Source organism: Triturus cristatus, chromosome 11 (assembly GCF_964204655.1).
Source record: "Triturus cristatus chromosome 11, aTriCri1.1, whole genome shotgun sequence".
In the NCBI taxonomy this organism is placed as follows: Eukaryota; Metazoa; Chordata; class Amphibia; order Caudata; family Salamandridae; genus Triturus; species Triturus cristatus.
Genome location: NC_140594.1, coordinates 882275428 through 882347516, shown reverse-complemented (window position 1 = coordinate 882347516; position 72089 = coordinate 882275428).

The window sequence follows — 72089 nt, the reverse complement described above, 5'->3', positions numbered from 1 at the left end:
GTCTTAACCCTGTGCCTCATGGAAACAGTCCAGCCCGAACTGCCAAGCCATGTCTTCCCTGAACCTGGGACCGTCAGCCAGGCAAGCTTGAATCCAGTGGCAAAGTGAGCAAGGGACCCACGTCTAGGCATACCTTGACAACTTAGGCGAACAAAGCGAACACAAGGGGATGATGGACGGAGTGCTGAAACTTTTCAAACACTCACCCCCATACCCAGATCTGAGTTGAATCCATCATCATTCTTTAGCTAACTTTGCCACCCCAGTTCATAAACAGCTTAATGCAAATCAGTCGTGACCCTGTGCCTCATGGGAACAGTTCAGCCAGAACTGCCAAGCCATGTCTTCCCTCACTGCGTCCATCATCTCCTTGTGTTTGCTTTGTTCACCCTAAGTTGGCAGGGTATGCCCAGATGTGGGTCCCTTGCTCAATTTTCCACTGGATTCAAGCTAGCCTGGCTGAAGAGGGCTGTTAGCCCGAAACCGGTCTGAGGATGCTTGCTTCCAGTCCAGGGAAGACATGGCTTGGCAGTTCGGGCTGGACTGTCCCCATGAGGCACAGGGTCCAGACTGATTTGCATCTAGCTGTGTCTGAACTGGGGTGGCAAAGTGAGCTAAAGAATGATGATGGATTCAACCCAGATCTGTGACTGGGGGTGAGTGTTTGAAAAGTTTCAGAACTCCGTCCATTATCGCCTTGTGTTTGCTTAGGTCAGAACTCCCAGCAAGAAAGTTCAGGGGAGCTGGGGGTGAAATCCTTTTGTTCCAGGCTAGCTCTTCTTCAGGCCCATGGGGACCTTCTTTAAGCAGGAGACACAGCACACAGCAGAGTCCTTCTTCAAGCAGGGGACACAGCACACAGCAAAGTCCTTCTCCTTTCTTTGGCAGAAACAGCAACTGCAGGCCAACCCCAAGCACACAGCAATGGCAGTACTTCTCAGTTTCTTCAGCTCTTCTCAGCAAAGGTTCCTCTTGATTCCAGCAATAGTCTAAAGTTCAGGGGTTTTAGGTCTAGTACTTATACCCCAAAATGTCTTTGATCCCTTTGTGCAAGGGGCTCTGAGCCCAGTCCAAACCAGTTCTGGGGGCACTGTGCCAGTGCACAACAAAATCCTTTGTCAGTGTGAGCCTTGGTTTCAGACGCACCACAGGGGGGCGGAGCCAGCATTGTGGAAGGCAGGTACAGCCCTATTCAGGTACAGGTGCCACTCCTCCCACCACTCCAAATGCAGATCGGAACCATTCAGCCTAGCGCTGACTCACCCAGACTCCTGGAGCCACCCTAGCCTCTGTCACTCCAAAGCCAGACAGTCAATCCACAAACAGGCAGAGGCACACAAAAAGGTTGACCAAGAAAATAGCCACTTTCTAAAAGGGTTATTTTCAAACGCAGAAATTTAAAACCATCCTTACTGAAAGATGTGCTATTAAATTCTGAGTTCAGGGATACCAGATTCCAATGTTCTCTTACTCCTATGGGAAGATATGCTTGTAAAATGTTACATAGCATTCCCCATTCTGTCCTATGGGCAAGAAAGCCTTCAATAGTGAAAAACAAAATCGGCAGTATTTCACTATCAGGACATGTTACACACACCAGTACATGTCCTACCTTTCACATACACTGCACCCTGCCCAAGGGGGTACCTTGGGCCTACGATAGGGGTGACCTATGTGCAAGGAACGGGAAGGGTAGGGCCTGGCAAGTGGATGCACTTGCCAGGTCAACATTGCAGTTAACAAACTGCATGCAGGCACTGTGGTGGCAGGCCTGAGACATCTTCTCTGGGCTACTCATGTGGGTGGCACAATCAGCACTGCAAGCCCACTAGTAGCATTTGATTAACCTGCCCTGGCACACTCAGTGCACTTTACTAGGGACCTACTGGTAAAACAAATATGCCAATCAGAGAGAACCAATCACAATATCAATTTACGCAGGGAGCACTTGCATTTTGACACTGATCATCAAAAACACAGGAGGTAAAGGCAAAAAGTCAGGGAAAACCACACCAAGGATGCCAGGTCTAACAGTATCTATTGCTAGGAATCCTGCAGCAGTATCAGTAGATAGCTTGTCTACTACAGGAGACAGTTTTTTTTATTTTGTGAGAGTTCAGTATCACCCCCACAGATGGAATGAGAGCTCCAACAATATCTCCTACCACTAGCCCCGTGCTTGCTCATCTCTTTAATCTTCTATGAGATTCTCCATTGGTGCCATCAGATTGACCCACATGGTAGAGTTTTGGAAGAACTATCCCCATGTAACAGGATCTATACAATTTTTTAGGCAACCTATAATAAGCATTCTTCCCAAAAATATATGAAACCCCAGGGAATACTGGATCAACACCTCCCAAAAAAAGTCCCAAATTTTTTAAAACTTGGAATGTGTGGTCACATTAGCTGGAACCAACCAAAAATGTGTATCAGCTTCAGTTCTATGCCTTAATACAAGTCAAGTCAAGAATACTTTATTCGGTTTAAAAGACAAAAACCATGAAAGTTACAGCAGTAAATTTCAGTAATACATAATACACATAGAATATAAAAAGGAGAAGGGTCAAAATTTAAAACATATTAAAGACCCAATGTTTTCCTGAGTTTAAAAACAATTTTTAAAAAACTTAGGACTGCGGTAATGGTAAGAAGAGTATCCATTCTCTGTAGTTTTAAAAAGGCAAGGCGATAGTTATTGATTTTCCATTCTTTAAGAAGTGGAGTAATACATGACCTACGAGGTGTAGTATACAATTTGCAAAAGAATAAAATGTGAATATCTGACTGGGATGAAGAATCATCACACAAGCATGGAGGTAGATTTGGCGACCACAAATTCATAACTGGGAGAGACAAAAGTCTAAAAACAATAGACAATCTAAAACGGGTCAAGATAAAACGGTCATAATTTGATATCGACAATGATAAATATGGCTGTACTTTAATACCAGAGAGCAAAGGAAAATGTAGAGATACAGTCTTTTTCTTCATTTCCTCCACCCTTCTAATTTCCATGAGGTATTCCAGGGATAACCTAAACAAAGATTTCCTAGAAACCTGGTCCATTAAGAGTGGCTCTTCGAAATATTGTGGGCAACCAATTTTACCAAGAAATGTTCTAACATAGGTTAGCCATTCTACACAACCCACATTTTCCAATTTAAGGACGTCCTGCAGGATGGCCCGATTCATGGTGCACTCATTAGTTGTCCAGATCCTATGCCACAAGAGAACTGGCTGGATTCTAATCAAATCGGATATATATGTTAGACCAAGTTCAATGTGGCAGATATAGGTCGCGACACACTGAGGTACTGCCAGGACATATCTCAAAAATCTGTTTTCCACTTTCTGGATCGAATCAATGTTAAAATAGCCCCAAAAACCTGAGCCATACATAGCAACCGATATACATGTGGCATTATAAATTGTTAAAATTTCTTTAATTGGTTTCTTTCCCAGTTTTTTAATAAAATTCTTTAAGGCCATAATAGTTTTTTGGAACAAAAAAGTTCTGGCCTTAACTGGATGGGACCACACCCCATTTTCGTGGAACAGAACGCCAAGATAGGGGAAGGTAGAAGTAGATTCCAAACAAACTCCATTCAAGAACATTCTTTTAGTATGTTTGCCAGTTTTTTTGCCACAGTTCATTGTGAAGGTTTTACTACAATTAACCCTTAAATCTAGATTGGACATAAAAGATTCAAAGGATTGTATCAAAGATTGTAGCGCCATGGGGGTGCGAGCCATTAAAACTGCGTCATCCGCATATAGGAGCGCGGGGACGAACCTTCCCCCAATCCTAGGCATGTCCACACACTCCCGCAAGAGGTGGCGCTCAAGACCATTAATATACACCAGGAATAAGAAGGGGGCCAGGACGCATCCCTGACGCACGCCCCGGCCCACCCGAAAGCTCCTGGTACATTGGCCCCCACTGCCAAAGCGAACCGTAGCATTAGCACCTGAATAAAGATCCTTCAAGAAGCATACGATTGAATCCTCCACACCTATCTCTTTTAAAATTGCCCATAATTTAGCATGTGAAACACAATCAAACGCTGACGAAAGGTCAACGAACGTAAAGTACAGGCACTCACCCTTTATGCTAAGATATTTTGATTGTATTAACATCAGATTTAGGCACTGTTCAATGGTGCCAATACCCTTTTGGAAACCGTATTGTAGGTCACTCATTATGTCATTTTCTACTGCCCAGCTATGTAGTCTAGCCAAGATAATTCTCCCCAGGATTTTAACAGATGAGTCCAATAAGGAGATTGGTCTGTAACAGGCACAACATTGTCTGTCTCCCTTTTTGTAAATGGGTACAATCACCGAAGTGAACCAGGACGGGTTTAGGCCCCTAGCCAGTGCTGCATTAAATAATTGCACCAGCATGGGACCCCAAAGCTCAGCATTTCCTTTATACAAATCAGCAGGGATCCCATCGGGCCCTGCAGCTTTGCCGCCCTTCATTGCATTCAAACCCTTATTGACTTCCTCCAGGGTTACTACCAATTTTTCACTCCCTTCACCTATAAGATCCCCAGTGATAGGGCTAGTAATATTGGGAAATTCTTGTGAACTATAAAGGCTAGAAAAATGCGCCACCCAATCCTCCTCTGTGATGGCAATCTCTATACGCGCCTTAGAATTATCATATAGGAAAGGTGTATTAACAGCCCTCCAGAATGCAGATGTATCCTTCTGTTGCGATGCTTCACATAGCATTTCCAGGGCATTCTTTTTTATATCCATTTTCCTATTCTTTAAGGCTTCATTATATTTTTTCCTGCAGTGTCTTATTTCGATGGGATCACGTGGTGTTCTATGAACGGCTCTTTTTAAAGCTGTTAAAGATCTGGTGCAGGCATTATCAAACCAGCTTCTCTTACCCTTTGCACCGTTGTTTGCCTCCACCCACAATATATTCTTAATTGTGGTGGCTATTATATTAAAGTGTTCGATAATCAAGTCACTACTAGATTTATCATCTAAGCAGATGGCAAAACTACCAGGGCAAACCTTCAATAGGTTGTCTAAGAACCTTTCCGGGACAACCTTGTCCCATTTTAAATAGTACCCATTTTGACTACCAAGGGCCATACCCGATGCTATATGTGTAAGAGGCACATCCTCTTGTTGATCAGGAAAAAGATTTTCAACCACCATAATCTGGGGCAAATGATCGCTTACCGGCAGGTCCATGGTACTAGATTTAATATATTTGTGACTGCAATTATTTGAGGCAATAATAAAGTCGATGGTGGATGATGCACCTTTACCAATAAATGTAGGCACGAAGGTGGTAGGATTTTGGGCGGATTCATTTACATAGCCTAAATCATACATAAACATAATGTCATTCAATAAATCCCCAATCAGAGAATGTTCGAAATGAGTTAAGTTAGATTCCTGCTCTATCATTAACCCGCATAATCCCTGTTTACTCTTAGTACAAAGTTTAGAATTAAAATCCCCCCCCCAAACAAACATAACTTCTCTATCGGTTTTGTCTATTTCATGATATAAATCCTCCCTCAGTGTTGCTAGGACACTGGGGATTTCTTTCCTTGATATATTATTGTAAAAATTAATAATAACGACATTAAGTCCCTTTATATTCCTTAAAATAATCAGTTGATAAAAGCTAGATTTTGGGGAAAACCAGATCCCATCATATCTAAGCAAATTAGAGACAAAAGTCAATAGACCTCCCTTAGCTCTACCATGGGTACCCCCCACCGCCGGGGTAAAAAAACTTCTATACCCATGCATGTTCACTGGGTCTAAGGACCATGTTTCCTGGAAGGCCAGGATATCATGACCATCCATGAGTGTACCCCAGGATGGGTTAATGATTTTCTCCCTAAGACCTGCCACATTCCAAAATAGAAATGTGCAGGTTTTCCTATTAACTTTAACTTTGATTTCCCCATTGCTTAAATCACTAGGGGTCCCAGACTCCTGGATTTGATTATGACAGGGGCTCCCAATGAGTCCCTCATCATTTAAATTAAATGTGTGTAAGGCCTTATGGCTGGGATCATAACTATCCTTCCTCTTATTATCATAGATTGTACTATGAATAGTTTGTGCATACATAATATCCTCGGTGCAAAATAATGACGCCTGTTCATTGGTGTTCTCCTGAGTATCGACATTATGTACACCTGAACTAATAGGTAGGCTATTGGGAGTAACGGTCTTGCGTCAATCCACATATTCTAACCCGGAAAAGACATCAAAGCGGTTTTGGGTTGGTAGATTATAAGCAGGCAGGACAATGTCTCTATTTTCCCACAAATAATTGTTTAAACCTCTATTAGGAGGATGGGGTTGTCTAGACTGGCAATTGAATGATTCACGTGTTTGTGCAAGTGAAAATCGACTACGGCCGTAATGGTTAGGTTCTGATCTATTGACAATCTGCCAACCGTCCTCCTGGTTTGAGCGATATTGAACTGGTGAATATGGGTAAAAATAGTTAAGATAATGTGTCGAAACAGTATCACTGCTAATGTAATCATACCAATCCCCAATGTGTCTGACTGCTCTGTGGTCTTTAAAATTTACTATAATTACGTCCCCTTTTATGTCTTTGGGACGCGACCCCACCCATTCACAACGCCTAACATGCAGTATTTCCCCATTAATATAGGCGGGCAATGGTCTATTCTTGCGCAGCCAATAGATCACTTTATTCCGAAGGCTTTGATGATCTTCCCTGATATCATTAGTGAGCTCAGGGACGCCAGCTAGAACAATTGCATAGGGAGCAGCTTCAGGAGGAAGATCCACTATATTGTGGGATTGCCGAGGTTTATTAAGGGTATTCTTTAGACCACCTTCCTTAATAGGCACGTTGTTCATTTGTGTTGAAGCTAAATTTGATTCCGAGGTCAAATTATCGGCTATATTATCAATTGCTTTGCTTTGCATGTTTTTATTCGTTTGGAGGGGCTTAGTTGGAATTTTAGTAGATGGAAGGCAGGATGGCACATGTCTAATCTGGGTAGATTTTAGAGTAGTAGAATGGCTTAGTGGGTCAGAAGTAATATTACTCGGTGCTTTGGCAGAAGAATTGCCAGAGCTACTGTTCTCTAGGCCTGTCACCAAGGCAGAAAGTGCAAAGGTGTTATCAGTGAGTTTTTTCTCAATAGAGTCAAAGCGCATGTTAGTGGTTACGACATTCTCCACAAGAGGCTGAATTAGGGATTTTACCATATATTCAATTTTCGCCAAAGTATCTCTCTCATTAGGAAAGCAATGGTTGGTTACTAAGGATGGCATCTGCGAGGTCAATTGGCCAATTACTTCCCTAAGAATAGGAGTTATGATCTCTTGCAAATTTTCAGTTAGCCATTTTAAAGTTAAACCTCCCTTATTTTTCTGGAGTTTAGTCCCTTTAGGTTCTTCATTGAGTGAAATTAGAGGAGAAGCCGGTGAAAAATTGAGCAAATTAGGAGACCCTTCGTCGACACTGCTAGCATAAAAACTCAATAAAGAGTCGCCAGCGTTGTCGGGCGTATTTAAAGGGGAATCTGCTACATAAAAATTATCCGAAACTTCGCCTACAGATCCCTCAATATCAAAATTATGTAATGTAATGGGAGCTAATGGCAAATTTTGTGAATTAGGCAAAAATGATGGCTCTGTCCCTAAATGCCCCAAATCGGGATTTTTACCCAAAAATTTCTGCGTTAGAGAACCGCTTTTATAAGTTGAAGTTACTAATCTTTTTTGAGCATGCTTACCCCTATATCTACGTTTAGCTTTTTTAACTTTTCTAATCAATTTAGTAGATACCGAGGCATGCTCTGAATGAACCTTAGGGTTAGCTAAAGGGTCAACATGCCTTTCGTTATGCACCTGAACAGTAGTAGTAACAGCTTTCATTACTCCACAGATAGGATTACTGGCCGTGTGTATATCAACCAATGGGAGGGACACTTCTCCAGGCATCAAGATAAGGCTTTCTTTGCCCAAGGAAGCCCTCCTATCACTATTAATCTTGCTGATCTTTTTAATGAGATAATTATCCATTGGGCCCTTCATTGGCGGCATTTCATTAAGTTTGCCGTTACTCATTGGTCCTACCACTCCTCCAAATACTATAACAGATTTAAATCAGGAGAAGTGAGGTTCTTCAAAGACAGCAAGCTCACTGTACCCACCATATGTTAACTCTAATAACCACTTAATGACACAACCATAAAGCGCGGGCTCACAATCAACCTCAAGGACGTAAATCAAACAGCAACAACGTCTCTGGCCCAGACCAGATCTCCTCAGGCCTCTGAGGGCCACAGAGGGCCCGCCCTTTGCCTGGGCGCGGTCCCGCGACGCGGGGGTCACGGTGGCATTTTGTGCGCCTCCTGGCGCGAAAACGGCGTGGGCGGCTCCCCTGCCGCTAAGGGTTATGGGGGATGTAGTCTCGTCCCCGCTCCGCGGCCGCAGATGGTGAAAGCGGCGGCGGGGGACGGAGCTTCCAATGACAGGAGATGTCAGGCGTCAGTTAGCAGCGGCGGAAAGCAGCGACAATCCAGGCAAGTCCACATGGAAAAGCTGAGCCTTATGTCTTATTCATTTTCTTCTGAGCATCAAACTCATTCTTTCTTTTCAACAAATTAAACTGATTCTCCCCCTCCTTCTTCTCCCAACTTTAGTTGATCAGTCAAACCTCTCATTTCATTACCCTACCTTGGACACATCAAACAGTCAGGTTTCCTGCCTTTGAATAATTGAAATGGACACCTCTCAGTTGTAGAGTGGCCTTAATACACATAGCTTTACTCTGTATTGCCAATCTAAGGCAAATGCAGCATGATTTGTGGTGGCTTTCACATCTGGTTCTCTCAGTGCCCACGAAGGTATCCTAGAATTATTTGCAGCTTTACCCATAATCTCTCTTCATCTACCCTTTATTGACTCTACAAATTCCTTTTCTACATTATGCAAAAGACAGGTTAGATTGTGTCAGTGTGATAGGCGTGTCAAGGCTTTGTGTAGGCTTAAACACGTATCCCATCATTTCAGCTGTTTTAGTGTCACACACAGGATGTAAATGTTTCCTCACAGGTTCTTCAGAAAAGATTAGATCAGAATTAGAGTAATAATACTGAAATGTCCCTTGCCACAAAAATAGCTTGTGAAAACACTACAAGAAATACCACATGTTACAGGTAGTTGATGGTAGGACACCGCTTCAAAAACTGATGTAGGCCATTGCCACCACATAGCAATCTCTAACATCCATGATACTGATATAGTAAATTTGTGAATACCTTTGCTGAAAAATCCCAAGTGGACTGTCCTCCATGCAATAATCTATCATTTGTATCACCTTATTCATTTTGATTCATAAAACCATTTTTAGGCACAGTAGTAAGTTCAAGCTTGATCATGTAAATGTGATGAGCCATGTTTAAAACTATGAGCAATAATACAAACAAAACAGAAAACATAGCAAGTATACAAGCACATATACAATTTCGCTTTTTGATGATACCACATTAGGATCCATCATTTCTTTAGAATCAGACATCACAACCCCCTCATACATTTGGATTTAGATGTTATTAGCATTAGCAGAAAAGACCCAGGAAGATTGTTCCTCTCAAATATTTCAGCTACGTTATTGCTCAGCACAGTTTACAGTTTGCTTAATTTGGTAAGGCAAATTCATTAGTGCTGTATAGTTCTTGAGACATGCAATTTTCTTCAGCACCGATTGACTCATTTGTTTTTATTTGCAAATTTATTTAGAGCCTTTCAGCTGGAACATGGAGATTTCTCACGGTGGCTCATGAAAACTTGGATTATTGTCACAAAAGCTGTAATGTGCTTTTTCCCAGCCTTTCAATGCCAAATAAGTCCATTCCTGTGCAGCGTATTTTTGACTTGGTACTATGGCTCTTTTAGGCCTTCTCACTGATGGTCCTTCCTCCTCGCAGTCGCTTTGTTCTAACTGACTATAGGCTTCCGCAATGGTTTGTAGTACTCCTCTTTCTGTTAGCATGCGTCTCAGCCTGTCCGTTCTTCTGGACCAACAGTCTCCAGGTACTACTTCAGTTTCAGGTGCACTGTTTCCTTCATTGAGATCAATATTACACCTAGTCAGCTCCTCTTCTTGTGACCCTTCGATACCTACAGGAGCTAGCTCTCTCGGATCCCCCTCAGATCCAGTGCACGTAGTCCCTCCCAGTAGCTGGAGCCCTCTCTACAGTTTGGCTGGCCTGAGATGGCTGTCTCTCTGTAATCATCGGCACATCTGAAACAGTCACTGCATCTTCAAGAGGACATGAGATTCTGCAAGTATGGGCAGCATGCACCCAATGTGGAAGACCACTACACTTAGCAGCAGTTATGAGTACCAGGATCACCTGGAACGGCCCACACCAATGAGGTTCCAAACACAACTTGCGTTTCTTCACCAGGACACAATCACCTGGACTAAGGTCATGCCACTTCTACCGTTAAGGTGAAGTAGATGCCTCCCCCACCTTCTGCAACACAGAACACACCATGTCAGCCAGTCTGTTACAGTAATCGAGCACCAAATCATCTGTTATGTTAACTAAAACATTGGCAGGAACTGCAGGCTGTGTCATTGCCCTGTCCATAATCATCTCATGAGGAGGTAGTCCTGTACCTCTGCCTGGGGTACATTGCAAACTTATCAGTACAAGGGGCAATGCATCAGGCCGTTTTAGGGAAGCTGGAGCACACACTTTTGTAAATCTGGATTTCAATGTCCTGTTTATTTGTTCCACAATTCCAAAGGCTTCTGGGCAGTAAGCATAACGAAGCTTATGATCTATTTGTAATGCTGCCCATAACCTCTTTAGAACCTCTTTGTTAAAGCGTGTCGCTCGGTCTGACTCCAAAGTAGTCTGAAATCCAAAATGCGGTATCATCTCCCTTACTAGTAGCTTAGCTTAGCTACAGTAAGACTGTAATTTCATCTTGTTGGGTAAGTTTCTACCCACCTTGAGAATACACACATGCAGGAAAGTAGGATCTGTTTCTTATGGTTACCCCCACTTTTTGCTAAATGCAATACTGTTTTTGACTAGTCTGACTGGGATCCTGCTAATCAGGACCCCAGTCTATCTACTTTCTCCCTAAACTGTTATGATATGTACTTAGATACACTCCAGATTGGATACTGGGATACCCTTGTCAGTTCCTAGTAAATGGTACCCACATACCCAGGGGGTAGGTACACCAGAGACCAGCCATGGGCTGAAGCATGTACTATGCCACCCATGAGAGGTCATGCAAAATGTAACTACAGGCCTGCCATTGTAGTCTGAGTAAGTTGGTGCATGCACCACTTACTTAAGACATGGTTTACTATATCTAAGGGTCACTGCACTTAACAGCTATAAGTCACCCCTCTAGCAGGCTTCTACAATCCTGGGGGCAGGGTGCTTGGTTCTAAGTGAGAGGGTGCCCCTGCATGAGCAGAACACCCTTGCTGCCTACGGAGTCCATTCTTCCGGGTTGTCAGTGAGGCAGCCATTTTCGACATATAGAGTGGCATTATGCGACCGGATGATGACCAACTCTAAAACGGCTGAAACTAACCCTATCGTGTTTGATGTCAGACATTTTGGAATCATACCCTCACACCGGTAACCAGTGTGGGAGGTATGATTCCACCTCACAGAAGCAAGCTTTGTGGGGTCCCAGGTGCTCCCGGTACCAGCCTTCTATTCCCGGGCAGCACAAAATAGTTGCTGCCGACCAGTGACACATTTCTGCCCTCCTGCTGCTGTGTTACAGCAAACAAATGATGGACGGAATGCTGAAAATGCAAACATTCTCCCCCAGTTAAAAGATCTGGGTTAAATCCACCGTTCTTTTGCCCACTGCGCCACCCCAGTTTGGACCCAGCCATATTCAAATCAGTCTTGACCCTGTGCCCCATGGGAACAGTCCAGACCAAACTGCCAGGCCAGGTCCTCCCTGGACCGGAAACAAGCATCCTGGGATCGGTTTTAGGGTATGTCACCCTTCTTCAGCCAGGCTAGCTTGAATCCAGTGGAACAGTGAGCAAGGGACTCACGTCTGGGCATACCCATCCCACTTAGGGCGAAAAGTGTTACAGCAAACAAATGATGGACGGAATGCTGACATTGCAAACATTCTCCCACAGTCAAAAGATCTGGGTTAAATCCATCGTTCTTTTGCCCACTACGCCACCCCAGTTTGGACCCAGCCATATGCAAATCAGTCTAGACCCAAACAAATGCCAAGCCAAGCTCGAGCAGGGGAAGGCAGAACAATAGACATCTTGTCACAGGGAGGTGTGACCACCTCCCAGACAGGATTTAGTGTAATAGGGCTGGGTGGGTGCACTTGAAAGCGACTGAAAGTCTGCATGAGGGGCACATTTGGTATCCCTGTGAATAGTCCAGTTCAAACCAGTCCTGGGAGTCGTTGGCTCCTGCTCTGGCGTGAAACTGCACAAAGAACATGGGATTAACCCCCCACTGCCCAGGCCCTCCCCTGGGAGGGTCCCCTGAATCTTGCCAGCCCTCATCCATGGGTACATAAGGGCTTACCTGGCTGTAGGACCTTAGATTCGACTTGGACAAGATTCTGAACCAGAAACCACTGAACTTCGACCGTCTGGACACTCTGGACTTCGCTGGACTTCGTTTGGGCCAGATTTTGTCTCCCTCTCAGTCTGAGGCATCGTCTGTGCCCATGCACAATACAAGATCCATGCAGGACCTTTGGAGCATCAAGGAGAACCAAAGATATCTCTCTTGGATTGAAGGAGTCACCCTGTATTCCCAGGCACCACAACACTGCTGTCTGGTCTGCTGACCCTGAGCTCCTACGGACTCTGAAGGCTTCAGAAATAGAGGAGGTGGGTTTCTATATCCCTAGAGGTCCGAGCTGCCATCTCACTAAGTTTGAGGTCAGAATCCCTCGTGGGGGCTGCAATACCTGAACCCCTGTGCACCGTGTACATTTGCAAGTGCATATGTTTGTTGGCGTTTCCTGAACAAGTGCATTAGGCTCGGAGTAGCCCCAACCTCTGGCACCATTTTCTACCAAGAACTCCAGCCTCCTTACACCGAGTGCTCCATGGGCTGCTGTTTGGTGAAATTGCTTGAGGTCCTCTCGCGACTCCTGTGCCTCCGGCCTGTTGGTCCACTTGAGGGCCAGCTTTGCTTTTCTTGGGCTCCAAGCCTGCCCTGACTACCCTTGCTGTGGTGAGTCTCCCGAACCTTGCTGGTCCGAACTGTACACATCCTTGACCTTCTGCATGGGTTGTAGTTGCCAAGGCTTGTTGGTGCTCCCGCTGAACATCGACCCCTCAGTACTCGACATCCATTGTGGGACAGCTCGTATCTGGCTCCTGGTTGTCCTCAACATCTCCTGGTCCCCGTAGCTGCAGAGTCAAGAACTTCATCAACACTTCTGAAGCACCCAACATCGGTGGGCATTCGCTCCTGAGTGACCCAGACTCTGTCCTCTCTGCTTTCAGGTACTCTTTGACAAGAATCCACCTTTGGATTCCGATGGACACTTTTCTTCCTTCCAGTTGAGGCTCTTCTTCAAAGTACTCCATTGGGTTCTACTGCGGTTTCCGACGCCACTTCAGACCTATGCACCCGGCTTCAATGGGATAGGTAACTTGGGTACCTCGGTATCCACGGGTGGGGTGGCTCTCCAACCTCCTATATTTCACTTTTTTTTTTCGAAGTCCACTGGGAAGGGTCCGTAAACTTTAAAACTTCAACCGCAACTTTCCCATAGAATTGTACGGAGCATGCGGTTGTGTTCCCACATTGCACCCGTCCTCCGTGGGGTCCCTGCTTACTCACCTTGGGTGGTTCCTTGGGGTCCCAGCAATTCTACATCCTCTCGATCCTGTCTTGACTCGAGTTGTGGTTCATGTGAGAAGTTGGCCTGGTATATGCTGTCCACTAGGTATAGTGGGCACCTTGCACCAGCCCAAACAATCCCTTATTGATGATAGGTTAAAGACAAACTTATTTGAAAGCTATCCTAGTGGTAGCTATGGAGAGCAGCCTTCAGGCTAAATCTTGAAGGAATGTAAAGCAGCTTGTTTTACCAGTCTATAATCTCTTGAGGGGCTAAATGAAAGGAGACCACACCAGGTATATGTATAAAATATATGTATTTATTCCTAAACACACCCTACTAGTCTGTTTATGAGACTAGAGGTCAATGCACATATGTTACACTTCAAATACCACAGTAAATTAGCACAATATACGATAGGCCCTAGGGGCGAACCAAACCATATATTAAGAAAGTGGTATAAGAACCACGACTTGACTAGACACAAGGCCTAGAGCCTGTAGAATCGCTGCGACCCCAAGGAACCACCCAAGGTAGTGACTCAGGGGACCCACGGGGGACGTGTGCAGTGTGAGAACACAGCCGCGAGCTCCGTTAGCTTCTATGGAGAAAGGCGCGGTTGGAAATTTTACGTTTATGGACACTTAGGAGTGGACTAGGAACAAACCTTTTTGGACTTAGATGGTTCTAGGGCCAACACCCACGGGAGCACCGGAGTACTCGTGTTACCTCACCCAGGGAAGCCGGGTGCATAGGTTTCAAATGGTGTTGGGTCGCGTCGTCGTTTTCAATGGCAGCTTGCTGGAAAGTGCTGCTGCCGGGAAGAAGAGAAGCGTCCGAAGAGATCCAAGCCTGGATCGAAGATGTGAAGAACCTGAAAGCAGAGGGGACAGAGTCTGGGTCACTTGCCAGTAACCAGTGGCACGATAGTCGAATGCCCACCGATGTTGGGTGCTTCAGGTGCGAGGAGGGGAAGCTTGACTCTTCAGCCACTATGACCAGGAGGCGTCAATGATGACCAGGAGCTGGATTGGATTCCACAAAGGATGTCGAGTGCTGCAGCGTCGGTTCCTGGATTGGACACAACAAGCCTTGGCAACAGCAACCCACACAGGAAGAAGAAAGATGCTTCGGTGCGGACCAGCAAGGTCCTGGGGACTCCCCAAGCAATGGAGAGTCAGGGCACATCTGGAACAACCAGAGAAGCGCAATTAAAGTTAAAGTTGTCTTCACAGGGACCCACCAGTCAATGGACCAGGGATCGCAAAGGAGCCTCGAGCGAAAACACAAAGGGCGGGCTCACGGAACCCTCGTGGAGTGTAGGCCAGCTAGGCTGGGGTCCTGAATAGCAGACATTCTGTACCTGCCCCCATTTCCTTGATTACTTGGAAAAAATCGACACATCTCAACCTCTACCTTGGCGCTGCATACCCTTCTGCTGTTCCCAGCTCAGTCCTCACATTCTCGGGGGCTGCTGATAATCTCCCTGTGCAATGAACATGGGATCCACACCTGTTCCACCCTGTCCTTTCTCAGCCGCTTTCATCTGAACACTCATTAGCTTCTCTTTCAACTTCTTGTATTTCAAATCAATTTAATCTCCACAATATGTTGCATGATGAAGTATTTCATCAATGGGGTTACTTTGCCTGCAAATCAGATGCTATTGAATCATGCTGCTAATCTTGCCCAATAAATTTCTCTGGGGGAATTTTCCCTTTCAAATACATGATGGCTTGGTTATATTTCTTCATCATCTCAAGGGATGGTGCACTTGTACAAGCATTCATTGGTGGTTCTGTTTCAGGCCAATCAACATCAATTTTATATACTGCCACAAATCCCTCGGGACTGCAATGTGAAACAGAGTATCTAAATCCTTCAGCAAGACCTTTGAAACCTTCACAAACCTTTCAACTTGTTTATACCCTTAAACAGGATTCACTCTCAATTTCAGGAAATCATTTGTAAAGACAAGATGTCTGGTCTGGTCTAGGGAACATGAACATATCCTCCTCCAGGTACCTCTCTCATAGGAGGCTTCCTCACTCCCATCATGACCGGAAACATTTGCATAGTAATCCTTTTAGTTTCCTTCTTTTAGGCCCATCTACCCTTCCCATGTTTCTAGTACTTTTCATTTCCTGAGAAGTGCCAGTAATTCTTTTATCTGTAATCTCATTCCTGAGGGTCTCATGTGTTCGATGTCTTTGTCACTGAAATCTAGCCTATAGGTGTTTTGGAATGTTTTTGATCATTGTATACCAACTGTATATTTTATTGAAACTTCAGATAACTTTTCATGTGTGTTTCGAGCCCATCTAGTAATATGGGTGTAAAAGGTGCTCGGGGTCTGGGCTACAAGTAACCCAATGCACAGCCTCAAAGGATGTCGAGAAGCTGATGCACTTGCAAATGTGCAAGGTGTCCAGGGGTTCCGGTTCCAAAGTACCCACGAGGGCTATGGGTCTCCGCTTTGCTGGGGACTCGGGTCAGCCTCTGGGAAGTCTGGAAACCCACCTCCTGTGTTGCAAATTCTTCAGCATCCAGCGGGAGCTTTGGCGATGCAGACCAGACAGATGCAACTTTGGTGCCTGCCAAGCAGGGGGGTAACTCCTTTACTCCAAGGGAGATTCTTCAGTCATCTAGTCATGTAGATCGTCAAAGTTCTGGGATTTCTGTATCAGAGTTTCATCCAGGTGTAATCTAAAGTCCTGTAGCCAGGGGTTCCTTTCTTATACCCAAAGAAGGGGTTGGACATTCTCTGGGGACCCACCTATGGGAGGCTCCGGAAAGAGGGGTGGCTACACCCATTTCCTTTGTCCAGTTTCATGCCAGAGCAGGGGCTGGTTTGAGCTGGACTATGCACAGGGACACCAAATGTGTCCCCAGTGCAGACTTCAAAGCACTCCTGGAGTGCTCCCACCCAGCCCTAATCCACCAAGGCCTGTCTGGGAGGTGGTAACACCTCCCTGTGACAGGAAACCTATTGTCCAGGCCTCCCCTGCCGGAGGTTCGGGCAGCAGCAGGAGGCCAGACTCATGTCTGTGGGTGGCAGCATCCATTTTGTGATGCCAGGGCTCTGTTAGCGGGTACCGAGTATACTGGTGCAGTCATGTCTCTCCCTCTAGAAGGGTGGGACCATACTCCCACACCAGTTACTGGTGTGGGGGTATGATTCCAAGGTGTTTGACACCAAACATGACATGTTTCCGTGCAGCCATCCCAAAGTTAGCATTTACCGTTTGGTTATAATGCACTTAAGAGTATATGGTCAGGCTGCATCACAGACAACCCGGGAGAAGAGATTCCGAAGGCTGCAGAGGGGCTCTGCTCATGCATGGGCACCCTCTCACACAAAACCAAGCACCCTGCCTTCAGGATTGATAAGGCCTGCCATAGGGGTGACTGATAGGTTTGTGTGTGCAGTGATAGGGTGAGATATAGTGAACCTATATCTCAGTAAGGGGTGCATGCACCACCTTACTCAGGCTGCAGTAGCAGACCTGTGGTGTCATTTTGGAGGGCTTCCCAGGGGTGGCATAATGCATGCTGCAGCCCCTGGTAGGCCTCTGGGGTACCTATGCACTGGGTACAAAGTATACCATATACTAGGGACTTATAAGGGCACCCCAGAATCCAATCTGTGGTGTACCTAATGTAGTAGGAATCAATTTAGAGAGGAAGCAGCTAGGCTGGGGTCCTGAATAGCAGACATTCTGTACCTGCCCCCATTTCCTTGATTACTTGGAAAAAATCGACACATCTCAACCTCTACCTTGGGGCTGCATACCCTTCTGCTGTTCCCAGCTCACTCCTCACATTCTCGGGGGCTGCTGATAACCACCCTGTGCAACAAACATGGGATCCACACCTGTTCCACCCTGTCCTTTCTCATCCGCTTTCATCTGAAAACTCATTAGCTTCTCTTTCAACTTCTTGTATTTCAAATCAATGTCATCTCCACAATATTTTGCATGATGAAGTATTTCATCAGTGGGGTTACTTTGCCTGAAAATCAGATGCTATTGAATCATGCTGCTAATCTTAGGCCTAAATCCATACACAAACTGACAGAAAGAATGTCCTATATCCTTCTTGGCTACATTCTCCATTCCACTATACTGCTTGAATGCCTGCAAAAGTATTTCATAATAGGCATCAGCTGTTTTCTTCGGCTCTTGGGTTGGTGTGTCAATTTTTGCCCAATAAATTTCTCTGGGGGAATTTTCCCTTTCAAATACATGATGGCTTGGTTATATTTCTTCATCACCTCAAGGGATGGTGCACTTGTACAAGCATTCATTGCTGGTTCTGTTTCAGGCCAATCAACATCAATTTTATATACTGCCACAAATCCCTCGGGACTGCAATGTGAAACAGAGTATCTAAATCCTTCAGCAAGACCTTTGAAACCTTCACAAACCTTTCAACTTGTTTATACCCTTAAACAGGATTCACTCTCAATTTCAGGAAATCATTTGTAAAGACAAGATGTCTGGTCTGGTCTAGGTAACATGAACATATCCTCCTCCAGGTACCTCTCTCATAGGAGGCTTCCTCACTCCCATCATGACCGGAAACATTTGCATAGTAATCCTTTTAGTTTTCTGCTTTTTGGCCCATCTACCCTTCCCATGTTTCTAGTACTTTTCATTTCCTGAGAAGTGCCAGTAATTCTTTTATCTGTAATCTCATTCCTGAGGGTCTCATATGTTCGATGTCTTTGTCACTGAAATCTAGCCTATAGGTGTTTTGGAATGTTTTTGATCATTGTATATCAACTGTATATTTTATTGAAACTTCAGATAACTTTTCATGTGTGTTTCGAGCCCATCTGGTAATATCTTAACAGATGAACAGCAATTCATCATCCTGATATGTAACTATCTCAGCAGGGCTTATGGTTTCATTTTTGAAGGGCAGGCAGTGGTCTCAAACACTCACAAAGGGTAAGGGGTCCCCTGGTGACCCCTTCCCATTTGCGAGTGGTTTACCACCTACTTGAAGTAGGTGGTAAACTGCAAGTGTTTTGCTGCCGCAAATGCGGTTGCAAAACAATCGTATATTGCAGTGAGATTCACTGTTAGGAAGGGACGGCCCCTCTTAATGGCGAGAGTCGCAAATGCTATTTTGCGAGTCAGTGACTTGTAAAATAGCATTTTTGCAGTCGCAAACCGGCTGATCTCCTGTTTGCGAACGCAAAAAACAGTCGTACATTTGGCCCATGGTGAGTACACACCTACGATATTTGATATTTGATATTTTACGTCTACTCTACTCATTTTCTGCAAGCTTTTATGATGCATTAACTAAGTTTCTCTATAAACCATATCTGATCAGTAATCAGAAAAGTGCATTACAGTTAGCTGCATAGAGAATAACTGCAATTTTATCAAGAATTACCACGTGATGTAGTCATTGAAATACTGATTTTAATTGAAGGAAGTATTGAACTGGCAACTGAGCACAGGAAATTTTCGATGAAAGTGCCTGTAAAAAAGAAAAAGCAATTCTATGGTATCTAAAGTTATCAGTACGCAATAAAAAACATTTCCTCTGTACAATATAAAAATGAATGAGAAGGAAAACATTTATTGTTGACTGAACAGAGAAATTATAGCAAAGGGACAAATTAATCTCCCAAATCCCCTTTTCCGGGATAGTCACTAGGACATGTACAATCAGAGCCGGCTTTAGCGCTGCTGGCGCCCTGTGCGACAATAATTTTTGGCGCCCCCACGCCCAATGACTACTTACTGGAATTATCTCACTATCACTGTGCAAACGTACCCCTAATCTCTCCAATCATAGGTTATTGCTAAACACAGTGCCCCCCCTGAGGTTAGTGCCCCCCTCCACAGGTCAGCGCCCAGTGCGGCTGCACCAGTCGCACTGCCCTAAAGCCGGCCCTGTGTACAATGTTAAGTCTAAACCTTCTCAATAAAAATCTACGATAACCATTAGTTACAAAGCTGAGGTACAGTTCAATCAGGTCAGTTGTTATAATTGGGGCGTGTAGAGTAACAAATGATTTATTGGCCTCTAACAATAACCTGGCTTATCACATTCTCCAAGAAATAGTTGTTTCAGCATTTTTATGGAACAAAGGTTCCTGGAATCCACGGAAGAAAAAAAACATCTGGTAAACCTACTTTACTGCATCTCAACCACATAATTCGAGCGCCATGGCTCAAGACAGTCCAGAATAATCTCATGATAAAGTGATATTTCTTGTTTGTGCAAGATAGGTAACCAAGAGGGCGAAGCTTATTAAGGTCCTCCAAGTAAGTAACACCAAGCTCAGAGTAGAATATTAAGGTGGAGTTCATTATGGGTACAGATTGAAGCATTCTCAAGCAGTTGGTATCCCTTTCTATCAATATTAGTCTAAACTCCAGCCATTAGTGATAGAGAGAAGCATACAAATCTGTATATTTCTTTCACACCTTTGTAGGTAACCCAATTCACTAGAAAAACTTGAAATGGCTTTGGTTGATCTTTCAAACTGACTTGCCCTAGCCCTATTTAAATGATGCCATCTAAGAGCTGGTCAGAAAGGACTAACAGATATTGAAAAGATTTGGCTTGATGAACAGGGGTGCCATATAAACTATGGAGCTTGGTTTAGTGTCACAAATGATTTGGTCACCTTGATCTGCAAATCAAGAGTGGCCATAAACTGAGTAAATTAATCCAGGAATACTTGTAGATCCTTAGCTGTACGGGCCGTCAAAACATTGTCGTTGGTATAGAGGAATACGGGCAAAGGGCGTGACCCTATCTGGGGCATGTCCTAGTCCCTTGACCTTAAGAAGCCATCCTATTCATTTTATTATATAGGGTGAACAGAAAGGGAATCAGAACAGACCACTTTCACACTCCCCTTCAAAGCTTAAATGAATTAGTACACTTGCCACCCGCACCTTAGTGAAAGCAGGAAGTTGTGTCAGAATGTAACTGTACTACAAACATAACCAGCATTATTTGTCAAAGTTTAGAGCAATTCATGTGCTTGTCAAATTCATGAGTGACAAATGTGAAGAACCAGCTTTTCCAATGGTATATTTTGAGACCAACAAGTACAAGTTTAGACACTGCTCAATCGTGCCAAGTCCTCTGAGAAAGCCAAATTACACCTCTGATAATATGGTAGTTTCTTGGGCCTAATTTTCCAAATTTGCCAGGAAAACCCTACCTGCCAGTTTCACAATGGGGGTCAACAATGAAATTGGTCTCTAACAGGCAGTGCTTGCTTTGTCACCTTTCTTATAAATAGGGACTATGACTGATTTTAACCAGAGGTTTAGTGGTTGGCTTGCTGCGGCAGCGCTGAGAACATTGGTGACTAGCGGAGCCAAGAGTTCAATGGTATTTGCAAGCAGATCCGCTGGTACTCTGTCAGGCCCCATGGCATTTCCTTATGAGCATTTCTTGTTAGCAGACTCCACGGGACCCGGTGCAGATGAGTACATTGAGGTAGACGTATGAACGGAGGGCACCAAAAGCACTAGACAGCAACAGGGGTATTAGGAAGGCTCTGGCCTTGGTTTGCAGACAGCTCTTGCTCCGGTTTTAGGCATGGACATCATTTAAGGCTAGTTAGGGGTTGCAGCTGTGTCCCCTAACTAGTCTCAAATGACGTCCATAGTTTTGCGTCTAAGAGGGGGTGCCTTCTTGGATACAGCCACAAGAGTCTCTTCCATAGGATGCTGTGTCCATTAGGTCTAAATGGTAAGCCCATTTCCTGGGGCTGCATGAGGCGCACACTGAACAGATTGTGCATTAGACACTGGGGTTGGTTTCCCTATCTCTGGAGTTACACGGAATGCTGTTACTTTACGGTCTGTGTCCCTGAAGGTTGCAAAAGATCTACATTGCATGGGTTTTGCACAGGATCCCCATTCTCTGGGGTTTGCATGGGTTCTCAGTCCTTGGCAAGAGGACGCATTACCTGATGTTTGCCTAGGAGCTATATTATTTGGTGCTTGCACAGGAGTTGTATACATTACATGAAGGTGACTGCACAGGGCTGGTTATCTAGTGTATGGGTGCACATGCCTTGTGTTTTAGCTACGTTATATGGGGTATGGTCGGCATGGTCTGAGACATCTTAACGGGTTTTACATTGTTGGTGGCAAGTACGATGTCAGGGGTCTGTATCGGAGGATGCGTTTACTTGGGCATTTCTGTTTATGAAATGGAACAATGCATGGTCTGGCACTCTCTGTCCTTGCCCTCAACCTCACTAACAAACTTTGCTGCCTGCTCTTATCTTAAAGCAGTAAGAAAATCCCTTGTTGCGGCCGGCACAGGAGGAGGAAGCGGAGGCTGCAGCCAGCGGCACCGTATTGCAAAATAATAATAAAATAGGCCCTCGGCGCTAATTAAAACACTAGCACTCCTACCGAGTGGTGGGACCGGTCACCCATTTAAAAAAAGAAAAAAGTAGTCCTAAACAATAGATGCAAATGGCTGCTGCGTGTGGTTAAAATACGTTAGGCGATGCTCCCAGGGAGGGCTAAACACCATAAGAGGCATGATGTATGCATGCCGTTAACAAATGGGGAGAACGACAAATGGAGTGACGATGGTGCCAGCCAATGGGAAGCCTATGGACGGGCTGAAGCCCACAACAGTAGATACAGCTTGTCTCTCTCTTGAGACTGCGAATGCGTGCCATCTAATGCCGAGACCTAAAAACGCATCACATCTCCAGGTCCCCTGGAAACAAATACAGTCACATTGCTTGATAAACGTTAACCTATTAGGATTGGTAAACTTGGTGTAATTGCCTCTAATATTCCAAGATACACACCTAAATCTGTACTGTGACTGAAAACAAGAGCCTGGAAATGGCTTAACAGTCAATAAAGATTCTGTAATTCATGTGATCAGGGCAAGTAGCACCCCACCTACCCAAACCCCAGCATTTCTGACATTATTATGTGGTTGTAATAGTGAATCATAAACTTCCAGAGACTTGAAATGGGTAAATGAATTTCTAACTAGGATTTTAAAAAGGGGGTGACGAGCCAAAGGATTACTATGCATTACTATGCAGGGATGAAGGCTCATGACTGGGCCTGATAGATAGTCAACAACCTGTAGTAATACCCCAAGGGTAGAGCTTTGATTTGACCTGTCTTCCAGGCAGCAGATAATCTATGAAATAAAGTCGCTACTATGGAAGGGTCTTTAACGTTGATCACCACACAATCCCTCGAAGCCTCTTTAAGAACTACCCCCACCCTTGGTACTCTTCTAACTACAATGAATAAATGAATGAATGAATTAATGAAAATTTTTATTGTTCAGTTAGTAAAAACTTACAGTAAAAAACATCTTAATACAAATTTTTAACAATTCATAAAATAAAGCCTCTTTATGCAGTTTCCTTACCTTTCATACATAACCAATCCCAAGCCCTTATTTAAAAACCACATAATTAAAAGTACAGTTCTTCAATTCATAAATGCAAAAAAATCTCTTCATTGATCACTATTAATCAATTTCCTCCCTGCTATTTCTATAAACTTCAAAAATCTGCCAGTGAATTGTAAACCTTCCCCCTGCAGGTGGGCAATGACTGCTCATCGGCATGATCGTATCAATTGACGATTAAATCCTGCCTCAGCAGCCTCCTATGTTACACTAATAACCCCAGGCAACTACAGATGATAAGACAAATATCTTCTCTATTATAGTTACAGAGGCGACACATCCAATTACCACTCTGCTTTTTCCACTTTGGAGTGTCCCCACGGAATAGGCTATTGCCTAAGCGGAGACTCATAAATTTCAAATTGGTCCTTTGGCTATTTAAACCCCCTAGTTAGCTCTGAGCTTTAAGCATACCATATGAAGCAATCACTGTCCATGCATGGGCTCTTTTAGCCAATACTGCTTTATCCAGCAGCAAGGACATTTTTTTGCTACACCCATTTATCACTTTGTTAAATGCCACCTGTGAAAGGGGTAAAGCACATAATTGTTCAGCCTTGAACGTATCTATAGCTAATTTGAAGTAATAGTTGGCCTGCTTATGTTTATTGTCACTTATCGCCTCCCAAATCACTGTCATCAGCGTTGTGTTATTATCCCGTCTCAGTTTGTGGCAAAATTTCAAATATGTCCCTAAACCAGGGGCGTAACACAGGCCCCCGCAGTCCCCACGGTGCGGAGGGCCCTCAAGCTCCAGGGGGCCCCCTCAGCAGAGTACTCTGCTCGGAGAGCTCCTGATTGTGCACGGAGGGGACCCCTCCACGTACCTTGCAGGGGGACCCGTCAATTTTCATTACGCCACTGCCCTAAACTGTTTAGGTTCTGTCGTCTAAGGTCAAATTCAAGTCGAATTTGCGCTGGTGATGTCTTCTGAGAGAGATGAAACAAGCGACGATAGGTACCTGTCAGCAGCTTGTCTATAAAATTATCAGCATGTCCTCTAAAAGTCTCTAAACCATATGTCAGAGAAGGAACGTGTTTTACTGATATTACTTCTAGTTATGGTTTGAGGGAAAGACCTTGTTAGCTGTTCATTTGGTTTGCGAATGCTGCGATTAGTGAGTTATTGCTTCTCTGTAGTGCAGCCCACTGATTCTTACCCGACCCCCTAGCGTCTAGTATGACACCCAGATATCTATACTCTGAAACTGATTCTAATACAGACCCTTCTATACTTAATCAAGGTTGCGCTGCTAACCCCCTTGACACCAGCATTGTTTTTGACTTCTTTAAGTTGACCTTTAACCCGTGAGATGAAGCGTATAGAGCAGTTTTGTTTATTAGGCTCTACAGCCTCACCTTTGTGTAACTTATTAATACAATGTTGTCGGTATACAATAAATGGGAAACCTTAAAACCGGCCACAGACGGGGAATGAGAATTATTATCGTTCAACCTAGGCGAAATATCAGCCAAATATAGGTTGAACAAGGTAAGAGCCAACACACATCCTTGCTTCAGCCCATTCCTTGTTATAATTTTTTTTTACACTACTGTACCATGGCCCAACCTTAATCTTGTCCAGGTATTAGTATACAGCAGTTGGATCGCTCTCAACAAACTAGGTGCAATTCCACTTATCGATAACTTGTTCCAAAAAATATTCCTTTGTACCGTGTCAAAGGCTGAACTAAAATCAATAAAACATAAATACAGTTTCAATGACCGGCACTTTGCCATTTCAGTTATAAGAGCTAACATTTGAATGTTAATAATAGTCCCCATGCCTTTTATAAACCCTGTTTGATTCATTGGTAGCTGTTTACTGTCTCCCACCCAAGCCAGGCATTTAGCAAAAAACTTCGCTTCACAATCCATTAAGGCTATTAGCCTATGATTCGCAGGGTATAAGGACTGGCCAGCTTTAAAGATCGGGGCCAAGATTGAGCCCCTCCATTTATCGGGGATTTCTTTCATCCTGCAAGGCGTAATTAAATAGTATTGTCAGATTCTTAGCCCAATATTGCGAGTTTTCTTTAAATAGGGCTTGAGGGATGCCATTTGGTCCTGGCGCACCACTCCGACGACAAGAACTTATAATTTTTTCCACTGTTGTGTACTGGATTTTTAACTGCATGATGTCCCTTGAAATATCACCTGATCCATCTTCCACTAGCTTTAATATGTTGTTCATGGCACCTGATGTAGAACGCAAGTGCTTTTCCCAGACTTCTTCTGATATATTTGAAGATATTAGTTGCTGTTTCCTGCCATTTGCTTGATTTACCAATCTCCAAACCTCACGTGCGTCTTCACGTTTAGTTGCATAATTAATTTTACACCAATATAGATCTAGATCCGCTTTTGTTTGTAACCATACCTCTTTTTTATAAAGTGACCTTAATTTTGGTAGGGCATCATTTCTGATTCTGGAGAATACCTCATTTCTTAAAACCCTTAAGGCACAATTCAATTTTTTCTTTGCTGTTTTAAGTTGTGCAGACATCTTATTTGGGAATGACGTAACTGTTGCTGCCCTGACTTTTGACTGAACAGCATTTTTCTCTACTAGACAGATTGAAAACTGCTCCCACTGCGTCAAAGGATTTTGATCTAATTTCTTTAAAGCTTCCCACTGGGCTCTTGCTTTCTGTTCGATAGTTTGTATACTATTTACTGACCAGTGTAGTCTCATATAATTAAGGCCAATGATCTGACCTAACTCTGGGCCAGTTTGGTCATGTAGAGGAATACTGAAGTTAAGTCTAATCATTTGTGGTTGGTGATCACTTTCCAGCCTATTGCCCAACTTGTAACTTGTTACTATCTGATATAGTGGGAGTGATACTAGTGAGTAATCTATGACGACTTTCGATTTTACCGAGTAATGAGTCGCTTGAGCTGGTATATCCGGATACGTCCGGCCATTCAATACTCGGAGACCGTGGTGCTCCAAATTTCTCACCGCTTCTTTTCCCAATATATCAGATCGTTGTTTGTGTACTTCTGTCACCGGAATATGCCAGATTTGGTCCATAACGTCCAGTATTTGATCCCTAGGAGTCACCTGGAAGAGATTCATATTAAAATCACCCATCAAGAGAATCCACGGAACTGGTTTCATTATACTTTAAGATGTCAATAAACTCAGAATCTTGTCGATTGTTTCTTTTTTTCTGCTTCCAAGGGGATGTGTATACACATTTTTTTATCATGAAGGGGATCCTATTAGCAGCACTATGAGGCCACACCTTAATAGCTTGTATGTTCGTATGATCAATTTCTACTTCTTCAATTTTTATTCTTAGGTCCACTGTTACATATAAAGCCATACCACCTTCTGCTCGCCCCTTCAGTTTTATTTTGATCGCTGGCTTACTGTAACATAGATATCCCGGAAGCTTAATTTCCTCTTGACCCCATGTTTTTTGAAAGAGGACTATCTGGAACCTTTTAATATAAGAGAAAAATTCCTCATTGTCTGCCTTTGCTGCCAGGCCCTCTATATTCCATGAGCAGATGTCAACTTTGTTCATAATACGGCCGTCGTTGCCGACTTTGTTCTGACAGGGTCTTCGATCCTTGTCTGAACTGGCACTCAGCACACTCGGGAGCCAAGACCAATCAGATTTAGGGTGATGGCCTTCGCTCACCATAACGTCTATATGGTTACCTGCCTGAATGGCTGTGGTGCCCTTTAAAGTTGTAATTGAACTACTCCTTGCCCCCTTCAGGATCGTTGTTAAGCCTGATTGCCCCTTACACAATAATGGACTTTTTATTTGGCTTTAACGTCCCCTACCACACTCCTCTCCTACCCTTTTTCGACGAGTGCCACAACCATCAGGATCTAAAAACTGTGGGTAGGGTTCCTTCCTTCCCCTAGTCATCTTAATGCCACATTTCTCAAATTTCTCTTTTTCTGCCCAAACTTGGTCCGCTAACTCTGGTGTAGCCCATGTAATCATAGTCGGTTCCTCACCTCCCCAAGTTGCAATATTTACGAATGTGGCTGAGTATATGTCCGCAGACTCTTTATGACATAACTCTGGTATTTGTTTTGCCATTCGAATCATAGACCCTCTATTTATTCTATCAAAATGCCCCCTGTATTTGTATTTAGGAAAAAATGTCAATTTGCAGTGACTACTAGGCGGACTGGGGCGAATAGACAACTCTCTTTGACTTTGCTTTATAGTACAGACTATGTCCTGCTGTATGATCTTAACCTGCAATGCTTCTTCTGGGACCTTGTATCGTAGTTGAGAGTCTACCGACTGACGTTGCATCTGTTCATCTTTTAGGGCCTCATCAGTCCTTAATGTTTCTTCTCATATTCGCGTTCTAATCTCCTTTTTGTCTTTGTCTTCCATGCCTTTCTCTGCTTCCAGAGCTTTTTGTATTCTTTCCCGGTCACCCACTGATTTTACTATTTTACTTTGACTTGCTAGTTCATATTTTCCTGGTCTGATGTGGTCTAAACCCCGCTGAGTCTCGACAGATTGTCCATCCATTTCCTCTGTCATCGTTTTTACTTCCACTTGAGAAGATATCCTCTCGATCTCCTTTTCTACTTTATTATTCCCTACCCAGTCTTCATTCTTGACATGCCACTCGATTACCTGTGTTTAAACAGAAAATTGGGTACACCTTTCCTTGATGTGCTGAAGTGCTCTCCACCTCTTTTCAGGTCTCGCTGAGCCAGCGCATGCGCTGCACTGCGAGAAATTTAGTGTGTGGGTTTTCAAAGTGCTGCCACAGGCTTTTGGTGGCCTAGCGCTTGCGTTCACGCGAGCGTGCACGCGCGCAGCCACCATCTGTCTTTGATCGCGATCACTTTCACTTTCGCGGGCCGCGTGGCCATGTCACTTTCACAGCCGCGCGGCCAATGCTTGTTTGTTTATATATCCTGTGGATGAAAGGCTGAGTTAGCCCCACTAAGCTTTGAATCTGATTCCTGCGGGTTGCACACAGATATTTCTGGTAGGCATTCAACACAGTGAGCAGGATCGTCGGCTTCTCATTGTTTCCTACATTGCCAGAGGCAAAAAAAGAGTTTGTGAGGATGAAAAATTAACGTTTTGTTCCCTAAAGCACTCGTTTTAGAGACGTCCTTTAACACTTGTTGACTTGTTCGTTTGAGCTGGGTGTCTTGTTTGAATGTAGCGCATCTGATGAAAGCTTATTTTACGTTATTTGAAGTTTCTGATTGTATCCAAAATAATACCTGCCAAGTAAAATCCTAAACTGCGTATTGAGTAGAAACTATTGATATAATCAGCGCGTTTTCTCTTCCTTGCTGTAAAGAGCGATTTCCCTGACGAGAAAGGGGTTAAAATACCTATTCTTTCCCCACTTAAAATCCTCATTTTACTGTAGGGTACCACAGTTTGTTGCCAATAAACAAAGTAATGTCTCAAACAGCTTTACTTGTTTACGCCAGCCTCATTTAATTAAATAAACAAATGCGTACATAGACAGACTGCGGTCAGCCCTCTTCATCCACTGGCCTAGTCAGCTGTCATTCACATTTTCCTCCCGTCTGTCACTGCATACAGCACAGGCAATGGGTCAGCCCATTTTGCTCACTCCCAGCGTGAGTGACAGCATTTTGCTAATCATGTGCACATTGCCTAAAAATAAGTGCACTTCACTGCCAGGGCCGATTGAACAATACGTTTGCACTGTTTCTTCCCCATTCTGTTCTTTATACTTTCGCAGTCATATTTGTGTTTAGACTATATCTTCAGGTTATAGTAAATAAGAACTAATGGTATATTTTCTTTGTGCCAGTGAAAATCATATTTTTCTGTTAAGTACATTAAAACAAACAAAAAAAAGGCTTCAGTATCGCTTCTGATGCACCTGCCTGCCAGGAAAACACGTATAATGCTCTCTTGAAATTATGTGATTGCTATTTTTTTTTATTGCAGGCTGACAACTTTATCAACTGCATACATTCATTTATTTTTCATCATGTAGTATATGATTGAGGAAAAAAAAAAGCAAGAGTTGTTTATTTTGAATTCTTCGGTTTTCACTGACTGCAATGTTGCTCTTCGCACACAGGACATAACCGTCGAAAACTAAGAAGATGCTTAATTTTATGCTACTATTTGAGGGACACTGCAGCATACCAATGCGGATCATAGCCACTTGTCTGGACTGTTATTAAAAGGCTTCTTCTCGGGCTTGCATTTACATGCAACTTTTCTCAAGTTTGAATCATTGATTGTTTTTATAGACCTGGCACTTCCTTTAATTATAATGTTCTGTTCACTATGCTTATTTTTTTGCGGGGAATAAGGGATTTAGAGCATGCTTTCCCAATTTTCTATAACTTAATGTGCACGTGGGCCAATTTAAGGCTCTTTTCTGTGCACCTGCCTTCCAATTTCTTTCTCACTTTTATTAATACATTTTTGTGGCGTACGTTGATGCTCCCTTGGATGCGGCAAAACTGTCTTCAATTTCTTTTTTTAGATAATTAATTGCATGTCTTGTTTCCTATGAATTGGTTCCTCATCAGATGGTGATCTTATTTTCCACCTCATCTGATCATTTTTAGGTTTTGCTTGCGCGGTGCTTGCGAAATGTCTTGTAAATAAAAATAAAATCTCAATATAGGCTTACAGCCCACCCATTACTATTTGTTGACTTTCTTGTCACTCTCATTTCTGTGCTTTCTATTGGTCACTGTGTGCAATTTCCTATAGTTTTTGTTCCTGTTTTTCTTAGTCTCTTTCTTTTGGAGTGTTCATCCGCTGCTTTCATTGCTGAAGCCACATTTTTTATTTCTTTGTACACAAGCTGGCTTTTGACCCCCCTCCTCCCGCTGTCCATTGTCCCACACTAACCCATCCTCCTCTCTTGTGTTACTACCACCCTCCCAGCACCGCCCTTTTTTTTTTTTAACATGTCGTAGAGCTGAGCAAGCGGCTGTGCAACATGGCTTAAAGAGAGGAAAAAAAGGCGAAAGTGCTATGACTCCGACGCCTACAGCGTAAGCCATTTTTTTACCCAACTGCTGTCTGTTGTTCCCCACCCTCATCTCACTGTCCATTGGCCATACTTTCCCCCCCACTTTCCACCTTCGAGTTGCTTGCTGCCCTCCCAGTATGTCCGCGCTGTTTGCTTTTTAAAAAGTATTATAACATGTACAGCAGCGCGGCAGCTGTGCAACATGGCTAACAAGCATTGGCATACCCAATAGGTCTCGCCTTTGGGACCTTATAAGTGTTTAGCCATGCAACAGTTAATGTTGTTGCACCAAGGATATTGTGCTGCATAACTAAATACTTATAAGGTTCCAAAGGCGAGACCTATTGGCTATGCCAATGCTGGTTTGTTATGGCTTTTCCTGAGTCTTTTGCGCTGTCTCTTAGAAAGCTTATTTATCTTGACCGCTTCCCATTGTAAGGCTGGATCTGATCCTCCATCCTCCTCTGCCCCCTTCCTTCCTGGTGTACTGTATGACTGGTCATTTGTGTGCCTTTTCCCATTGGCTATGTTTTTTTTCCGGTTACTTTGCCGAGTAGGATCAACTTCGTTCCTCTGCTGTAACTTCTCCGCACTGGAATTTTCCCCCTGAAGGGACCTCTCTTCCTGTTCACTTATTTTTGCCAATTTTTGTTCGTCTGTCTCCCACCTGTTGGTGTATAAATGACCTATCGGGCTTGTAGCTACTTTGACAGATTGCATTTGCCCCTTTATCTCTACAAGAACGTGATCCAGCATTCCAGGGAGAGTGGACAATTTCTCCAGAACCGGGCTACAGGCACAACTGCTAGTGGGCACTATATCCACCTGCGCCTCCACTCGCACCCTTTGTACCCACTGGTTCAATACTCCTATTTTTGTGTCAATAGCCGTGATGTATAATGCCATTATATTTAATAGATCCACCTGATGTCCAGCTTGCTTGATTGATATGTCAGGGCATTGACGAACGATTGAAATTAATTAAGTAAGATCTCCCAAGTATTACTATTCTGGCCTTTTTCCCAGCCTTGATCTCCCATTAGTTGACTATTTGGAGAGCCGACTTGAGTGTAAATACCCAGGCGGTCCTTTATATTGGAACCAATTGGATGAGCCCCCCACAGCTTTACACCCTCAGCCTTGTCCTCTATCTGCGGTGTTTCATGATGAAATTGGTCATATGCATATTCTACTTGGGATTCTCTCTCTACAGGGGAAGTTTTACCCCCAAGGATGCCCACTAGGTCCATACCCTGAATTAGATTTAGTTTCCTTTTAGGGTCTATTCTTTCGAGGTCGTCTTGATCATCCGTCTTGACCGGGTTTACCATGTTATTTGTTGATGCACCTGAGCTTGAGTCTGGATTTCTTTCCCCAAGATTATTGGCCTCATTGTCGGCGGCGGTAGGTCTGTTGACCCCGTTAGCATCCTAATCCTAGTTGGAGATTCTGGTTTCCATTGTGGGGAACTGTTATAGCCTGGTTCCTTTGTGACTGGCGCCTCCTTTTTCAAGGCCACTGACACACTACTTCCCTTCCCTTTTTCTCGTTCGCTATTTAAGGTCCAGGTTTCCCAGTTAAACGTAGTTTTAGACCCCCCAAGGGGGAAGCACATTCCAACTTCACCTTGTTACTCCCAGCCGCACTGGAGGTCAGATTGGAATACTCAGCCGTCTCAGACGCCTTAAATGTTGATTGCGATTGTATCAGGCTTTGCAGATCCTTGATATGAGTATCCTAATGATATGTAAGCAGTACATCCACTGGGTTCTTCAAAAAATCTGTTTTCCTCACCATTTTATTTAGGTTACCATTTGGAGATCTAACAGGGCCGGTTGCCGACACATCCCCTTGTACCACCAGGGGAGGGTCCTCCATGCCTGATTCCTCCATACAAGGCCCCTTTGCCACGTTGACTGTCTTATCTTCATTGTCCCCTATGTTAGAAGCAGCCCGGCTTGCTTTTTCTGTCCCCGCCGGACTACCTCCTGCGCTCTTCTTGTTCTCCCCGAACGCATCTCTTTGTGCTTTTAGGCACTTTTTTAAGTTTAAGATCGTATGACCTGAGTTTGATGTACGCTGTTTTTGATCTGTCTTAGCTCTAGGTTGGGTTGGGTCACTCCTACCCGACGCCCGACTGCACCTCGGCATTCCCCTCCTCCGGCATAAACCAGCTCTACCTGAATTCACAGGGCTCCTCCTTGCTAATAATGCTCTGCTCTGCTCAACTTTTGGCTGTGTCACCAGCCCCGACTGAATAGCGATGAATAGCGCTGGGATGGCGGAGATACATGAGGTTGAGAGCAGAGACAGCGATAGCGGATGGCAGGTAGCAAGGTGCGTGAGATCAGAGTGCACTTGGGTGTCGCTAGCCCCACCTAACCTAGTTGGGTTGCTCCTGCGAACACACCAGGGCTCTTAACTCTGCAACCGCCGCTACCGCAGATGCGCTCTCTTGCTTTCTTGCGCGGTAGCTTATGCCTGCCCTCGCTTACACCTACTCTCTGGGTCAGCTTACTTTGCCTCTTGTATGCTTCTCATGTGCTTGCTCTGGTGCTCTGGTACTTGCGATGGAGCTTTGCAAAGTCCTCCACAAGATACAGGGGGGATGTGAAACAAAAAACTGATTACCCCCAGTCTCAAGCCCTGACCTGCGCAGTGTGATCTGTGCAGTATCATGAGCAGAACACTCGGCTGAATTCAGGCTCCAACAGGATCCAGCACCAGTGACCTTTCAGCCCCTCAAGAGTAAAAGGGCAGTGAAGTAAGTAGCTGTATGGCAGGATGGCTGGAAGGCTGACTACTAGGCATCCACTCTAGAAGCCACTAGCTGTTCCCGTGCATTCCCAGCCTCCAAGCACTCTCAAGCTCACTCAAGTCGCTCTTACCCTGTGAGTGATGTACGTCCTCCTGCCTCATCCTCCTGTAGTCCCCAAAGGTTACACGATTTACTGTTGTGGACTGTTGTGGGCGGAGAAACCTCTCTTGCAGCTCGGCTCTGCTCCTCGTTTCTGTGCATTGGTGTGCATCGGTGATTTCACAGACCTCTCGGCTCAGCCCAGCCCTGCCATCGCTCAATGTAATGAGGGAATGAGGGAAAATGAGAGCCTCGGAGAACTCGGAGAACCGGGGGAACCGGAGGCGGGAACTGGAGCGGGAGTGGGAGAATGAACCAGTCCGACACGGCTCAACCCCAGCTCAGCCCCTCCAAGCTCTGGTTCTGGCTCAGTGTCTTATCGCCCCTTCACCCCGGCCTCTCTCACACCGCTTGCTCCACTTGCATGGATTGCACGGACCACGGGCAAACTCTTCCTCTTCTGGGACAACCTTCAGAAACAGCGGATTACGAGAATTCAGTGCTTGGCAACAAAGTATTTTGTGATTCGTGTACTAGTTCTGGGGAAATGATAACTACAGTGATATTATTAAACCTTCAGAATAATGGCCCTGCATGCCTCCCACCCAGTGAAATGCCTTATCTTTTAAGTCTGACCAATGCTCCCTCTGGTTAGGTCTCAGAGCAGGGGCATTATTTAACACCATAACAGAAGGAGTCGTTCTAGGGGGAGTTGTAATGAGTGCCTAGCTCTGGACCAATTAGGAGGTGGATGAGTGGAACCAGGGAGAGATGGGTTAATCCCTACTTGGGTCTCTGATCCTACCGGGGGTGTTCTGGGGATATTTCTGGAGAACCCATTCCCTTTAGTCCCTTTAGACTTTTAAGTTAACAGTGCTATTTTGAACCTGACCACACAAGCACATAACTGTCCATAACATTTTGACCGATTACCCCCTTGTGGGAGTACTTTCCTTCCTCCATTAATTCTTTCCTTTTAACATGGCCAATGACATGTCCATATTCTTTAGTTTACCGAACACAGTGTCAAATAAGTTCTTGACCAGGAGCTCCAATTTGCTGAACCGAGTGGTCACTAAGTCGGAGCATAAATCTATAGGTGTATTCTTGAGATGACAAGTGGGAGAGCCCTTAGCCCCTCACTGTCTAGGATTAGTTTTTGAGAGGAGAAGATGCTTCTTTTTTCTGTAGGAAGCATTATTTTTAGGGCAAGCCTAGCAGCACACATGTGCTGCTCTGTGAGGCATGCTGTTTCTAGTCTGGGGGCATATACCACTCTGTGGTATTCTTAGTATTAGTGTGTTCTTAGTAAGCCTAGAATATAGAACTTAGAATATGGTAAGGTTGCCTAGAGATGTTTAGAACACTGAATGATGTGCAGAGGATATTCAAATAGGAGAGAAGCTGTTACTCTTGATGCTGTTGGATGAGGTTTCTTCATTTGCTTGTACCTAATAAAACCTCAATGAACTACTTCTGATCTTCGTGTACTTGATGAAGAGGCTACACCTCCACATTTAGGCGACGAGATTGGGATGGCCCGCAAGGCCAATGGAGAGGCCCGTCTCTGCATTGATCTAAGAGAACTAAACAAAGCTGTTGTTGTTGATCACTATCCATTACCCAATATTAGTGAAATGCTGTGTTCTCTCAATGAAGCTAAGCATTTTACTTCGCTGGACCTAACGTCTGCATATCACCAAGTCAAACTCCATAAACTTTCTCAAGATCTTACAGCGTTTGTCACACCCTTTGGCACATTCAAGTTTGTAAGGATGCCCTTTGGATTGATATCTGCAGCTTCTGTGTTCCAAAGGGTGATGGAAAGTGTTTTGCATAATGTCAAAGGTGTAAAAATATATCAAGATGACATATTAATATATGGTAAAGATGTCTTGGAACATGATACTAGGGTAACATGTTTTACAGAAATTGCAATCAGCTGGTTTAACACTTTGTGGAGACAAATGTAACTTTAATGTAAAAGAAATAGAATATCTAGGACATTTGGTCTCACAAGATGGTATCAAACCAAAACCTTCTCTAGTGAACTCCATCTTAAATCTAAGATCCCCTTCTAACAAAGACGAGCTGGTAAAATTCTTTGGCATGGCTGAATTTTACCATAAATTTGTACCAAATTTTGCTGAAAAAACTGTCTCACTCCGTACCCTTATGCAGAAAGGTAATGATTTCTTATGGTGTAAAAAATGTGAAGAAGAATTCAATTGTATAAAAAATGATTTACATAATGCTCATAGTTTAGACAGTTTTGATCCTTCTAAAATGTCGTTTCTATTAAATGAAGCCAGTGCAACCGTCATTGGAGCTGTATTGAAACAAAAGGTAAATGGAAAAGATAACACTATACTTTTGATTTCCAGACCATTAAGAGGGGCAGAATTACAGTACTTTGTAATTGAGAAAGAGGCTTTAGCAGGAAATTTTTGTGGGGGAAGGAGTTTAAGGTTTTCACAGATCATAAACCCCTTAAGGAAGTTTACTCCAATAAGGGTATAGATTTTGTTTCACACAGAATTAGAAAATGGGTTGTGGCTCTACAAGAGTTTGAGTTTGAAATTTTCCATGTTCCAGGCTCAAACAATATCCTTGCAGACTGCCCTTCGAGACTGGGAGATAAGAACGATGAAGAGGTCAATGATACTGACCTGTTTGGTGGAGAGAGTTTTGATGAAGAAATCAATGTATGTTTAGTTAGTGAGGGAATGATCACAGAAGATGAATGGAGAGAAAATCTTACTAAAGATTCCATTTTACAAAAAGTAATTCATATGGTCAACAATGGTTGGTGTCACAAAAATGTGTGTAATGAAACCGTGAGAGGTTTCTTTCATGTAAAAGATGAAATGGCCGTTTTGGATAACCTTCTCTTACGTGGCAGTAAACTAGTACCTCCTAACCCTTTAAGAGATAAACTGGTGAGTAATGCACACTCTTCACACATGGGAATTGCAAAAACAAAGGAAAGGCTAAGAGAAGCATACTGGTGGCCTGCTATGGACACGCATGTAGAAAGGGCAGTACGTGATTGTGTTGATTGTTGCAACTCTGACAAATCATTAAAATGCAGGACTCAACCTATGGTTATTAGGCAGCAGGCTGCTGGACCTTGGTCTGACATCTCCATTGATATCTTAGGACCAATAAAATTAAAATCACAAGATCAATACATTATAGTATGCATTGACTTGTATTCTAGATGGCCAGAATTCAAAATTGTTAATTCTATTGAATCTGGTATTGTAATTATTTTTTTAAGTGTAGTATTTGAAGGGTATCCAAAGACAATCCTGTCAGATAATGGAGTACAATTCATATCTTATAGCATGCAATCGTTCCTTAAAGAGAGGGGAATTACACACAAGAGAGCTGCGCTCCGTCATCCACAATGTAATGGTGTTGTGGAGAGGTTCATAAAAGTAATTAAAGAAACAATTCAGCAAGCTCGGTCTTGTGGTGACTCTTGGGAACTTGCAATAAAAAAAAAAGTAAGGGAATATAGGTTTTCACCTCACTCTTCCACAGCGGTCAGTCCCTTTTGTTTGTTTAAAGGGAGAATAGAAAATGTTTCTTTGCTTCCGTGTTGGGTTAGTGACAAAAGATTTTTGGCAGGTAACAACACTGATCCCATACCTGACTGGAAAGAAAAGGAAAAGAAGAAAATGCTTGAACGTAAATCTCACTATGATGTGAGAAAAGCTGTTAAGAAAACGATTGTACATATAGGTGATTGGGTAAAGATAAAATCTCCAAGGAAATCTAGTTGTAATTCTAAATTTAGTAAACCTTTTCAAATTATTAAATTATTTGATAACGCCGTTAAAACCAGTGATCACAAAATCTGGAATCTTACCAGGATTGCTGTTTTGCCTTCCAACATCTCTAAAGAAGGACATATCACAAGTAAATTTGATGCTGAAATTGTGTCTAACTCTGTTTTACCGAAAGATGTTGTTTGTGATAGACCTAAACGTGTAAAAAAGATTCCTCTTCGTCTACATGATTGTGTACCTTAGTTTTTCTGTATCTTTTATTACTTTGTATTCTTTAATGTGTTTATTCGGGGGGAGATGATGTGGTATTCTTAGTATTAGTGTGTTCTTAGTAAGCCTAGAATATAGAACTTAGAATATGGTAAGGTTGCCTAGAGATGTTTAGAACACTGAATGATGTGCAGAGGATATTCAAATAGGAGAGAAGCTGTTACTCTTGATGCTGTTGGATGAGGTTTCTTCATTTGCTTGTACCTAATAAAACCTCAATGAACTACTTCTGATCTTCGTGTACTTGATGAAGAGGCTACACCTCCACACACTGCCACTGCTTTCCATTTGTTCCTTATTGTACCTGTCAAAATTGCTTTCTTTTCAATTGTTAAATGGCGCTAGTTGTCCCGCCTTTGGGTGTGTTTTGACTTTCATGGGGACTGCCCCTGGTACATGTCCCCTTGCTCTTGGATTTATTTACTCTTTTATTTCCATTGAATGGTCCCGTGCCATTTCTTGCTCGCCCAGGGACGCTCTTGGCTTCAGCTCTGCCCCTCACTTTTTAGGTCTCGGCCTGACGTCAGCAGTGCATGCGCTGTACTCGTCTTACGAGGCTTCTTGGAATCAATACGTTTCCAGAAGCCTCGTCCCAGCTCTGCCTTCAGCTTTCATTCGTGCGCATCGTTTGGCATCACAAATTATGCCAAAGGCAGTGCAATGATTGCACTGAAGGCATGCCAATCCTTCCTTGTTGCCACCCTGTCTCGTTTTAGGCACGCCCACTGGGATTGGATCGTTTACGGGTGGATTTACACTCTTTCCTTTAAAGGACTCGAAGCACAATTTTTTTCTCATTTGCAGCGCCGTCCACATGCTTGTAATGGCCGCTGACAGCCTCTCCTGCTTCAGCACCCCACCCCCACAAAATGTGGAAGTCTGCTGCATCATCAACGCACCTTATCTCTATGGTGTTTAGCTTTTGAAAGCAATCTATTCATGCATTCATTTGCGCATTATGATGAGCTGACACGTATATTTTGTGTGAGGCGGGGTTGGACTACAGAGGTATTTTTGAATGGTCCTAGTTAAGGATACAATGTATATTTGTAATACATGTTCTGGTTTGCGGACACAAACCCAGTAGTCTTCGAGGTAGTTAGCCAGTCCTTGGAAGAAACGTGGGCTCTCGTCACACAGGGAGTGCAGCATCATCTTAGATCTTGCACGGCAAGGATGCAATGAGCCCCAGTGGGACACTCACCGCTTAGAGGTGATGCAGACACACCACATAATGAACACAAGTGCCTTTTGTGCACCCTGCATGTGCATCTGTTGTGACTCCTTGCTTGTGCCCTGGTGCTGTGCCCATGGAAGCAGGGCCGCGGGAAGCAGGGCTGCAGGAACAGAGGCGCCTGGAGGGTATTCGGCCTTTGTGTACATTATCGTGACCCTCTGTCAGGCAGCAGCTCAGTGCTGTATTTAACGATTGGAGGAGATGAGACCCCCTGAAATACACACACTCGCTGTGCATCAAGAGGCAGGGAACCAGGTCAGCAGAGCTGCTGTAGAGCCAGAGAAACCAGGTCAGCAGAGCTGCTTTAGAGGGAGAGAACCAGGTTACATAGCTGTTTTAGAGCCATAGAACCAGGTCAGCAGAGCTGCTTTAGAGCCAGAGAACCAGGTCAGCAGAGCTGCTTTAGAGCCAGAGAACCAGGTCAGCAGAGCTGCTCTAGAGCCAGAGAACCAGTTGGGAAACTAGATGCTGAAGAGAGGTACAAATTACGCGTAGGTTCATATCTTAGTCTAGATGAATTTATGCCTCTTCTTACTAGTGAGACTTATAAGTTATTGATGTCCACTAAATCTGGCTCTCCTTATGATCCATGTCCAGTAGCAGCCTTAAAACTAGCCCCTGAACCAATTACCATTGCATTGACTTCGATCATAAATGCCATGTTTAAGCAAGTATATTTCCCGATATCTTGGAAGTCCGCATCAATCTTGCCGCTACTTAAGAAACCTAACCTAAACCCGAAGGATCCTAATAATTTTCGACCCATTTCACGTATCCCTCTGCCAGCTAAATTAGCTGAGAAAAGTATGAATGCACAACTCACTTCATACTTACTGGAAGCTCAAGTATTGGATCGGACTCAATATGGGTTTAGAGCAGGCCATAGTACCGAGTCCGCGCTGCTAAAATCTACAGAGGAAATCAGAATTGCATTAGATCAGGGAGGCAAGGCCGCAATGATCATGCTTGATCTGTCGGCGGCCTTCGATACGGTCCATCACGATTTGTTGATGGACCGGTTGTGGGAATGTGGAGTACAAGGCAAAGCATGGGAACTCTTGAAGTCCTTCCTCTCAGACAGAAAACAGACAGTGTCTCTCGGCACTTTCTGTTCTAAACCGTTTTCACCGCCATGCGGGGTTCCACAAGGTTCCTCGCTTAGTCCAACACTGTGAGAAAGTGGCTCTGTATATACTGTTCCCTACTGGGTACAGGGTGTACAGAGTCCACAGTCCCCCAGAGGCTGATAGAGGTCAAAGTTAGGTATGACCTTACTCTCAAAAGTGGTAGCTTGGTCGAGCAGTAAGGCAGTACCTGAGGACAGTGTAAAGCATTTATTGTACACACTCAGTCAGCAAATGGTTTCACACACTCAATAACTGAACTCTAGGCCAATGGTTTATATATATAAAATACATGCTTGTTTTATTTTTAGAACCACAAAGGGAATAAAAATATACTTTTCTCAGAATGAGAGATTGAATATAAATACTTTTGCAATAAACAATGGATTTTTGTAAACAGTCACAGTTGGTTGCAATAAACAATCCTATTTCCTAAACATAACAATGCATTGAGCTCAATGGTAAATTCAGGTTATCTTGTAATAAATTACTTTTCATATTACTTTTGAAATTCCAGGTCTGGCTCCTAGATCCAGCTCTGGGTCAGTACTCAGAATCAAGTGATGAAAGTCGACTTAATAACTGTAATGATTTTTAAATAATATTTAGCTATTTCAAAAGTTAGCACTTAGAAAATATTTCAAAGAAAACATTCAATGGATCTCTATGGCAAGAAATTCAAATTGCAGGTAGAGTACTTTATCGTTACTTTAGTAATCCAGGACTGGGTACCTAGACCCAGGACTGGGGTCCTTATCAGAAACAGGTAAGTAATTTCGTTTGCAGAAATGGTACGATTTTAAAAGAATATTTCAATTTTGCAAAAATAGACACTTAGAAGAAATTTCACAGAAAAGCAGACAATGGTTTCCTATGGAAGAAAAATGAGTTAGAGGTAAGTACAGTTGTGGACACTTTTCAGAGTCAGGGCTGGGCACCAAGATCCAGCACTGGGGGCTCACCTAAGAGCAGGTGAGTAAATTCGTTTTTGTCACTTGGCTGATTTTTAGTGAATATTTGCAGTTTTGAAAAGTTCACACTTAGAAGATTTTTCAAGAAAAAGCCAGTCAATGTTACCCTATGAGGAAAATGAAGTTAGGGGTTTAAGGGTAAGTACCCGACTGGCAGAGTTGAAATTCCGGGCATAGACTCAGGGGTCCCCCAGTGTCAGGTAGGTACAGTTGGTTCTCCCTCAGCGGTTTCAGGGCGGCCGGGTGCAGAGAGAGTTAGGCCCAATGTTATCCTATGAGGGATAGGGGGGCCTTGGTTGGTGGCTGCTGTCTGGCAAGCCACGCGGCTGTGGGAGCTGGGCTCCTGGTCACTTACTCAGGGCAAGTGGGGACGTAGGTTAGTGTAGAGAGTGCACTGCCAGGGCCACTCGGGCGGCTGGGTGCAGGGTGCTTTTGAGCCTTCGGGCGCTCAATGGAAGTCAATGGGAATGTTCCGGTTTGGAAAAAGGCTGCAAGCTCGGGGACGAGGATGCTTCAGATGCCACCACCACTTCGAGAGGTAAGTTAGGTAGTTGTAGGTTAGGTGGGTACCCCGGGATTGGGCACAGGGGGCCGCAGGGCGCCGGGTGCAGGGGTGCCTTTTGATGTCGGGAATCTTACCCTCTTGTTGATCGCGGTTGGGGTGGCACTCTGTTCTGAGGCTGCAGACTTCTTCCGGAATGTCGAGGGGGGTCCTTGGGTGCCGGACTCGGGGTCACAGTCACCGTGGGGTCGTCCTCAGGGTCTTTGTTCACTCCGGCACTGGCCAGGCTTGGCTGGTGCAGAGTGTGCTGGGTTTGCGGTTCCGGGCTGCTGCCAGGGGTTAGAGATAGGTTTCTGAGTAGAGCCTCTACTCATGGGAGTCCCAGGGGCTTTAGAGTTCAAAGGTAGCCAGGTCCTCCGGGGTTTTTAAGGTTGCTGGCCACAAGAGATGCCGCGCTGGAGCAGGAGCAGGTTTGAGGGTCGACAGGCCGGTAGGGCTGGGGCCAAAGCAGTTGGTGTCTTCCTCTTTTTAGCAGCTGCAGGGCAGGTCTTTGTTCTTCTTGCTCTTCTTGTAGTTTCAAATCTGGGATCAGGGGAAGGAAGGTTCAGGGGGCCCCTAAATACTAGATTCAGGGGCGTTACAGGTAGGTGAAGGCCAGGGACCAATGGGTCCTTGTCCTGGGGTGGGTACACCCCCTATCCTGCCTCTCTCCTGTGGGAGGGGGGCAGTAGCCTAATCCTGATAGGGTAGGGCCTCCCATCTTCAAGATGGCGAGAGCCCGGAGATGTGCTTCACCTCGCCTCCCCCACCTGAGGGGTGGGGTGGGCAGGCTGGCACATCCCCTGTCCTTGTATGGGGTTTCCGGCCAAGCTTCCTGCCAGAGTGGGGGGTTGCAGTGGCCTGGGGAAACTCCAACTGGCGGCATGCCTTTGAAGCTTCCCTTTGCTCATCCTGGGGGAGGAGATTTCTCACCTCACCCAGGATGTGCATTGTTGCAGGCCCGGGAGAGCAGGGGCTCTCCCACCCAGGGGTCCAGCAACGTGTCTGCTGTGTGGCAGCCTGGGCAGCCTCAGAGCAGACGTGGATTGTAGGTTAGCTGTAAGGGGGCATCTCTAAGATGCCCTCTGGGGTGCTTAGTACATTAAATCCCACACTGGCATCAGTGTGGGTTTAATGTGCTGAGAAGTTTGATACCAAACTTCCCAGTCTTCAGTGTTGCCATTATGGTGCTGTGGAGTTCGTGTTTGACGAGCTCTCAGCACCATGTACTTGTAAAAGGCAGCACTGTACTTACAGTGCCCAGGAATGGACCTGGGTACTGTAGGGGCACAGGGCTCCTGCTCCTGTGCCCACACCATAGGCATAAGGCAACCAGCCAGAGGGGTGGCTGACATATGCCTTGGCAGTGTAGGTGATGGGCATGGCACACAGAGATGTGTGCCATGTCGACTCTTTGTTTTGTCCTGCACCCAGACACTCAGCCTGCAAAGGCAGTGTGTGTGTGTAAGGGTACAGGGCCTCTAAGGGTGGCACAATGAGTGCTGCAGCCCTTAGAGGCCTTCCCTGGTCACAAGGCCCTGGGTACCTAGGGTACCATTTACCAGGGTCTGACATGTGGCCAGGGTTTGCCAATTGGGAGTTTGTGTGTTTTAAGGAAGGAACATAGGCCCTGGGCACCTGATTGGCAGGAGCCCAGGGCACAACAAGGAAAAGTGCATCAGCTATTAGGCAAAAAAAAAAGGGGGGGTTACTGCAACAGAAACCCACTTTCTCACAAACACTGTTTAACGTTTATGTGTCCTCTCTTGCCCCTTTGATCAGGTCATTTGCATTCAATCTTACATCCTTTGTAGATGACACCCAGATCGTGGTGTCTCTGCAACCAGGGCAAGAAAGAAGGACAGAATTACGTTTTCATGATTGCATGGACGCAGTGGGTTTATGGATGGCCCAGAACTGTTTAAAACTTAACTCAAGCAAGACGGAGGTCATCTTGTTTGGGAATGATCCTAAGTTCTGGACCCCAAGTTGGTGGCCGGTTTCACTGGGCTCACTTCCAACTCCCTCCAGGAAAGTAAAGAATCTGGGAGTGTTGATGGATGATAGGCTCCAGTTTGAAGATCAAGTCAATTCAGTTGTCTCGGCTACTACATTTGTCTTGAGATCCTGTAAGAAAATTTTACAGTATCTTCCGAAGGAGAATCAAAGCACTATAGTGACTGCATTGACTATGACCAGGCTGGATTATTGCAACAGCCTTTATTGTAATATCCAGGAGCGCCTGTTGCATAGATTACAACTTCTTCAAAACTCGGCAGCCAGATTACTTACAGGGACACCTAAATTTGCCTCTGTTTCTGGTGACATTAGAAGACTCCACTGGCTACCAGTTAAGAAACGGGTGCAGTTTAAGTCACTTTGCACCGTTTTTAAAGCTCTTCATGAGAATGGCCCAGAACATTTAAAGCAGCAGTTTAAGTGGTATGTTCCAAATAGACCACTGCGATCTCTAGGAGCTAAATTGGTAGCAGTTCCAGCCTTTAAAAAAACTGGCTGGGGAGGCAGGAGCTTTCAGGTGGGGGCAGCCAAAACTTGGAATGCCCTCCCGTTCCAACTTCGTAACAACATGGATCTCATGGCTTTTAGGAAAGCCTTAAAAACCTGGATGTTTAATGGGTAATATGTGGTTCTTTTGGTGCCCTTGTTTGCAGGAGGTTCTTTGTAGATAGCGCCAGGACACCTTCGGGTAACAGTTTGCGCTTTAAAAATATTATAACATAACATAACATAACCAGGTCGACCGAGCTGCTGTAGAGCCAGAGAAACCAGGTCAGCAGAGCTGTTCTAGAGCCTAAGAACCAGGTCAGCAGAGCTGCTCCAGAGCCAGAGAACCAGGTCAGCAGAGCTGCTGTAGAGCCAGAGAAACCAGGTCAGCAGAGCTGCTTTAGAGGGAGAGAACCAGGTCAGCAGAGCTGCTTTAGAGGGACAGAACCAGGTCAGCAGAGCTGCTTTAGAACCAGAGAACCAGGTCAGCAGAGCTGCTTTAGAGCCAGAGAACCAGGTCAGCAGAGCTGCTTTAGAGCCAGAGAACCAGGTCAGCAGAACTGCTTTAGTGCCAGAGAACCAGGTCAGCAGAGCCGTTGTAGAGCCAGAGAACCAGGTCAGCAGAGCTGCTCTAGAGCCTAAGAACCAGGTCAGCAGAGCTGCTCTAGAGCCAGAGAGCCAGGTCAGCAGAGCTGCTTTAGAGGGAGAGAACCAGGTCAGCAGAGCTGCTTTAGAGCCAGAGGACCAGGTCAGCAGAGCTGCTCTAGAGCCAGAGAACCAGGTCAGCAGAGCTGCTCTAGAGCCTAAGAAGCAGGTCAGCAGAGCTGTTCTAGAGCCAGAGAAGCAGGTCAGCCGCGCTGCTGTAGAGCCAGAGCAACCTGGTCAGCAGAGCTGCTTTAGAGGGAGAAAACCAGGTCAGCAGAGCTGCTTTAGAGCCAGAGAACCAGGTTAGCAGAGCTGCTCTAGAGCCTAAGAACCAGGTCAGCAGAGCTGCCCTAGAGCCAGAGAGCCAGGTCAGCAGAGCTGTTGTAGAGCCAGAGAAACCAGGTAATCAGAGCTGCTTTAGAGGGAGAGAACCAGGTCAGCAGGGCTGCTCTAGAGCCTAAGAACCAGGTCAGCACAGCTGCTCTACAGCCAGAGAACCAGGTCAGCAGAGCTGCTTTAGAGCCAGAGAACCAGGCAGCAGAGCTGCTTTAGAGCCATAGAACCAGGTCAGCAGAGCTGCTGTAGAGCCAGAGAATCCAGGTCAGCAGAGCTGCTTTAGAGCCTAAGAACCAGGTCAGCAGAGTTGCTTTAGAGCCATAGAACCAGGTCATCAGAGCCGTAGTAGAGCCAGAGCCAGAGAACAAGGTCAGCAGAGCTGCTTTAGAGGGAGAGAACCAGGTCAGCAGAGCTGCTTTAGAGCCAGAGGACCAGGTCAGCAGAGCTGCTCTAGAGCTAGAGAACCAGGTCAGCAGAGCTGGTCTAGAGTCTAAGAAGCAGGTCAGCAGAGCTGCTCTAGAGGCAGAGAACCATGACAGCAGAGCTGCTGTAGAGCCAGAGAAACCAGGTCAGCAGAGCTGCTTTAGAGGGAGAGAACCAGGTCAGCAGAGCTGCTTTAGAGCCAGAGAACCAGGTCAGCAGAGCTGCTGTAGAGCCAGAGAACCAGGTCAGCAGAGCTGCTGTACAGCCAGAGAAACCAGGTCAGCAGAGCTGCTTTAGAGGGGGAGAACCAGGTCAGCAGAGCTGCTTTAGAGCCAGAGAACCAGGCAGCAGAGCTTCTTTAGAGCCATAGAACCAGGTCAGCAGAGCTGCTGTAGAGCCAGAGAATCCAGGTCAGCAGAGCTGCTTTAGAGCCAGAGAACCAGGTCATCAGAGCCGTAGTAGAGCCAGAGAACCAGGTCAGCAGAGCTGCTCTTGAGCCTAAGAACCAGGTCAGCAGAGCTGCTCTAGAGCCAGAGAACAAGGTCAGCAGAGCTGCTTTAGAGGGAGAGAACCAGGCAGCAGAGCTGCTTTAGAGCCATAGAACCAGGTCAGCAGAGCTGCTGTAGAGCCAGAGAATCCAGGTCAGCAGAGCTGCTTTAGAGCCTAAGAACCAGGTCAGCAGAGTTGCTTTAGAGCCATAGAACCAGGTCATCAGAGCCGTAGTAGAGCCAGAGAACCAGGTCAGCAGAGCTGCTCTTGAGCCTAAGAACCAGGTCAGCAGAGCTGCTCTAGAGCCAGAGAACAAGGTCAGCAGAGCTGCTTTAGAGGGAGAGAACCAGGTCAGCAGAGCTGCTTTAGAGCCAGAGGACCAGGTCAGCAGAGCTGCTCTAGAGCTAGAGAACCAGGTCAGCAGAGCTGGTCTAGAGTCTAAGAAGCAGGTCAGCAGAGCTGCTCTAGAGGCAGAGAACCATGACAGCAGAGCTGCTGTAGAGCCAGAGAAACCAGGTCAGCAGAGCTGCTTTAGAGGGAGAGAACCAGGTCAGCAGAGCTGCTTTAGAGCCAGAGAACCAGGTCAGCAGAGCTGCTGTAGAGCCAGAGAACCAGGTCAGCAGAGCTGCTGTACAGCCAGAGAAACCAGGTCAGCAGAGCTGCTTTAGAGGGGGAGAACCAGGTCAGCAGAGCTGCTTTAGAGCCAGAGAAACAGGTCAGCAGATTTGCTTTAGAGCCAGAGAACCAGGTCAGCAGAGCTGTTCTAGCTGACACTGACTGACTGACACTGACTGACACTGACTGACTGACACTGAGTGACTGACTGACACTGACTGACTGCTGACACTAACTGACACTGACTGACACTGACTGACTGACACTGTCTGACTGACTGACACTGACTGACTGACACTGACTGACACTGACTGACTGACACTGACTGACCAACACTGACACTGACTGACACTGATTGACACTGACTGACTGACACTGATTGACACTCACTGACTGACACTGACTGACTGACATTGACTAACTGACACTGACTGACTGACACTGACTGACTGACTGACACTGACTTAGACTGACTGACACTAACTGACTGACACTGACTGACTGACTGACTTAGAGGGAGAGAACCAGGTCAGCAGAGCTGCTCTAGAGCCTAAGAACCAGGTCAGCACAGCTGCTCTACAGTCAGAGAACCAGGTCAGCAGAGCTGCTTTAGAGCCATTGAACCAGGTCAGCAGAGCTGCTGTAGAGCCAGAGAAACCAGGTCAGCATAGCTGCTTAAGAGCCAGAGAACCAGGTCAGCAGAGCTGTAGTAGAGTCAGAGAACCAGGTGAGCAGAGCTGCTCTAGAGCCTAAGAACCAGGTCAGCAGAGCTGCTCTAGAGCTAGAGAACCAGGTTAGCAGAGCTGCTTTAGAGCCAGAGGACCAGTGTCAGTGTCAGTCAGTCAGTCAGTGTCAGTCAGTCAGTGTCAGTCAATGTCAGCCAGTCAGTGTCAGTCAGTCAATGTCAGTCAGTCAATGTCAGTCAGTGTCAATCAGTCAGTGTCAGTCAGTGTCAATAAGTTTCAGTCAGTGTCAGTCAGTCAGTCAGTCAGTGTCTGTCAGTGTCAGTCAGTCAGTCAGTCAGTGTCAGTCAGTCAGTGTCAGACAGTCAGTGTCAGTTAGTGTCAGTCAGTCAGTGTCAGTCAGTGTGAGTCAGTGTCAGTCAGTCATTATCAGTCAGTGTCAATCAGTTTCAGTCAGTGTCAGTCAGTGTCAGTCAGTCGGTGTCAGTCAGTGTCAGTCAGTCATTGTCAGTCAGTCATTGTCACTGACTGACTGACACTGACTGACTGGTCAAGTAGGGCTGCCCCAAGGCTCAAAGATTACAGCTGATAAATCCAGGCTTCTGAATCATGAGATTAAGGAAGGCGAAGTTGAGCTTGCATTAAAACAAGGAAAGAAGGCCAAAGCCCCAGGCCCCGATGGGTTACCCTTTGAGGTTTATAAAGTTTTGGCAATTACACTAATACCCTTTCTTGTAGAAATCTTTAATGATCTTTTTGTCAACGGGGCCGAAATGCCAGCTTCATGGAACGAGGCCAATATCTCCTTGATTCTGAAGCCCGGAAAAAATCCAACAAACTGCGATTCATATCGGCCAATCTCTTTATTAAACTGTGATTACAAGATTTTTACTAAAATATTGGCCAACAGACTGAATGGTCCCATGACAGAGTTGATCCATACAGATCAAAAAGGCTTTATTCGTGGAAGGTATCTAAAGGAACTAACTTACTCATTGATAGGCTCAATAGACCTTGCATCTACTTATGCGCTCCCACTAGCGGTAATTGCTTTAGATGCCACTAAAGCTTTCGACCGAGTTAATTGGGCCTTTCTACAAGCAGCGGTAAAATCTACACATCTTGGTCTAAACTTCTGTAGAACATTGGAAGCTATATATAGTTTGCCAAAAGCTAGATTGCTAATTAATGGTTCCTTGACAGACCCAGTTTCTATTAGTAGAGGCACGAGGCAGGGGTGCCCCTTATCGCCGCTCCTGTTCAATCTGTATATAGAGCCCCTGGCCAGAAGAATTAGGGAAGACTCTGAGATCACACCTTTCCAATTTCAAGGCTGGAATAAGAAACTGGGCCTTTATGCAGATGATATTCTCATCTATACAACTAATCTGCATAATACTATAGACCGTATCAATGCATTAACAATGGATTTTGGGAAGGCATCGTGTTATGATGTAAACAGAAGTAAGACCAAAATAATGTCCTGGAATCTAGAAGTGGGGGAAGGTGCTCAAAAGGAGGTAATGAGATATTTGGGAGTTTCGATTCCACAAGATATTTCTAAACTAACAAAAATAACCTTTGAGAAGTCAAAAAAAGAGATTAGTGGGCATTTAAAAATCTGCGCACATCCTCAGCTTACTCTGCTAGGCCGAGTTAATTTAATTAAAATGATGATTCTCCCAAAATTATCTTTTCTATTTGATACCATCCCCCTCCCATTTGAAAGTAAAGCACTTAAAAATTGCAAGGCCAAATAAGTAGTTTTATTTGGTCAAGCAGAGGCCCAAGAATAGCCTGGAAGAAATTGAGACGGAGGGTAGATAAAGGTGGCCTAGCTTTGCCGGACTTATTATTTTATTCATGGGTTTTCCTATTAAAAAATTGAAAAATGTTGTTTAATACCCCCACAACATCGGAACTTGGAAGATTGCTAGATGCTATGTCAAGACAGGAGCCTTGAGCCAGTCAGGGTTTTTTGTTTAAATATGCTGACCCCAAATACTTTAAGAAAGTCAGGCTGAAGATCTTAAAAGGCCTGACAGAGACCTGGTACAGGGTCAGAAAGGCTCTAAAGATACCATATTACAGTTCAATGGCTCCCATCTGGGACTCACCAGGCTCTCCGGGTTGGACAAAAGATACCTTAGCCAGACCATTGAAAGAGGCAGGCCTAATTAGATGGAACCATATTCTGCCTGAAGCCCAACTAATAAGCTGGGATATATGTTATCAGCTGTCGAACCAACAAGTATCCAGATTTAAGTATATTCAAATCCAAAGCTGGTGTCAAGATCTTACTACGGTGATAGGAAAGTAAAATGATTTGGAAGATAGACTTATGGAAGAGGCAACCATCAAAAAAGAGCTGGCATTGATCTATTGGATGATGGTTGTGTTGGAGGATGGAACTTTCACTTTACCAACAGAGTTATGGGGAAGATGCATGCCGGGGCCCTCGTTGGAAAATAAGTGGCAAGTAGCAATGTCTATGCTTTTTAAAATAGTAAAATCTGCACATTTAAGAAGAAATCACCTTTTCTCCATCCATAGAGCCTATTGGACACCACAGAGGCTGCCACGGTTCGGAAGAGGAGGTGATGTGGCATGCCCTAAGTGTGGGGGTTCGAAAGAAGATGACGTACATATGTTCCTGGATTGTCCTGAGATCCAGTCATTCTGGACTGACACTGACTGATTGACACTGACTGACATTGACTGACTTACATTGACTGACTGACACTGACTGGCTGACATTGACTGACACTGACTGACTGACCGACACTGACTGACTGACACTGACTGACTGACACTGACTGATTGACACTGACTGACATTGACTGACTGACATTGACTGACTGACACTGACTGGCTGACATTGACTGACACTGACTGACTGACCGACACTGACTGACTGACACTGACTGACTGACACTGACTGACACTGACTGACTGACACTGACTGACACTGACTGACTGACACTGACTGAAACTGACTGACTGACACTGACTGACACTGACGGACAGTGACTGACACTGACTGACAGTGACTGACTGACATGACTGACTGACACTAACATTAGGTCTTGCCTTTCATTACGTTAAAGCCATTTGCTTTGCTATACAATACCATTAGCAAAGCAAATGGCTTTAACTTAATCAAAGGCGAGACCTATTGCATTTTCAATGCTTGTTTTTCTTTCCGATGGGCTTCAGCTCTTTTTCCTTTCCGTTCAGCTTCAGCTTTGCCCGTCGTTTTTTTGTTCGATTGGATTCAGCTTTGCCTGCCTTTAATTTTCTCTACGATCGGATTTAACTATTCCCCTCACTTACTCTCCCCATGCGTTACCGTCGCACCCGCCCCCTCACCCCTCCCAAATCTCATTTATATATTTTTCATCTCATTTTTTTTAAAAAGCCAGGAGATCCCATTGTTACAGGATGTTGTTAAGGCGAGACGGGGACTCAAACCCTTTATTTCCAAGTTGGCTGCTCTAGTAGTAGCATCACATCCTTCTTCCCCCTTCCCACCAACTCCTCAACTCAAGTTGTGCATAAAAACCAGAGGCTTTCACTGTGACATTTCCAACAGCCCACTCTGTTGCTTCGACTGGCGGATTACATGAATTTGTGCTCTTCAGTTTATTTTCATTCGTGTTGGTGGGCTTTTTTTCCCCCTTTGTGATCGGCTTCAACTTTGCCCGCACCCTCCTTTGTGTGATTCATTCCCTCCCATGGCGACTTCACCCATGCCGCTGCCCGCGTCCCACGCAGTGGGACATCAGCAGGGCAGCATTCTAGTGGCCGCCCGTCGGAGCCTTCCCCCCCCCCTTGCTGCCTCGCGCGCGAGGCCACGCCCACTTGGGAAAAACCCCCTATCGCGTGGAGCTGGGGGCGGGCTGGGGGGGCGGCTTACTCCCTACTTAGTGGGCCCTCTCGCCCAGTTCCTCCTCTGTCTCCTGCGCGCCGCACCCAGCCTGGACACGCGTTATTCATGCGCCGCATCGCGATCGGGACACGATGTCCAGTCATGCCGGGGGTCGTCGCCACGCTGTCTTTGTCCGTCGTGGTTATTAAGGTGAGCCAGGGTGTTAGTGTGTCGTCCCTGTCTCTTGCCCGGAGTACCTCCGGCGGTTGTGGTTTCAGGCTCTACCGGGTATTAGCCATTGGTGGCTTGGTGTGAGAGTCCCCGGTGGTGACCCCCGAGGTTATGGTGTGTCCGTGAACCTTTCAGGCGGTTTGAGTGCACGTCCGGCGGGGCGGGGGACAAAGAGGCGCAGGTCGTAAGACTGGCGGGGGATCAGGCTCGCTACTTGCAGCCAGCATTCGCGCCGCGTTCTGAAAGCGTCTGTATGCTTGCCTCGGTTCAGGAAGTGTCCCTGTGCTGGAAGGAGGGGTGTTTTCAGTCCACTAATTGGCTTGAACGCCACACTTTCGTTATAGAAGTGACTGGCACGCGAGAACGTTCGTCCGCGGGGCCGGCGGCAGATTTACCACATTCTTAGTGTTCGTATCCCCGGGAGCTCGGATTCCCAAAGTCCTGATCACCAGAGCTCTGATTCGCTGCGCTCTGACCCCCGGAGGTCGATCTCTTACTCCGATTTGTTATCGCGGAGCTTAGCAGCAGGAGGACTCACCCGGCCTCTCTCGCCACTGCCTGCCATGGTCCCGCCGCGCACAGCAGGCTGTCCCTTCCTCTCCTGGCCGCGTTTCCACTCCTTTCCCTGTTCGGGACCGCAAACAACCGGCTTCACGCCTCTCTGTTGCTGTATTGTAGCATTTATGTAGCGCTTCATGTTCCATTGCGAGGCGTCGTAGCGGATGAGCACACAAGTAGTACAACACACAGACAGGGTTTGCATAGCTGGAAGGGTGTTTGCTGAATCCTTTGTTATGAACCTTTGTGGGCGTGCTTTGAAGTAGCCTGCTATTGACGAGTGAGGTGCTGTGATCTTGGTGTGTAGCGCCTACCTGTGTGACGGAGGAAAGAAGTGCTAGAGTCAGGCGCGCAAAGGTGTAATTGTAGTTGGCTGGTGGTAATGGTTTACTTTGCAGGTCGCGAGTTGTGCTTATGAGTTCTTTGTGTCTTCCAATTTATCTCCCATGATGCCTCCTGCGTTTGGGGTAATGGTCCTGAGGGCCTGGTATAGAGATCACTGATGTACTTGCTAAAGTGCACAGTACACACCAAACCGTCTCCTCGAGTGATTCTTTTCTATCGACGCGTCCTGGTGGGTCCCCGCTTACCAGCGATTGGCCGCTTTCGGATCGCTTCTCTTCCCGCGCCTGAATATATAATGTAATGCACTGCACGGCACTTCTGGAGGAGGTCCCTGTAATTGGTGGCCGGCCCTGTCGGCGTTGTTGCGGTCTCCTTTGTTCCGCGGGACGCGTTGTCCACATCGCGCATTGGGTCTGTGTGTGCGGATGTTGAAGGCTTTGGCGCCGGAGCACTGGATGGTTTTTTCTGGCCTTTGAGGGGCAAAGGGGGTGGCAAGAGGCCACCGCCAGCCTCGCACTGCCCTGCGGGCCAGCTCGGTCATTGTTACCTTTTCTTCTCTTCTCTGCTCCAGTTTGTACCTCCCAATGTGTTGACCCACCGTTGAAAACCGCTCATGCTCCCTACACGCGGGGCACACTGCTTCCCTAGTCACAGCAGTGCGCGTTCTAGCCTCCACACTGTTGCGTCAGCAAAAATGCCTGCACACGTACTTTTCCGTGCCTGAAAATTCAGTTCTTCCTCTACATCCTGCGCCGCTCCTCCTGGCCACGCGAATGGTTTAGCGTGTTATTGGTACAGCGTCGCTTCCCTCCCGTTGGAGGTAAACAGCCAGGGTCGTTTTCGGTCGGGCGCAGGGCAGTCGCGGGGTAAGCCTTGGATTGTTTTGTGGTAGGCGGGGTAGGGAGGACTGGATAAGGGGCCCCTTCACGCCGATGGTCCCTGTAACTGCCCAGCGCGCGATTGATTTAGGTAACGCGCGGGAAAGGGGTGTTCGCTGGCACCTTTCACCCCTTGTACGCTTGTGGGGAGGGAGCGCTGGAGTTTGCCGGGGGTTACTGTACGCTGGCCGCGTGAGATTTCCGGCCGGTCATCTGCACCGCCGTCGTTTAATGCGGCGGGAACCCGTGGGGGGGCGCTGCCACACCTGAGGGCCGCTTGGGGCTGGAGTGCTACTCGCCCAGCTCGAGTGATTAGTGAAGTGCCCGGCGGCGGTTCCATGCGGGGGCAGGGTGCCCCCCCTTGTCAAGGCTGATCGGTGAGTGGTTAGCCAGCATGGTCAGGGGTAGCATGATAAGCGTGGGGGGGACCGCATTGGGAAACCGGTGCGGGAACCGGCGCAGGTTGGTACCAGATTGGGTGGCGAGGAGTTGCTGGCCTGAGTTGGCCAGCATAGGCCCTACTATGGCTACTCAGCGAGGATAGTTCTGTCTTCCTCTATCTAAGCAGGTCTACGTTTGCCTTGGTTGTTTGGAGGTATACGCGGGGGTGGCCAGCAGTCAATTTTTTGCGATTTGGGCATTAAGGGGGGCACAGAGTACAACAGCGAATTGTTGGGTGCACACACTGACTTGAGCGGGGACATTCTGCCACAATGATGCTAACAAAGATTTAATAGCAGGTTGTTGTGTACGCCTATGGCGCAGGGCATGGCACCATCGCTGTGGCGACAGTGGTCTGCGATTCAATAGTGGGATGTGTGCATGCATGCAATGTTATCTTGGGCGGAAGTGGGTTCATTCTCCCAACAGCGAGTGTTGAGGGCACGCCCTGATTTGAGGCGTTATGAATAGTTGTCATGGGCCCGCTGTAACGACCATCTGTGCCTCATGAAATCTGGCATGGGCAAGGGATGCCACTTGTAGGGAACAGTGACCTACTGACCTATTTACATCAGGCGCACCCTGTAATCTGTTGGGGACACGTCCGTTGCAGCGGGCAACTGAAACAGTAGCTTGTTAGTGGGCGGCGTAAGGCTAGGGCAGTCGACCTTTCAATCTGAGATGACCTGTTTTGCGCCCGATGTTCGTTTATTCAAAGGAATATATTCTGTGCAATGTTATTAGTGCCCTTGTAAAGCGCTTGCGCTATTTATGAGCCTGTGACATGAAACCCCTTGTATTTGCATCCTCTGTGCAGCATATCTGGGGCAGTGTCGGGTTGTAGTCTCAGACTAAACAGACTGCTGGAAAGTGTCAGCGGGGGCCCGCTTATAACTCCTCATATGACTCAGGCTTCTATTGAGTTCCCGCCCTCAATGTCGAATGTAACTACCCCTCATCGACCATTGGGGGGGGGGGGGGGGGCGATGTTGCGCGTTGGCTCAGGGAAAATCTCTGCGAGGCTTGGTAGTGTTGCTCGTTGAGCCACCGGCACTTGCTGAGGTTTGTGAGTAGGCTGCAGTCAGGCAACCTCAGGAGCAGATGAATATGCTGCAGAAATCTGCATTTTCACGCAGCGTGATTGGCCTATCTGGAATATGCCCTGCGAGATTCTCGGGCCTGTTTTTGCACAAAGGGTGGTGCACTTTGCTGTGGAGGTGCTTGCTTCACGCCATCTACTGAGAAGGCCTTCTCACGGAAGCCGCTTCCGGTGGCCATGGTTTACTTAGTGTTAAAGTGCGGTGAAGTTTGCTAGGTGTCACAATTTGTTAACCTTTTGTGCAGTGTGTGACTCATAGAGTCTACATATACATTGTTAAATTTGATGGGTTTCACCCTTATCCAAGGACAATCTTCGGCTCTCCCTCACTATTGGAGATCCGTCTATGGCTCTTGGCCAGGAAGGAGGTGTGATTTCTCGGCTATTGCCAGAGTGGGACAGGCAGGCAGACCTAGTGTGTGAGTTCGTGTGTGGCTAAGTACAACATCTAGCAGTATCCACTGCTTTACCAGCCTCTTGTGTAAGTCGTTCCTTTGCCTGGCAGTATGAAAACAGCTGGTGTAAGGTTTCTTTCAAATCAGTCATAGTGGCAGCTCAGTCTATACAGCAAGTCAGCAGCCTGCGCTGTTTTGAGACAAGCTAAAGGCCTGGGGTTTGTAGGGCATACAGAACATCGTGCAGGTATTTATTACTGGGAGTTCCACGCTTAAGTCAGGAGATGCTGCCGCCTTTCATCTAGCCTTGCGATTTTGAAAGAGCTGCTGTAATGTTTTCTGCAACTCAGTCATAGTGGCAGCTAGTTTATACAGGAAGTCATCAGCCTGAGCTGTTTGGAGACAAGTGGATTGCCTGGTTTGGGTGTCATACATAACAGTTTAAGGTTATTCTCCCTGTTCCACAGAAGGCCAGGGAAAGCACAGAGTGACATGGTCTACCGAAACTTAGCCGGGCTTGCCGCTTCTGCGACCTTGTGAGGTTTGTTTATGTATTGTATGAAGGTGACAGAGGCAGTCACTGTTTGATAGGCGCCAGGGCTTGCTGACATTTAAGTGCATTGTGTGCTGGAAACTAAGAAGCAGGTCAATTTAGTAAGCGCAAGGAGCTCGGGGGGCGTTCCTAGCTCTAAAAGGAAAGTTGAGACAACCAGGTTAACTTTTAGTGCAAGGCCACGTTTGGTGGGGCAATTGCAGGCGTAAAGCATTAAGCCGGACAGCCCTGGGTATTAGGCAGGCGTACGTTTAGCTAAGTTTTTTGTTCGAACTGAGGGAGCATATCGACCACAAATAATCGTGGAACCAGAAAAAGCGTTACAATGCTGTTGATTTCCGGTAGAATGCTGTCGGATAGGCTTCAGGGATAAGGCCATGACCTTCTGGAAGGGGCATTCTTCTTCGACCTGTGTCGAACTGGGAAAGGAAGTAAGGAGGGCTGGATAACTCTTTATTCATCCTGCGTTGGCACATCTTGCCGGGAGTGATTGTCAAAGGTTTTGCCTTCAGCCAGCCTAGGTTAACACCCATCCACTCCAAGCTAATTGTTCCTGGTGGGATTGGGCCGCAGTTACACAGCCCAGTATTTGGCCCCTGGGGTTGTCAGTGTCGTGAATTTCTACAATTCACTGAACTAGAGGTGTGGCCGGGTTGTACACAAGCAGAAGTTTGGGAGTGCAAACCTCCACCTAGGGGGTGGCAGGCGGAATCCGATGAACTACTTCGAACGGTTCACAGCACTGCACGTGGGAGAGCGTCAATGACCTGTGCATACTTTAACCTGACACCCATGACTGGCATGCCCTCAGCTACATGGTAATAATTGAGAGAGCGACCATACCTCTTGAATTTGCTTTTAAACTTTCTAGTAAGGGAAAGGGCTTCACACCTCCACAGACAGTTGGCATGTTAACGGGCAAGGCTAGCGGAAAAGCCAGATGTAATGTCGTCATTTAAAGCGGACGTGACCCAGGTATTGGCAAGATAGGGACACTGCCAGCTATGAAGGTGTCAACAAAATCATCACTGGGGCTCCCAACATATTATTTGATAAGGTAAGAAGTTTTCATTTGCAAGCCACGATGTCGGTGCAACGAATTACCTATAGCCCAGCAACACCGGTATAACAAGGACTGTAGGCGAACCTATGAACTCCTCCTGCAGCAATAAAGTCCAATAGCTAGCTTCTATTCAACAAGCACGGAATTTGGTATTGGTTACGCTGTCCCAGTAGAGAGTACGGATAGATTGGGACTACCAGCGGGACTAGTATAAGACGAGCGTCAAATTTAATGTAACTTTATTTGCAAGTAGAAAGCCCAAAACGAGGAGATGTTGCTAAGATAGGGGTCAGTTGCAGTAAACGACAGGATAATAGATGTGAAAGGAAGAAAATTGAGATACCCGTGATGTCAGCTTGTGTTATATACGTAGGTAAAGTGGTTGATTCACACGTTACCTTCACCCTGCTTTTGTGCTGTAGCCGGGAGGAACAAAATTCCAAGCCAGGAAGGCACCTAATTTGGCCAAGTGGGAAATCTGAATAGGATTGCAGGTCCATAAGCGCCTATTTCACCAATGCCTTGTTTCCCATGCCATATTCTCCAGCCTGAGACACAGTTAGGTGTTGCTCTTCTCGCTCATCCTCTCCTTGGAGCCAGGGAGGTGGGGTTTGGTCCTCGAGCTGAGAGATGTATTCGTCGGCAGCTCAGTCAGTCAGATTGGCTTTATCCGGAGCCATGAGGAAAGCCGCCATCTGGCAGTCACGTTTAATGTTTTGTCCTGCCGAGAAATCATGCACCCCTCGCAGTAGCAGCAGCAAGTCAGGAACCTTGACGCTCTCTATACTTCACCTTGGTAGACTCGATGGGGGCGTATTCAGCTATGATTCAGTTCTGGCGCCATATGTAGGTGCTAGATCTTCCCATATTACGTTAAGAAGATCTGCAGGGGCATCGCAAAGGAAGTTAGGAACACCAGTAACGTCTAAACTGAACGGCAGTAGGGCAACAAGACATCCTTGGTAGTCTCCTGGGTAATGTTGCGAATTAATGCTGTCATTTACGGGTTGTAGAACAGGACCCATAGTTTAGCATACTAAAGCTGGCTCGCAGGGGCAGGGCACCTATAACAGCGAAGGGAGGAAGGGGGGCTCTGGCAGCGACGGTAGCCTCCCCAGAGCTGTGGCGGAGTTACAGGGCGATCTGGATGCAGACTGGTACAGTAAGGGTACCTCTGCGACAGGCGGTACAGTAAGGGTACCCCTGTCCGGCACAGTAAGGGTGCCCGAGCCAAGGTCCAGGAGCCGAAGGGGGTTCTGGGAAGACCGCGACGGCGCCCCGTTAGTCCTTCGGGCGGTTGGGGGGCCTGACCAACCGGGGGTGGCCACAACACGCTCCGCCCCTGTCGGAAGGGGCGGGAGTAGGAGGCAGATCACGTGACCCAGTGGATGATCTGCAGATATTTATGTGCCACACTGCCGGGCATCGACCCACCGTGTGTGCTGGCTCACCAGGCGGGCGGGCAGCAAGGGGCTGCCTGCCCTGGATCGCCCGTAAGATAACCCAATTTTATTATCATACTGTGTTGTATGAAATAAACCTGCAGCAGTTCTTCACCCACAAATAAAGTGTCAGTGTAATCTTTGGGTGATGTCTGTGTATGCGTGTTGACTGAAGCGGATGACGGTGTGGTCACTATGCCGCTGCCCGCGTCCCACGCAGTGGGACATCAGCAGGGCAGCATTCTAGTGGCCGCCCGTCGGAGCCTTCCCCCCCCCCCTTGCTGCCTCGCGCGCGAGGCCACGCCCACTTGGGAAAAACCCCCTATCGCGTGGAGCTGGGGGCGGGCTGGGGGGGCGGCTTACTCCCTACTTAGTGGGCCCTCTCGCCCAGTTCCTCCTCTGTCTCCTGCGCGCCGCACCCAGCCTGGACACGCGTTATCCCACCCTTTCCTCTTACCCCGCGTGTCAGGCTCAGCGCGTTATTGGAATGTTTAATTTTTCTTTTTTGCGTTGCAGGCGGAGTTACAGGGCGATCTGGATGCAGACTGGTACAGTAAGGGTACCTCTGCGACAGGCGGTACAGTAAGGGTACCCCTGTCCGGCACAGTAAGGGTGCCCGAGCCAAGGTCCAGGAGCCGAAGGGGGTTCTGGGAAGACCGCGACGGCGCCCCGTTAGTCCTTCGGGCGGTTGGGGGGCCTGACCAACCGGGGGTGGCCACAACACGCTCCGCCCCTGTCGGAAGGGGCGGGAGTAGGAGGCAGATCACGTGACCCAGTGGATGATCTGCAGATATTTATGTGCCACACTGCCGGGCATCGACCCACCGTGTGTGCTGGCTCACCAGGCGGGCGGGCAGCAAGGGGCTGCCTGCCCTGGATCGCCCGTAAGATATCCCAATTTTATTATCATACTGTGTTGTATGAAATAAACCTGCAGCAGTTCTTCACCCACAAATAAAGTGTCAGTGTAATCTTTGGGTGATGTCTGTGTATGCGTGTTGACTGAAGCGGATGACGGTGTGGTCACTATGGTTCCTTTTGGTCACCCCTCTATCACTTCCACAATTCACACATGCATGGTTTGAAGCTTAGCCCACTCTTCAGGAGCCCTCAGCCCCAGCAAACTACAGACGATGACTCCCGTACCAATAGTTTGCACGAAAGCCGCCGCCAAAGAGTAGCCAATTTGCTCAAATAAACTGTAAAAGGAACAATAGATTAGACAAAGCCACGGAGGGAGCAGCATTTTAATGAATATGTTTTGATTTCAGTTGACGGCAACAATAAATCATACTATGTTCTTTTGTAAAAAAACATTGTACAAAAGACTACACATGATATCGTTTTTCACAAGTGTTGCAGTCGTTTTTCACAGTTGGTTCTGTGTCCATCGATAAATCGTACGTAAATTCAAATGATTGCAATGGAAGAATAAAACACGAAATTTTTACTGGCGCACTGTACATTTGTCGTTGACAAACAAGCCTCTAGCGCCATCTGCTGGTAATACTCGGACACGCAGGGCTGCAACTTCAGCTCTATTCCCAAAATTCAAATAGGAATAAATACTCATACAATAGTTGTCCCATTTAACCCACACTTTAGCACTCATTTTGCCTCCGGCTTGAATATTGTATTTTTAAAGTTTTGCTAATGGAGCATTTAGTACTGTAAAATTATTGTGTACAATAACTTCGAGTGGAGCAACAAGATAAATAAAATGCGATGGAGAACGAGATGATTATAGGTTGTACATGACCTACCTACTCTTGCAAGGATGAGGGTCCTTTCAGTTGTATTTGAAATATTTGACGGTGGGTGGTCCTATCCAGCCCTTTCTGCCTGTGTTTATTTTGGTTGCAGGTGATGCAGTGTGTGTGTGTGCGTGCATTGCGATATGCGACCCCCACGCGGTTGTATAACGGTGCAACGCAGGTAAATACATCGTATGCCTTTGCCACGCATTTTTTAGTACGCATGTTTTTACCACAAATATGCATGTACAACGCATGCCAATAACATGCATTGCTTTTAGATTTAAAAACAATGCAGATATTTACAAGCCCCTTGCGCTGCCGGTGCGTCACTTTTAACATGGGAAAAAGTGATGTACTGGCGGCGCAAGGGGCTTGTAAATAAGCTCCAAAGTATTTGTGGGGGGAGACCCCCCAGCCCTCCAACTTACCTTAAATGCATGGTATTGGCGTGTGTTGTAAATGCATATTCGAGGTAAAAATGTGCATGCTAAAAAATGCACGGTAAGTCACAACCAGGTAAAAACCTCGTTGTAAAGGCTGTTTCCCCCTCCCCCACGCCAGTCATCGAAGATGTAATGCAACATATTATGTGTTGTTCTGGCTTCACTAGTTTGCCTGATCATGCTTAAGTAACTTACTTAAATGTTCTCTTGTTTCGCTATGAGTAGATATCCACCCCTGCCAGTACATGATATGCGTTGCCAAGTTCAGCAGATCAAAAAACATAAGTAAAAAACATTTTCATTTACAACGCCAATAGCTCTAACTTTCAAACATGCGAGACCGATTGCATTGCAAGTGCTTGATTTTCTTAGCGGTTGGAGAAACCTAAAAATCAGGTGTGGAGTCAATATTTAGGGTCGCGTCAAAAATACAGCTATGCACCTGGGCCTCAACAATTTTATCACCTCTTTAGTTGGAGGAAGATGAAGGGCCAGGGATGGGGGGCTCTAAAATAGATGGTCTTGCTGTGCCCAAATGTTCTTTGACCATTTGTATCCCATTATTCATGAAACCCATGACCCTTGTAAGAATGTTTACAATAGAAGAAGGCGCAGAAAAGGCATACCATCAGACATGACAGATGCTTTCCATTTCATCATGATATAGATGAAGATGGCAAAAAGAGAAAAGTCAAGAGACAACTCCAGGTTCTGATGGGCATAGAATGGCCTTCGCTTGGCCCTTTCTTTGCTTGGGCACATGCCTAGAATGTCCAGAGCACATCCAATGCTGCGGGGTACAGATGCACTCTATGTAAAGTGTTGTGGCCGGTCCTTCTCCTGTGACTAGCCAGTCCATTTATGACCAGCAAGGATCCCGTGGTGTGTGGTAGAGAAGCGCACAATGTAGAACGTTGTGGCCCCGCCTCCTCCTGTAGCTGAGAGGGCTTATGAACTAGCCAGTACTGCATCAAGCCCCACAATAACAAGCAAACATCCTGTGCTGCGCGGTAGAGATGTGCACAATGTGGCCCTGCCTCCTCCTGTGGCTGAGAGGGCTTATGAACTAGCCAGTCCTGCATCAAGCCCCACAATTACCAGCAAGTATCCCGTGCTGCGCGGTAGAGATGCGCACAATGTGGCCCCGCCTCCTCCTGTGGCTGAGAGGGCTTATGAACTATCCAGTCCTGCATCAAGCCCCACAATTACGAGCAAGTATCCCGTGCTGCGTGGTAGAGATGCACACAATGTAGAACGTGTGGCCCGCCTCCTTCTGTGGCTTAGGGGACTAACAAGTCCTGAACCAAATACTCGATGACCAGCAAGCATATTTATTTAATGACATTGCTTAAAATGTATAGGATTGAATGGCTTCTTTGTAACAGAGTTGCCGCCAAGAAATACTTTGGGACATTGGGGGTATATGATTTTGGTATATGTCCTCTTAGCTAGCCTATATTGTACTGGTTGCTGTTATTTGTATTTATTGAAAGATAGTAGCATATATACCAACAATGTGTCATTAGTAGTGCGAAAAGCAGTACATAGAAACATATTCTTATTGAGGGGATACATTTCGAGGTAGAGGAGGTATTTCCGGGGGTGTGGTGAGTGGGAACACTAACAATAGGATTACAGTGTGCCCAGAATTTTTAGTGTAAGGTAGTTCGTCTTCAATGACTTTAATAGAATCACCCTCTTTAGTTCACTTCAATTGTCTTCAGTGTAGTCACCTTTTCAACAACTCTTCATCACCGCTAAAGTTTCACCTCCACTGGCTGTAGCTCATCAACGTTCCAGCTAACGCGTTTTTAAAATTAGGTTATTAAATGAGAGGAATGGAAGCCCACTCAAATAATAAATACAATGCTTGTAAGGTTGAACCACAAAAGTCAATAAACTAAGCTGTACTTAACCCTCTGGTAGCTTGGCACAAAATAAGTCGTGTTTAACTTACAGGCAATATGTAAAGTATTTATGCAACATACAAACATTAATACATTGTAACTTAAAATCTTACTTTACCATTAAAGAGCATTTCAAATTACAATTAGTTGAGTGGAAACAACATGTTTCTTTCTACTCCCAATCTGGAGTTAGCACTTATTGGCCCTCATGTACAAAGATTCCTTTTAAGGAATTGTAAATTGTGACATTTAATGATTCAAAGTTTGTGATCCCTTAACTGGATTATAAGACTCAGCTTAAGCACACACAGTCCTTTTATGCATCTAGATATTGAAATAATCAATACAGTTATAGAGACTGGAAAATCGCAATCAAATATGTTTCTTTTATTTTCAGCCCATTGGCCTCTTCCTTTGTTTTTATTGCCATCCAACACGTGTTTCATCGAATTAGGGAATGCCTCAAGACTTCTTCAGGGATACAAAACAATGAGAATGTTTCAAAATAAAAATGTACATTAACTACATTGGATTCGCTACATATTACATTATTCCAGTGACTTGTTGTGTGGTTTCTAAATATTGCAATACATTTGTGACAATATAGTGGAAACCCATGCAATCCATACTGATTGCAATTAAGCTATATTCTGTTGCCTAACTCATTACATAAACATAATGATATGGTTATTTATTGAAACCATAAGGAGCGTGGCACCATCTCCAGCAATTCACCTAAAAATAATAATTTATCCCCTGTGCACCAATGAGTAAATCGATAAGCCAAAATTAATTTCTACGACATTTGAACTTATCGAAATACCTGCAAACTTGACACTCTGTGCTCTTGTGGAAACCTGTTTATCGACCAACAGAATCTCATTATCCACATGTTATATATTCATCCGTTTTCATTCCTTATTCTATCAAAAAGGATCGTACCTGTGTACCGGTTCTAATTCCGACCTGACAGTCTTATATTGAAGTATACCACATATGAATCCTTGGTAGATACAAAACAAAGGGTTCTTACTATAACCCTCATCACCATAAATCTCCTTTTGTTGTGTGCCAAATAACATAACATAACATGCGCTTGGGGAATTTGTATAGTACGAGTGATCTGGTGGGGCTAGTCAGTCATATAGCTTATGTTTATTTAACATGTAATGCAGACTTTTTACTAGCAGCAGCCATACAATATAGGATTGCGTTGCACGTGACAGAGAACTCTCAGTGGATTGGGTGAGTTTGTGCACTGTTTTTAGATTTTTATGGATGCAAGTCTACATGTTATGTTATTTGGCACACAACAAAATGAGATTTATGGTGATGAGGGTTATAGTAAGAACCCTTTTTTTGTATCTACTTAGGATTCATATGTGGTATACTTCAATATAAGACTGTCGGGTCGGAATTAGAACCGGTACACAGGTACGATCATTTTTGATAGAATAAGAAATGGAAACGGATGAATACATAACATGTGGATAATGAGATTCTGTTGGTCGATAAACAGGTTTCCACAAGAGCACAGAGAGTCAAGTTTGCAGGTATTTGGATAAGTTCAAATGTCGTAGAAATTAATTTTGGCTTATCGATTTAGTCATTGGTGCACAGGGGATAACTTATTATTTTTAGGTGAATTGCTGGAGATGGTGCCACGCTCCTTATGGTTTCAATAAATAACCATATCATTATGTTTATGTAATGAGTTAGGCAACAGAATATAAGATTAATTGCAATCAGTATAGATTGCATTGGTTTCCACTATCTTGTCACAAATGTATTGCAATATTTAGAAACCACACAACAAGTCACTAGAATAGTGTACTATGTAGAGAATCCAATGTAATGAATGTACATTTTTATTTGGAAAACATTCTCCTAATTTTGTAGCCCTGAAGAAGTGATGAGGCACTCCCATATATATGACGAAACACGTGTTGGCTGGCTATAAAAACAAAAGAAGAGGCCAATAGACTGAAAATAAAAGAAACATATTCAATTGTGATTTTCCAATCTCTATAACTATACTGATCATTGTGATATCTGGACCCATAAAAGGATTGCATGTGCTAGAGCTGTGTAATATGTTGTTCCAATTCATATGAATCAGGTTTGGGGACGTAGGGTGAATCTTCCTCCACTTTAAGCACCACAGGTGAGATAACATTAATTGGATAAAACGTGTAAGAAAAGTCTAGACGTGCCACATACCCAAACAAAACACCAACTTGAGAGAACCCTTAACAGGAATGTACAAAAATTAATTTTGTTAAAGCACACATACTTTTACCGACTGCAACTGTTTTTAGCGAACTGACCTATGTGCTATTAGATCGCATGTCAAAATACAGAATTGTAGTGTGTCGCAATTTGATTTACCTCATTATTGTAAATGAGGTAGGTCGGGGCGTGGCTTACCAACATGGCCTTTTAGACGTGATTCCAATCGGCTCCTTTCCAGGCCCTGCCACTTCTGCGGCATCGCGGTGTCTTCCAGGCTGGGTGAATGCCGCTCTGAGCTGCGGCCGCGGCGCTGATTACAGGGAGGCTGGCGGCGCTGTCCGGGAGCTCGGTGCACCCGTGTTCGCGCCCTGGAGAGATAGCGGCGGCGAGGTGCTTGCACCCAACATGGCGGCTCCCCGGCTTATGACAGCGGGAGCGCGGACCTACTGAATACCCGTGGTGGCCTCCCGCGGCCGCCTTTTGATCGCTTTTGTAACTGGGGATAGAGGTGGGGACGCCTGTGTGCCTGAGTCCCCCTGGGTCCTCTGGGGAGGCACTGCACATGTTCTTGGTGTCGCTTGGGACCTGCAACGCGGCTGCACAAGATGGCAGAGGACCGAGGCGAGGGGCTCAGGCGGCTCCTGCAGTGACGGCCGCCCTGCACTCTGCAGTTTTGCCCCCCACGGATCTGCGTGCCATGGACTGCCCAGCAGAACATGTTTGGATAACTCTAGCCCAACCGCACCAAGTGAGTCAGCATCCCTCTGGGGGGTTTTGGTTGGCGCTGCCCCCAGGGTGGATTTAAAGGGGGTGTCTGCCCCTCTTCCCTCGAGATTGCCTGCAAACTGTGGCTGAGCCGATGAGGGATCGCACTACGTGGGGGGCAGAAGATCCCCATGGACAAGGTTAAAGGAAGGGGCGCCTGACCCTAACATGGCTGCTGGAACATCCTCCCTGGGCGGCTTGTGACACGGGTACAGCCTGACAGTGCAACTGAATACCCCACTGGCCCAGTTCAAGGAGTGCGCTGCGGTGGCCGCCCGGTGCTGGCATATCCCAAGTTGGCTAATTGAGAGCGGAGACAGGTGGCACGGGTGCGTCAGCCTGGGCCTAGCATCAGGGGCGGGAAGGTGGTGTGGCGTCTGGAGCTAAGGAAGGAACAACGGGCTCCCTGCAAGCGGGTGTTAGACTAGTGCTGATTCAACGTACCAGGAGGCAGCTGAGTGCTGACCAAGCGGAGTGCGCCCTATGCCACCCAAGAAGAACCTCAATAACAGGGTTTCTAACTATTTTCCGGCAGCTGCTAGGGGGACGACGGAGGAAGCGACGACCATGGCGTTGACCCGAGAAGACCTCTTATCTTCCCTGCGCGATTTTAAACAGGAGCTGCGTGCAGAGCTGTGGGCCGATATTAAAGCAGACATGGAAGCCTCCTTCTAAACCTTCCGCGCGGAGGTGCTTGAGAAACTGGTGTCGGTGCAGACAGATGTGGACTCCGTGGGCACACGCACACTTGATCTGGAGGCGCAACAGCAGGAGGTGGTGGGTCGGCTTACATCTCTGGAAGAAAACACAGCTGACCTCTGCCGGCAGCTGCACGATTCTATCCTCAAATGCGAGGATTTGGATAATAGCTCTCGCCGTGACAACATCAGAGTCCGGGGCCAGGAGGAGGGCTGCGAGGGGACTGACTTGGAGGCGTTCATGGTGGGCCCCTTCTCGTCTGTCCTTGGGCGGCGGGCCCGGAGGTCCAGTTGGAGAGAGTCCACAGAATCGGCCCGCGCCTCCACTATGAGTATAGGCGGCCACGAGATGTCCTGGCTAAGTTTAGCTCGTTCAAGGTTAAAGAACTTGTTTTGCAAAAAGCTAGGGCCTCTGATACACTAACATTTCAATATGCTACGTGCACCCTCTACCAGGATGTCGCCCAGGCCACTCTCCTGCATCGCCAGCAGTTCAGACCTGTTACTGAACATATCCTGGAGAAAAACATCAATATCCCAACGGCGCTTCTCTCGCTGGACGCGGAGAAAGCTTTTGACCGCGTAGAATGGTCCTTTTTCTTTAAAGTGCTCCAGCGCTTTGGCTTCTCCGATGCCTTTATTGGGATGGTGCACGCTAATTATCATTCTCCCAGCTCTAGAGTCCTTGTTAATGGGATAGCCTCCACTTCCTTTTCACTGGCTCGCGAGATGAGACAGGGTTGCCCCTTGTGCCCACTCCTTTTTGCCTTGAGCATAGAACCTCTGGCCCTTCGGATCAGACAGAACCAGGAGATCCAAGGCATTCACTTCGGTTCCGATGACCATAAGATTTCGATGTTTGCCGACGTGCTTCTGCCAGTGACAAACCCTAATATTTCTCTACCAGCTATCCAGAGGGGGCTGGAGGCGTTTGAGCGGGTGGCGGGTTTCAAAGTCAATCAGACCAAATCCTTCCTTATGAATCTCACAATTCCAGTAGCGGAGTGGCGACTGAAAGAAGAGGGCTCCCTGTTTCGCTGTACTAGCAGGGAGATCACATATTTAGGGGTGAAGCTCACACCTAGACTACAGGACCTGTACAAAGCCAATTTCCCCCCTCTTCTGCTACAACTAAAGATAGAACTGGGAAAGTGGAGTATGACCTATTTCACCTGGTTGGGCAGGATCAATGCCATTAAGATGAACGTTCTTCCTCACTTATTATACCTTTTCCAGGGGCTGTCTATCCCGGTGGAGGGTGGGTTATTTACAGAGCTGCAACGTATGTTCACCAAGTTTATATGGTAGGGGAAACGGGCAAGGCTTCCCTATAACTTGCTGGTTAGACCTCGCTCTGACGGCGGCTTGGCCTTACCGGACTTCCAGGCCAATTACCGGGCGGCACAAATGAGGGTAAATACGGAATGGTCACTCTGGGCCTCGGAGAAGCATTGGCTTCATATGGACAGACAAATCACGGGACACGCCATATGGGATCTTCTCTGGAAGCCGAAGCAAGATCGATTTCTTAACGCCTATATTAGCACTCCCACGTCCACTACGCTTAAGGTCTGGGATATCCTCACTCACAAACTGCATATCACGACCTTCCCTTCCCCAAACACGCCAATACATTTTAATGCCGCATTCCCCCGCGCTGTCAGAAGGCCCCTTTGAGGCTTGGAGGAAGGGTGGCTGCGACATGATCTCTCATATGTTCAACAGAGGGGAATTCCTTACCTTTCAGGACTGCAAGAATCAATTTGCTCTATCCGCAAAAGAAGAATATCACTACTTGCAACTGAAACATTGGGTGCTGCAGCCCTCGGTGCGGCAGGCCGCCACCAGGGAGTTGCTCCCGATTGAGAAATTCGCTCAATCTGGCTCACCTCCAAAAGGTTGTATCTCCTATCTCTATGCGTTAATCCAATCGAAGAGTCCTAGAACGACGCCACATTACAAACGCTTCTGGGACGCCATTGTAGGGACTCCTCTGGAGGATAAGCAATGGAATCGCCTGGGGAAAGACATTACAAAATTCAACCGCTCCATGTATCTCAGGGAAGCACATTATAAAATCATGTATAATTGGTACCTGTACCCTCAGAAACGTCATCAGATTTTCCATGGTTCATCGCATAGGTGCTGGAGGGGGTGTGGGTTGTTGGGTGATTTTAAACATATATGGTGGGACTGTCCTGTCATTAAGCCTTTCTGGAAGGAAATCTTATCCCAAATTAAACATATCTTAGGCTATCCCATCCCCAGTTCTCCTTGGGGTCCGTGATCCACAGTTGAAGCGGCAGACGCACGGGGACAAATCAGTGATGTGGCTGTGTTTAGGAGCCACTAAAATGGCAGTCGCTGCAGAGTGGAAGAAACCCGAGGCCCCTTCTCTAACACAATGGCATGTGAGGCTCTGGAGGGCACTAGCTTTGGAACGCATGACCGATATAATTGAAGACACCAGGAAAGGTTTTGATTACATTTGGCCCCCACTGGTTTCCTATCAATCGGAAGGACTTCCTTTGACGGCCTGCAGCCCCCGACTCAGAGCCCTTACCATGTTCCTCATTTAATAACTCCATTCGGACCAGTCCTCCTGTTGGCGCGGCTTTCGCATGGGTGGGATTCTGGGGGCTCCCCCCCGTGCTCACCCTCTTACCTCAGTCTTTTTTATCCCTTTTTATGTCAAGATAGCACCATGACATCTCAGTTTAGGTTTTGTTATTACTTTTTCTTATGATCACTTAAGTTTCCTTTCTAGGTTCTACTCACGGGAGGGTGGAATGTTCACGCCACAAGAATGTGATAACAATGGACCACGATGAAACTATGCCATTTGTCAATGCTAAGTCACCATGGACCCAAGGTGAAAGCTGTATCCGTCAATAGCTATCTGTATACTGCGGCGAAATTTATTTTTGGCGTTTATGGTTCAAGTGTTGCATTTATTGTACCACCTGTGAAAAAATTTCAATAAAACAGATTTTGAAATAAATTAGGTAGGTAGTACATTGTGACCCACTATGATTGGCTACATACACAGGCATGGTGGCCTGCTGGGGTAACAACCGACCACCATGTCTGTGATTGGTTTTTAATAAAGCAAACTTTATTTTTAAATGCAGCCCGTTTTCTCTAATTAAAACAGGGTGCATTAAAAAAAGAAATCATTACACAAACTTTTTATTATGAGCTGGCAGTGGTCTCATGGACCACTGCATGATCATAAAATACATTTAATGAAAATTTTCAAAGGGGAAGGGGTCCCATTGGGACCTCTTCATATATGCGAATGTCTCACCACCCCCTTTGAGGCGGTGGTAAAATATTAATGATTACCAACTGCATTTTGGGTGTAAAACATTAATACACACCTGAAAGATTAGGTATCTAGAAGATAAGTCCTTAACATACCCCTTCCAAATACCGAATTGTTATTTATTACCAAAGCCAATTAGCAATTCGCTAAGATTCTGTAACATCCTACCGAATAGCTATTTGGCGAATAGCAAAATGTCTTTTTGTAGTTGGAATGACTCTTGTTATACGAATCGGAGCATTATAGACTGTAAAATGGCGTGATACATGAAGGCCATTATGTGTAATAAGGTAGCCAAATGTTACAACAATGAAACTGATTTAGGAATTTTCCCTGCCAAGACTTATAAAACTTAAACACATGTGCCCTACATTTAAATACCATGCACCCTGCCCTAGAGGTGGTTAGGGAGTTCCTTAGGGGTGAGTTACAGGATTTTAAAATGAAGGTTTAGGCCTGTCATAAGGTTGACTTTGGCAGATTGGAATGACAGATTAATACTGAGCTAAAGGCTGCAGTTGTATGCCTGGGACGTGTTTTGCTGGCCTTCTTTAGTGGGCGACACAGTGAGTGCTGCTGCCTGTTAGTTGCATTTAATTTACTGGTCCTAGATACCGGGGATCCCATTTACTAGGGACTTACAAGTAAATGAAATATGGCAATTAGGTGTAAGCCAATGGTCCCATGTTTTGAGGAGAGAGCACAAGCACTTTTGCACTGGTTAGCGGGGGTAAAGTGCACAGAGTCATAATGCCAAAAAATATGAGTTCAGCAAAAACCTGAGAGTGAAGGCAAAAGGTTTGAGGGAATACCACGCCAAGGATGTCAGTTCTACAATGTGTCCCCCCCCAGTTAAAATCAGGGAGAACTACCCACCTCCATGGGTGTATCGTCGCTAAGTTGGAAAAACCTGGAAAGACCATCAGCACTGGCATGGTTAATCCAGGGGCGATGTTCCACTATAAAGTCTATTACTTAAGAGAAGTTGCCTTCTGGGGTGGGGAATGGAGACCTCTCCTTAGCTACCTCAATTAATGCAATCTGCTAGTAGCCTGACATCAAGTTAAATGTACTCAGGAACTTGGCAACTCCCAACTGCTTGATGAGCTCATAAGCCCGGAGTATGGGGTGCTCGTCAGTGACTGAGTTGAGCCCTTTATAATCCACACACAGCCAGAGTTCTGGTGTTTCACCTGGTGGGCCGTTCTTGGGTATCACCACCACTGGACTGGACCAATGGCGGTTGGAGTGCTTGATCATCCCTAACTCCAGCATCTTGGACACCTCCTACTTGATGCTGGCTCTCACTTTATTAGTCAGCTTGTAAATTTTGTTATTGACAGGCATGCTGTCCCTAGTATCGATATCATGTATACACTAAGTGGTGAGCACAGGGGTGAGTGAGAAAAGCATAACAAACCGTCCCATCAAGTAGCAATAGTTCCTCTGTTGCTCTGGGGTCAGGGTAGTGAAGAGGACAACTCCGTCCACTGATCCATCTTGCTACTAGGCCAACAGGAGGTCGGCGAGAGGTACCGCTCTCCTCCTCCATACCATCATCAGTCACCAGGAGCATGGTTACTTCAGTCCTCTCGAAATGGGGTTTGAGGAGGTTTACATGCATGCAGCAACATTGAAAAATTATGTGTTATGGCTGGGAGGCCTTACCATGTAATATTAACACAATAACCAAAAGTCAACCTAGGATTTGCACTAGTAATCTTTAGCTCAGTCCTGGTAGAGTGTCAAAAAGCAGTCCGGTTTACTTAGAGGAACATGTGTTAAGCATTTCAGAGCACCAACATGGACGATAAGTAATTGGCATGGCTCGAAAGAAATTTGACACCAATTTATAAAAATAGAGCTTATATTTATTTAAAGTTAGACACCAAATTGAAATCAATACAATGCGTATAACCAGAGTTATTGATTTTAAACGTGTTTAGAAAATCAGTATTTTACAGAACTGTCATACCTTACCATTTTGGTCAATGGAGAAAACACTAGATGACACCTGGTCACTTGCTGGGTGAGTTCAATGGAACCCACTTAGAGTTAAGGTCTTGCAGGTCCACAGACCAAGTTGCGACAGACAGAACAATTTTACCTTGCCCAGGGAGTCCAGGTGCAGAGGTGACTTGGCTGTCCTTGGTGCTGAATGGGGATCCGCTGGAGCTGTCAAAAACAGTACTTGTGACACTCTGTCGCTTGCAGTTTGAGTTCAGGGAAGTGCCTTGTAGGCTAAGCTTGTAGGGGCCCCAGGACCAGGAACCACCAGGCAGAATGGCTCTACCCAGCTCAGGCGTCTTGGGTGCAGAGGTGCACCTGGCCATCCGCGGTGCTGAACGGGATTTGCAAAGGCTGCTTTGCAAGGCGTGCCAACGCAGACAGGTTTGAGATGCAAATACTTGACAACTGCACCACAGAAGCATGAGGTTGAAGGAGCAGACAATTCCCTCTTCTTGGAGTGTGGAGTAAAGGAGTTGGTAGTCAGCAAGACCACCATTAAACCTTGGCCACGGCAAATGCAGTACTTGAAGCAAATCTTCTTCGGGAGATCATAGGCACGCTGTAGTGAGCGGAGACTCGCTGGGGTTCATGACTTCACTTCCCAGAAGGCACCTGGCTGGATACTTTCAGGCTAGTGCTTGAAAGGCGGACAGTCCTTCTTGATCTTCAGAGTTGTGGTTTGTGCCTGCTGACTGCAGGGGACTAGTACTTCTAGTCCTAAGGAGTACCGGTGAAGTCTTTAGGTTGCAGAGGAGTTCACCTTCCCTTTGGAATAGGTCTCTGATCTGTGATGAGTCATAGTCCGGTGGGTGCAGGGTTGGCTGCAACAGGTGCAGAACTTAGTGCCTTATCTTGGTTGACTCCTTCCTTGTGCAGACTCTGGGCTCTTCTTTGTCCTTTCTTCTTCAGAGCATAGCTGGTATTCTGGTTTCATGGGTACCCCTTAGATTCTGGATTTAGGGGGCGTTTAGGGGGGGAATGTCAACAAACTACCCAGAACCCACTATTTTTATGACTTTTCAAGATGGCACGAGACATCCTCAGCTGTACAGACCAGTTAGCCCACCCTAGAGGTGTGGCTAGCCCTTGGGAGTTGTACGCTAACTGAATACCTTATTTGCTGCCTGCTCACAAACACAACTGCCTGGGGGCATGGGGGGGACTTTGTCTCCACTGGGAGGCAAGTCACTTACTAATAAAAGGTGCTGTGGCCTTTGAGGCTCACCGCCCTGATGGGTCATTCACTAGCCCTCCTGGGAGGGCGGACATGTGACCTCCTTCCTGCCCAGTTGGTTCTGTAGGGTACC